The 72,089-nt window shown below is 44.0% G+C and overlaps 1 protein-coding gene across 1 annotated transcript; it reads right to left on the bottom strand.

Annotated features, from left to right (window-relative positions):
* Positions 1 to 23,022: 23,022 nt before the first annotated feature.
* On the bottom strand, positions 23,023 to 56,791 carry PRRC1 (proline rich coiled-coil 1). The gene is made up of 9 exons (XM_080920224.1): positions 56,670 to 56,791; positions 49,826 to 49,941; positions 48,921 to 49,310; positions 47,395 to 47,555; positions 44,589 to 44,691; positions 42,188 to 42,351; positions 33,656 to 33,759; positions 31,418 to 31,520; positions 23,023 to 26,557 (listed from the first exon to the last, which is right to left on the bottom strand). Exons 2-9 carry the CDS (start codon positions 49,920 to 49,922, stop codon positions 26,348 to 26,350), a joined length of 1,332 nt encoding a protein of 443 aa, XP_080776350.1. The 5' UTR covers positions 49,923 to 49,941; positions 56,670 to 56,791; the 3' UTR covers positions 23,023 to 26,347.
* Positions 56,792 to 72,089: the final 15,298 nt, after the last annotated feature.

Raw genomic sequence — 72,089 nt, 5'->3', positions numbered from 1 at the left:
CCGCACCCCATTAGTCCCAAGAAAGCATCTCTTCTAAACAGCAGTTTCTGATTGGCTGGCATTGTCTATATCAACAATCCTTGGTCTCTCAGGAGGTTTTCAATCAGGTCCTCCTGCAGGAGATGCCTTTATGGCTTTCCGGCCCCCACTGTTCACATAAAGATGGCTGCTGCCTTACCCACATGCATAATTGAATTGTAACAAGTCATAAGACAATCTTGTTCATCTTGTTATTCTCTACCTCTACACTGATGCTTAAACCCTAAGGGAATGAAGATATTTACCTCATTTGGAGACCTAAAATGAGGTATGGTACAGAGCAGAAGTTTAATAAATGAAGTTCCAGCCTTTCACCAAACAAGTTATTCACCCCATAGGCATCACCAGGGTTCTGTTTGCTTACGAGACACCATCACCTTTCACAATAGTAATACCCTGATTTTAAGATTAGCTATTAGTACTTGTGGAGTTTTATGTTTCCATATTTTTGTTTCATAAGTACTTCATCATAAGCTACCAAAATCCTTTCTCGGAGTTCCGTGGCTAGCTTCACTGTACATCTCTCTATGGTGCCAGATCCCAGATTCATAGGGGTCCCTGGAGAAAGCTGAACAAAGGTGAACAGTAGAAAAAAAGGCTTCCAAAAGTCACAGACATTGTTAAGAGTAAAACTCAGAGCCAGCCCTATTTCCTATCATACCACTAAAGCAGGGCACTAGCACCTGTACTAACGTAAGTACTTTGTGACTCACTATATCAACCACTATGGGAACGTGGCAGGAAAGCCACTATTTCAGCCACAGGATAACTCCCAGGTTTTACCAGAAGTTTTCTATAAATCTAGAACTGCATAATGAAAAGTGACCCTACTCTGCTCAACAACAGGGTCTGTGTCAACTTGCCAGCCACTATGCACAAACACTCGATTATCTGGGAATGGGTGCCAGCAAGAAGGTAAGGTCCTTGAAGTAAGTGGCATTTGAGTTCAAAGTTTGTTTACGGGCTGTAGCCAGATTTCTCCTTTCCAGAGATCATTTTACCTGGAGCTAATCTATAGATAACAGGAATTAAGGACTTCAGCCTCTAAATATCTTAACCCACCTGTGGGCTTGAAAGAACATGGTGTTCTTATGGGGTTGCAAACTCCTTCAACTCCGAACAAAAATACCAACTAACAAGAGCTCCCAGGGACTAAAACACCAACCAAAGAGTACACATGGGCATGCCCAATGGCTCCAGGTGCACATGTAGCAGAGGATGGCATTGTTGGGCATTGATGGGAGGAAGAGCATTTGGTCATACCAAATCTCTATGCCCCAGTGTAGGGGAATATCAGGGAATAGAGGCAGGAAGGAGGGGGTGAGTGGGTGAACACCCTCATAGAAGCAGGGGGAGGGGGATGGGATAGGGGAATGGAGGGGAAACCCGGGAAGAAAATAACATTTGAAATGTAAATAAAATATGTCCAATAAAAAGAACACAGTGTCTTGCCTTTTTTTTTTTTTTTTAACCTTCCACAGGAATGGGAAACTTTTCTGAGTAGGGCTAAGCTTCCAGCCTTCTCAGAACTTCTGAATGACTATCAGAGAAAGGAAGTCAGGAAACACAGAGATATCTATTTATGCTCAGAAAGTGAAGTATGTTGAGATGTGGTCTTGATGAGCTCATGACTTCTTCCATTGCTTGCATTACTACTCACAATCAACCTAAAGTTGATCGAATCAGGATACCCCTGCCTCAGTTTCCCATGTTCTGGAATGACAGGATATATCAGCAGGTCCAGTTAAGTAAAAGCTTTAGTTCTTCAAAAGAAAACACTTCAGACATCAAAATGTCAGAAAATTTTCTTCTTACAAAATACCCAGGAAAAATACTCTAACTGAGGAAATATTTACTTAGGCTCACAGTTTGGAGATGCCATTCATCATGGGGTGGAAGGCATGGCAGCCTCAGCCTGAAGCAGATGGTCACATCCTGCCCTCTCTCACTGTGGGGGGGAGGGGAGGCTGAGAGACGTGAATACTGGACTCAGTTTCTTTTCTCCTTTCTCTCCAGTCCTTGACCACACCCCACAGAACAGTGATGCTCAGAGTTAGAGTGTGCCTTGCCCTCCCCATTAAGGCAATCCAGAACCATTCTTGCAAGTCAGGAGGCGTGCTTCTATTGTGACCCATCGTGTTGACAACTAAGATTCACTGCCACAGCCAGGGAGAGGAGAGGAGGAGTCATGAAGAGTGGAGTGACACCCTTGAAATTCACAGTTGCTGGCCATGAACTGGGCAGGGCGCACAAGCACAATTCGAGGTGCCTGGTGGCTTCCAGACTGCCCAGCTGGACGCTCATGGTGCAACTCTACTGTGGGTGAAGACTTGATATTACGCTCAAAAGACACACAACAAAAGAATAGATTCCACCCAGCAAGCTTTCTTTCGTCTCCACTTGGATGGTAAAGCAATATTAAAGTACCGGAGTGGCCTTTGGAAAGTCACCTAAGAGGCTCTGTCTGGAAAAGGGAAGTCACAGCAATGGCACAAAGCCAACAAGAGCCTGCAATGCTGACAGCTCGAGCACATCCGAGGGACCACTGTACTTCTTTTCGCCCCACACTCCTGTCTCTCCACTACCCTCCCTTCAGCTGGGTACTGCTGCTTTGACCAGGCATCACTGCATGGTCCCTGAGCACTGCCACCTCTGCTGTCACCTCCACCTTGCACATGCTCCTACCATATTAATTCCAGGAGGACACGGTCCCCAATGTCACTATCACTGAAACACTCCATGGGCCATGGTCGTCTTCAGATGTTTCTGCATTTCTCAAATATGCCATGATAAATTAATCATTCAGATGATTATAGAAATATATTTGATGCTCCTGGGCTCCTGGCACAGAACTGTTAAAACCCTAAAAGGATGAATGTCATTATTATCCTGAAGGAGCCTTCTTTTGATCGAATCTGAGTTTGTTCTCTCGAGGAGACTCAAGTCACATAGATAATGCCTAGAAAAACCTATGGATGGTGCGGGCCGCCTGAAAATGGCACAGACAGAGCTGCAATTGTCAGTCAGTATCATGACTGCTCCACACGGGACACAGGCAAATGAGATGAGGAGGCACATCTCCATAGAGACCATGGGATAACATGATCCAGTGAGCTTGGGGCTGTTGAATGCATGTGGAGATGCTGGGAAACTTCACTGGAAAGAAATGGGGGCTCCAAGTTCCCCCCTGGTTCCTACCTCTCCCTTCGCTGCTTCTGCACTTCAGATTGTCCCTTAGCTGTGTGCTTCTTAGTAAGCCAGTACACAGAACTGTCTCACTGAGGTTCAAGAATCATCCCAGCAAATCGTCATCCCAAAGTGGGGCTGGGGTGAGTCCTGAAAACCCCCTAGTTAAGAACAATCTGTTCCATCAGAAACACCAGAGCCCTAGACTTATGGGTTCAAGAGAGGGCAGTCTTGTGTGGTTAGGTGCTTTACCTGTGGGATCAATGCTAATTCCGGGTAGTGCTAGAATTAACTAAATTATGGGCTACCCAGCTGGTGTTCAGAGAGCTGGAGAGTTTGGTGTAGAAAAACAGAACACATCTGCTGTCAGCCATGCTGTGCAGTGTGATTTTCTGGTAGGTATAGTCCCTTGATGTGCACATGTTATTTTAAAGGAAAGCAACTAAACCATCTGCTTGTGTCATGGTTTAACAATGGGCCCAATGTGGTTTCTTATGTAATGAGTGTCTCTGGATGATGCTAAAATATGAAACCAATGGCTGACAGTGCTGCTTTGGAGATCAGTCTTCCTTGGGACTACACTGAATGCTGTCAGCCCATCTCTTCCTAATCTTGGCTGTTCTTTGGTTATTAGAGTTGTTGGAGACAGAGTGCAACTCTGTAGGCCAAGCTGATCTGGAGTTCATCACACAGCCCAGGGTAACCTTAAACTCATGACAATTTTTCTACCTCTGCCTCCCAAGTGCTGAAACTACAGATATGAATGCGCAAGCCTGGCTCTCTTCCTGCTCTTCAGTAAGGAAACATAAGAGCTCATCTTCCTCCCACCTCACCACCAAGTCTCAGGTACTGGTTATGTGCCAAACAACATACACTTTCACCATAATCAGAAATCAACAATGTTTCCCTGGTATCAGTTGGATGAAAGCCACACTCCCCCCAGGTTTCTTTCTTTTGTCTTATTTTTAGTTTATGTATTTATAAAGTGATAGGTCTCCTTGTAATATGTTTTTACATACTTGGTTTAGGTTGACTTCCACCAGCTCTTCTTCCCCATCTCCCTGTTCTCTGTCCCTGCTTATGTATTTCTATACACAGGTCTCCATTTGTTATTAAATGTATTCTGTTACTCTCTTTACATCCCCCCTTAAAGTCTCCTTTTCCTTTCCTACAGTCATCTCTTAGGTCTCCCATAAACACACACACACACAAACACACATGCACACACACACATGCATGCCCACATATGAAGAATAATAAGAGAGTATACACAGTACTTATCTTTCTGGGCCTGAGTTATCTCACTAAAGATAATCTTTTCTGGTTACATTCATCTTCTAAAAAAGTACATAATATTTTTCTTTATATAACTTAATGCTAGCTCTCTGCAACCCTCTCCTTTGGCTCCTGGATAACACATACACCTTAAGAAACTTACATGGGCACACCCACATATTGTTGTTCTGATGGGGATAGGAGATCTGAATTCAGAGCCTCATGCTTGTTAGTATCCTATTCATTCAGACATCGCCCCAACTCCCAATATTTGGATCACAGTTACTAGAAATGCTAAAGGCTTGAGGGCAGCATATAACAGAGGGACAGGAGCTTCTGAGGTCTCTGAGCACACAGCAGAGACACTTCACACAACCGACACAGCCCCTGTCTCACACACTTCTGGCAGGCTCCTGTGTGTCAGCATCTCTGCTACCCACTGACCCCAGTGGGGAAGGTGGATAAGAAGTGGTCCTAGCCCTGCACACCAGTGCTGACCTCACTCAGCTGCTGACCTGAGGCCCTCACTCAGCCGTTGGCAGTGCGGGTTGGCTTACGTTCTGAGTTAATTACCCATTGCTGAAAAGGACTAAAACTCCATGAACCTAACATCTCACCATTCAGTAAGAAATCTGACCCTGGCCTCACAGCTAGACTTGGCAGTCAGCAGAGCCTGCTTTCTCTGGAAGCACTGGAAAAGAATCCTCCATCTTTTCCAGTATTCAGAGGATGCCCAGCCTTTGTTCCATGGCTCTTTTGTCTGTAGTGTCTACTTGAAGTTAAAGTCACTTGTCACAGGGACTAACTCCGGCTTCCTTCCTGTCACCCTCTCCCATTTTTCAGGTTTGTCTGGATTCCACTGAATACATCTAGATAATTCCAGATAATCTTTCAGAATTTCTAGATAATTCTGGATAATCTTTCAGGATTTCTAGATAATTCAGGATAATCTTTTGCTCTCAAGGTCATTTGATTGACAACCTTATTTCCATTGACAAGCTTAATATCCTTCTACCATATGGATCACTGGATTCCAGGGATCAGGCTATATGCCTTTTTGTGAGCATTATTCTACATTCCACAAACAAAAAAAATAAGGACAAATAAAGTATATTGGCCAACAAGTCAATGATGGCTGTCTCTCTTTTTTTCCCAGTGTTGTGCCTGGCTTGCTCTTTCAAGATCTTTTGTGTTTCTTTACATAAGGCTTATATAATGTATCATATAGCTATAACAATCATGTGTGAGTATTGTGTGAATGTATGTGTGTGTGTGAGCATGTGTGTATGTGTGTCAGTGTGTTTGAATGTGTGTGTATGTATGTGTATGTATTGTGTGAGTGTGTATGCGTGTGTGTGTGTGAGTGTATACATATCTGTGTATGTGTATATGTGCATGTGTGTGTATGTATGTGAGTATATGTGTGTATGTGTATATGTGCATGTGCGTATGTATGTGAGTATGTGTGTATATATGTATATGTACATGTATGTGTGTATATGTGTGTCTGAGTGTGTGTATATATATGTGAGTGTGTGTACATGTATGTGTGTATGTGTGGATATGTGTGTGTCTCTGTGTGTGCATGTGTGTATACAAGTGTGTATATATGTGTGTGTGAATGTGTATAACATGTATGTGTGTGAGCACATGTGCATGTGTGTGTGAATGTTGTATTTGTGTATGAATGTATAAGTTTGTATAAGTGTGTGCGTGTGAGTAAGCCAGAGGACAAACTCAGGTGTCATACTTCAGTTACTGCTCCAGTTATGTGTCTGTGTCTATGACAAACATCACAAGTCTCTGCCTTGATCACTACCTTCCATATATAGCCTAGGACCCAACTGTTGAGAAATGGTGCTGACCATGGTAGGCTTTGCACTTCTGAATCAATGAATAATCAAGACAGTCCCTCACAGACAAATCTGTTCTAGTCAATTCCTCAGTCTGGGCTTTCCTCTCAGCTTCCTCATGGCTGTGTCAAACGGACGGTTGATGCGAACTGGAACAAGTGTTTTTTACCTTTTTCTTTGTTTCGAGACAGAACTACTCATTGGCCTGGAGTGCACCAGGTAGGGGAGACTGGACGTGTGCTTCCCAGGAAGCCATCTCTGCCTCCCCCAGGGCTGGCATTACAATTGCATGTCAGCACTCCAACATTTTTATATAGGTTCTAGGGACCTAACTTAGATCCTAATGCTTCTGAAGCAAGCACTTTACTGGCTGATCTATCTCCCCAACCCCTGAAACAACCAGTTTTAAATAGATAGCAATTTAACCTTGACTGTGTGTAAAAGTCCTAGACTTAGAAAAACCAAGAGTCTGAGGTGATTTTAGAACATCAGCAGACTGATCAGCAGTTGCTTTCTGCTGAGCTACAAAGGTAGAGAGATCTACTCCAAAGGAAGACCTACTAGACTAGGACTAAAGAAATCAAGTAAATCAAAGGATCAACAACCAAAACGAAGTGTCAAGCAGAGGGAAGGCAGGGGGCCTGATGCAGGAGGTTCATCCAAGAGAGAGTGGAGATGATGTAAAGGCTTGATGGTGGATTGGAGGAGGTGCAAGGATGCTGGGATGAGGTTATACTAAAGGAATATTTAAGAGGCGTTATTAGAGATGGGCACTTGTAGTGAGTGGAACTCTTGTCAAATGCAAGGGTAGACTGTGTGATGAGTCAGCAGTGATCCACGTCCCTGCTTTCTAGCAAAAGAGGAATAACTCTTCCACTGCATTCAGGTAGGGCCTCGGAGTCTAGCTATGTTGCCTAGGCTGACCTTGAACTCATAATGGGCCTGGAAATCATTATAAGTCATAACTGGTCTTCCTGGTCACGCAGACTTCTCATTCAATCCACTGCATGTTCTTCTTGGTGAGCTTTTAGGTTGAAATTCTTTGTTGCATTTTGAACTTTGTGTATCTCAATATCCAAAACTCTCCCTGAATGTGAGTCTTCAGACTTTATTTCTTCAAAGAAGCCTTCCTCCCTATTCCTATATCGTCTCCCCATAAAACCCTACACTGTTAACATTGACTATTACTTTTTTTTCTTCTCTGGTATTTTGAAATTACCTCTCAGAATTCACAAGTCATTTTTTTTCCTGCTTGATTGAATCTGATGGCTTTTATTCTATCCTTTCAACTCAGACTGAGAAATTTTGTTTATATTTGAAATTTTCTAACATTTTATTGAACTTCTCTTTTTGTTCATTTATTTTGTGATTGTCTATATTTTCTTAAAAATCATCATTTTTTGGTTGGCAAGCCATAAACACACAATTCTTTATGATTAATTGTTTTCTTGAATATTATTTTGTTTCTTTAGTAATATCACTTTTTATTCTTGCTTCTCTTCTTTGAAAGCCTTTTCTTCGTGCTGCATTTGTGACTGAGGAAGTCACCTTGTCCAGCTTTTACTGTCTTTAGAAGAGACAGTGTTTACTAAACAATCCAGTTGGATTCTGAGGATTTTTTTCTCATGCTTTCTTCTGGATAAGCCTGCTCCACACCTCCTGTCTCCCTCGGGGCTAGTTCTAAAACTCTATGTCCTCTCTTGATTTTACAAAGCCTAGCTGGGTTCTGGGAGCCTCCCATTTGTTTTCCCAAGGCAGGTGCCCTGAAATGCTCAAGTAAAGCCAGCTGTGCACACTCTGTGTTTACACTGGTATTGATGTCTGCAGGTGCATGCTCAAGGAAACAGCCTGTGGGAGGGGCTGAGGCATGAAGGTCATGAATCATACCCACAGGCCAGTTATTAGCACACAGGGTTGATCTCGGGGTCTTCCTGTGGAGTCTTCGGGTCACTGGGTAGAGACTGTGTCTCTCTCCCTGTTCCAGCTGAGTGCAGCTATTCATCCACTGAAGCCATTGCCTATAAAGTCTGGGTGGGATAAGGGAAACATGGACTGTCTACTCAGTGTACTCTCACTTTCTTCATGGGTCAGAACACTTGCTAGGGGTGAATTTCTTCTGTTTTGACCCTCTTTCTTGTTCCTGGTTTCAGGGCTGAGGGGTATTTTCCTTCTGCAAGGCATTCTTCAGCCTCATTATCTCTGGAGCAGGCAGTGCTGTCTGTGAGTAGCTGTGCAATACTCAGCCCTTCTGCAGAGGACGATCATAGAAAACTTCTATTTTACCAGCCTGCTCACTTCCAACTTATAAATACAAAGCGTCAGATTTTTGACTTGGCTGAAAGTCTGAAAGGCTACATGGGATGCTGAAGTGAGCCAGATTCCTTATCCTTATTCTGGGAAACAAGTTTAATGAAATAACCATTAAGAAACACCTCAGAGTACCCTTAGTAAAACAGCAGAAATAATCGTCATTCATAAGGCTTGTATCACGTCTCACTATGTTCCAGGCACTATACTATCTATTGATGATGCAGATAAGAAAAAGGAAATTTCTCTTTCCCTTGGGCATGTAGGTATAACAGTGTGCAAGGTATGTATACAGTGAACATGGGAGCAAAGTCTTTAAAAGCTAGCAGAGTATTAGCACAAAAGGGCGAATTACTATCCTCATTAATAGGTAGAAAAGATAGAGTCCAACGCTGAAAGTGTAGTTCTGGAGTTGTATTTATAGGGCTGAAATCCTAGCCAGTGACAGATTGTTTGCCCTGAAGTGATGATAAGGCCAATGTATAGAACAGACAATGCTACATGCACCACACAGTTTTGTTCTCATCTTGTTCCCTAATTTTCTTGCAGCTAGGAGGGATCATGTATCACAATACTAATTATAAAATGTATCCAAAGTGTTGTGATACCACCCTAGAGCATCATGTGATTATCTATGTGCTTGGTCCTCCCTACCAAAGGCTGATGTCTTAGTCACTGTTCTATTGCTATGAAGAGACACCATGACCAACACAACTCTTATAAACAAAAGCTTTTAACTGGGGGGGGGGGGGTTTCTTATAGCTTCAGAGAGTTAATTTATTATCATCATAGTGAGATGAGTAGTGGCAGTAAGGAAGGCAGTAAAAGAGGCAGCACACATGGTATTACAGAAGCAGCTGAGAGGCACAGCCTGATCCAAAGAAAGAGAGAGCGAGTGAGTGAGAAAGAGAGGAGAGAGAGAGAGAGAGAGAGAGAGAGAGAGAGAGAGAGAGAGAGAGAGAGAGAGAGAGACTAGGCCTGCAGTAAACTTTTTAGAACCTCAAAACTGACCCCCCAGTGATGCATCTCCCCAAAAAGAGCTACACCTCCTAGCCCTTCCCAAAGAGTTCCACTAACTACAGACCAAGCATTCAAAATATATGAACCTATGGGGACCATTCTCATTGAAGCCACCAAAAATGAGATGCTTCAACCATGCTGTGAGAGACTTTTGGATGCCTGTATTCATAAACTGCCCAAGGGAGCATTCTGGGTTGAGAAAACAAAACAATAGTCTCAGAGCAACTCTGAAATTCCTCTGGTGCAAAAATCAGCCTATCCTGATTAATACACCTTAACCTCAGAGGCTGATCAGAGACATACTGAGGCAAAGAGATCACAGAACCCTCTAAATAACCTATAGCCACTGTTGTACCCATAGTCATGATACAAAGAAGTAAACACACATACAGGTAGAATTAAAGAGGAGTTGCTGAGCCGATGGATGGAAGCTGGAGTCATAATAGCAGAAGTAGGAATTGTGAGCAGAGTAGGGAAGAACCGCAAAGAAAGGAAGCTATCCAGGTGCTGTGGGGATCACACTACTAGGGAGGATGGTGGGGGAGGGCGTCCATGAATTGAAAGTCACACAATCTCCACAGCATCACCCCATTTAAAACAGAGTTTTAAGAGAAGAGAAGAATGGAGACTGGAGGTATAGGTCAGTTGGGAGAGTACTTCTCTAGCACTAACAAAGCTCTGGGTCTGATTCCCAGTGCTGAATAAACTGGGCTTGTTGGCGCACAGCTCTAACCTCAGCATTCAAGAGGGTACAGGCAGGAGGACCAGAAGCTTCAGGGCACCCTCACCAATGTGGTACATTCAAAGCCAGCCTGGGCTGTGCGAGATCCTGTGTGAAAGTAAAACCTGAAAGGAAAAAAGAAAAGGAAGGGATAGAAGGAGAGGAAAGGAAAGAGAAGGAAATGGGGGAAGGGGAGGAAAGGACATATAGGCCACTCAGCAACCAACTAGTGCTGCTAAGAGCAGGGTGGCTGAGCCCAGGGCTCCTGCTGACAGCTGCTCTACAGTTTCTCTCCAGTCATTCTAGGTCCAGGTGGAGAAACACGAGTCCCTCGTTTGTTATAAGCTGACAAAAGCTCCTTCCTGGACACTTGTTTTTACTATTTGAAATGTGTTTCTTTCAGCACCTTCCGGTCACAGGAACAGTCTTAGGCAGGGAAGGGAGCAGAAATCTCCATAGGGGCTGACTAACAAAGAACAGAGCTCCCTTTGTGTCTTGGAGCTGGGAGGGAACAAAGGACAAATGTGCAGGGCTCTCCTATAAGCCACTATGAGCAGCAGACAATTCCCTGGTCCTAGAGTTGGTACCCATGGCTAAGCAGTAGTTTTCCTGACTGGTTTGAGGGATGCTATAGTCTTGACCTCCTCATTACCATCATTAAGGCAGTGGAGGGAGAAAGAGAGAGAGAGAGAGAGAGAGAGAGAGAGAGAGAGAGAGAGAGAGAGAGAGAGAGAGAGAGAGAGAGAGTCCAGGGATAGAGTTCAAGGACTTCTCATTAGCTCTGCAGGCTTGCTAACTTTTGCTAAGTCAGCTTTCTAAATACTGAGTCTGTGAGATAGTTAAGTATAGGTTTGGAGTATGAGATAGAAAGAAAATGTGTCCCCACCTGAAATGGACCCAATTGATCTCATTTATAATACAGTCTTACCAATAATAATAAGAACAATGATAATCATAACCATAATAATCATAATAATAATGCCACATATCTGATAACCCAGCCATTGGTATTTCTAAGCCAAAAATCCACTCGTGCCCTCAAATGAAAAGTGACTAAAACAAGAAAAAACTGAATACAAGAGTCAGAAAACAAAAATGCAGATACATTGAGATTTACAAACTCTTTTCAGTGGTATAGTCTTGTTCCAAAATTTTTTCTGTCCAGAGGTCCTCTGCCACATACAGGAAATAGAGCTTTCTTTCCCAGACAATCTACTCACACAGTTGACATTGGGGACCCATGCTACCAGCTAACTAGTAAAGTCCCAAGCATCTAGGAGTCTAGTATGTAAAAATTACAGTTCATTATCCCCCAGTGCCCTTTTACCTGACAAGGAAATCATATGTACTTACATGTGTGTGTAATCAGAACCTACTTGTCGATGGCATCAGAAAGAAAACAAATCAACCTAGACCAACCGAGGATTAGGACTAAGCCTACAAAGAGACCTATTTACTCCTTTAGGGTTCTGGAGAAGCCCACAGTCCAACTGTCTGTTCACAGCCTGGTTTTAAAAGTATATTTCACAGCTCCTACTAAAGATATGCTTTTGTCCTATTAAACAAAACACTGGGAGATAAGAAACCAGCACAGGAGGAAATGTCATATGGAATTGGAGCTCCTATTTCTTTAAGATAGGCCATTGTGTTATCTGGAGAATTGACTAAAATGTCTACTCTGGTTGCCTCCTACAGTGCTGGACCACACTCCCTGTAGAAGACACTATGGAAGACACTTTGAAGCGGCTACTATGTAAATAACCAGAAGCCAAGTCCCCTTTGCTGGATTCTGGAGAAACTCTGGGGTAGTTTTCTTCTTTTACTTCATTATTTTCTATTTTTTCTCACTCCTTTCATTTCGTGTTGCTTTTTGCCTGCCTTAGTTTTATTTTATCTCTTGTTATTGAATCAAAGAAAAAATGAAGGAAAGGAAAGTAACATTCATTGAGCACCCACTTCTGAGACAAGGATTTTCCAAGTATTTACTCATTCCTTCCATTGATTTAATCTGAAAAAGAATCTTGGCATGCTCCCAATGGAAGTATTTTTAATAATTTTTATAAGTAGCAAAAGCAATTTATTAAGTCCACTATTTTAGGACATCAAAGACCCCAATGTCCAATATATTAAAATATGACCTCCCTGTGTGCTCTAGAGGACATACAGTTTCTGTCTTTAATCTACACAAACAAATCTTAGAGAGATAGCTTTTTTTTTTTCATCCTGTGATGTGGGTGCTAGGTTTTACAGACATGCCTTTCCCATCTCCATGGCCTTGACTGCCTAAGTGCCAAGTGCAGCTATAGGCATAACTATGGTGGGAGAAAAGGCATTCCAGCATCCTCCAAAGGACATTCAGAATTCCAACATTCCCTACCTAATGGTTCCTCAGCACTTCCTTAACCACCCTATTCCTAGGTAGTTCAGATTGGCTCTAGATTTGCACTGGGGTACTGTTACCCAGATCTACTCTGATCCCCTCAAACCTCTGTTTTTTTTAATCTCCAGAGAGAGAATTCACGCAGGATTTGAGCAGATAGACAGGGTATGTTACAGAGAAAAGGGGGCACCCTGGAGGGGTAGCTGTGGCAGTGGCCAGAGGGACCACTGAGAGGAAAGTGTTCTGACATGACAAGACTTGAGGATGACCACAGAAAGCCTTGTGCACTGTCTCAAAAGGTAAAAATGGACTGTTGTACCAACTCACATGCCTTGGTAGGCTTTTCATTATCTCTTACAGTCCTGGGGCAGACAGCTTTCCTGGGGAGTGTTTTCCTGTTTGGATGGTAGGCAGGCTCATCTGAATGAACTATTATGTGAGGGGACATAAAAGGCTTTATCAGCTGGAAAACTTCCCACTCAGTAGTAATCCTGTGCTCTTTGTGGAGGTGGTTTAATATGTCCTGTCTCTACCCTTGGCCAAACATGGCCCAGACACTGTTCTTTCAACCAATAGTCAAGACTCCTGAAGCTTCAGTTCCTGGGTTTGCAACATGTTGATAATAAGGTGGGGGTACTCCCTCAACCCTCTCCCTTCTAGACAACCAATATCTGGATTGTTCCCTGGCAACTATAGCTGAGGAACTAAGTAAGAATGTGTCCTCTCATGACTCAGTATTTTTCAAAGGATGACATAGTTCCTTCCATCTGTAGATGGAGACCGCTAAGCCAATGCAAACAGGTCAGATTTATTTAGAAGATACAATGGCTCATCTTGGTTGTCAATTTGACATACCTGGGAAGAAGGAACCTCGACTGAAGGATTGCCTCCATCAGACTGGCCTGCGGACATGTCTATAAGACATATTCTTGATTGCTAATTGATGTAAGAAGGACCAGCCCACTGTGGGTGTCGCTATCCCCAAATAGTCAGGCTCGGGTTGTATAAGAACATGAGCCTGAGAGTGAGGCAGAAAGCAATGTTCCCCTGTGACCTTTTGCTTCAAGTTCCTGCCTTGGCTTTCCTCAACAAGAAACAGTAACCTATAAATAAAATAAATCCTTTCCTCCCCAAGTTGTTTTTGGTCATGGTGTTTGTCATAGTGATAGAAAACAAAGTGTGACGTAAGGCTATGAGCAATGGGACACATCTCTTGTTGGACCCATTTTCCAATCCTCAGTTGTCCTTTATACAGGCACAACCTATGGTTTCCTACAGAGGGGATCCAATGGTGCCTGCAGGCTTGCGCGTAGAGAAAATAAGTTTCTGCTGAGTGGCCCCAAATCAAACCTCAGAGCCTATTGTTCCTGTCCCCTGGGTCTACCAGCCCTCATCTTCTGGCTCATGAGAAGCACAACTCCTGGCTCTTGAGCTCTTGGCTCTGCACAGTAGCAAAAGGAGCTACTACATCTTGTATTTATAATGAGGTAGCTAGGGCAGAGAGAGCTTTTGGAACATCTCTAGGTCACACAACTAGTAAACTATAGAGCCAAAAGATGGGCTCCTGGGTAGTGGAGGGTCCCTGTCTCTCCCTGAACCCGATGGTTTGACTACAATTCTCATGTGCCCATCTGCATACATATGGACCCCCAAACCTTGTATTCCAACCCATAATGCTCTGGAGAAGGTGACAATGGTAACCCTGAGTGTTTCTAGGTAGACCCTACTAACTACCAAAATGGATTCTAGATGCTTTTATGCATTTACTTATTTTACAGATTAAACTAGGACCTGGGTACTGATGAACATGAGAAGGGTGCTCTTGAATCGCTAATTCAGGCTTTCTTGGGTCTTTTGATACCGTGATGTTTGTTAAGAACTTCTCTTGGGGGAGATAGAAATTTTAAACTTGCTCAGTGTGCTTAGCCAGGTACCCTTTATGTAGAAAGGAGCATAGGTCCATTGTTGTACCAGGAATCCTCTGTGAGAGCTCTTTAGTTGGTAACCCAAGTTAACAATTTTCCCTATGCTATACAAGTTAAATCATTTTGCCAGATTTTTTGTCTCACTATTCTAGAAAGAAGCAGAAGTTCTGGAAATTGTGCTGAAAGAAGAGAGGAGAGAGTGGGCTTGTTCGTGGAAAGGGTCAGCCTCTCCCAAGCTCAGACTTCCAATCTGCAAAATGGGTATAATGCTACGTCCTAGCAGAGCTGCACCAGAAACAATGATGTTGGTTGCAATAAGGGCCACTTACCCTGCCAGTAACTGTTATTTTCTATTCTGTTGCTGCTTCCAACGGGCACCATGGCCTTGGATGAATCTTGAAGTTGCATGAAGATCCATAATTTTTTTCCTTTAAAATATAGAAATAGAGTTCTAGTGCATAGATCATTCATCCACAAATGTTGGGCCAGTGCAGGCCAAGCATCTGTTTCTTTCCCACTGTAGAAGAATGTAGCTTTCAGGCTGCAGAGAGCTCCAAGGACAGTTTACACTGCATGGGGTGTTTTACAGTTTTGTCAGATAAGGGCTAACTGTTGATACCAGCCATTTTCATTTGTTGCAGAATGGAAAAAAAGCTTTTTAAAAACTCTCATGAAGATTATACATGTTGTCCTAGTTTGCTTTCTGACCTGTGATAAACGCCACGACCAAAAGCAATGTGGGAAGCGGGGGGGGGGGGTGTTGCTCACCATCCACCTCCTCAGGAACCGGAGCAGAGACCATTTACTGACCAGATGCTCAGGACTTGCTCGGCCTCCTTTCTTACACAGTGGAAGACCACCAGCAACAGGCACAGCCCTGCACACAAGGAGCTGGGCCCTCTCACGTCAACCCTTAATCAGGGAAAGGCCCTGCCAGCTTGTCTAAAGCTCAGTCTTTTGAAGGCATTTTCTGGACTGAAGCTCCCCTTTCCCATATAACCTTGCACTCGTAAAGTTGGCAAAATTAATAAAAATAATAACAGTCAGTAGCAGCAGCAGCAACATATGCATTCAATGAGTAAACAGTAAGAGTCGGGACATTAATGTGTATTCTTGTGATCTGGTGAAGCTCAGAGGACCTTCAAGTCTCCATCTTACTGGATTCTGAGGCAACCGGAGCGTTCTTTATTCTCAGAAGTGAAGTGACTCCATTGGAAGAGGATGCGGATACCTAGACATTTCACGTGCAGCTGGTGCCCTCTAGTGACAACATGCAGGGTCTTCAGCAGCAATCCTTGTTAAACTGGAAGCAGCCAGTATTCCTCTACCGGCCTGCAGAGATTCCAAGTGGTGGGCAGGGGTCGAAGGCAGGTGTTGAAACCCCTTTCTGATCCAAATGGCTGGATGTTGGCTTGCATCCTAGACTTTACAATTTAGGAGTCCCGTGTTTTTGAAGTTTCACTTTTCTTTATTTTTTTAAAAATATGTTTAATTGGTTATTTACTTACATTTCAAATGTTATCCCCTTTAAGGAAGGGGATTTTCTTGACTCACTGAGCTCCCTGGTTTGAAGCTGAGGGTTTCCAGGCTGCCTGAGGTAAGTCAAACACAGTCCTTCAATCACCCGGTCTTCTCAGCTCTTGGAAAACAGACATGAAAGAGCGATCAGTTCTCCAACATCCCACAATGCCAGCCAGAACACGGTATGCACCCTTTGTAAGCCCAGGGCTTTTCAGGTTGTCACAAGAACAAAGAGTGTGAGCACAGGAGTATTCTCCACAGGGAACACTGTGGAAGCTCCTCAGCCTGCAGCTGCATCTGTGTTGATGACCAAGACCACCATCCTCAAGCAGAAGTCATGCTGTCCTCCCTGTCCCTTCTCTCCCTGAGGCATTACCACCGAGCTGTCTTCCATGTGTCTGTCTAGACACCATTGCTCCAATCTATCTTAACACTCACCCACAGACATGATTTTTCTCCCCTCACAAACCAGATCCTCTCCTCCCTAACATTCATGTTACGCTGCTACTAGCAAGTTTTCACAACATGAAACAAGCTGTTCTTTTTCCTGGTCACCTTATAGAAGACAAGATGCATCCAGGTTCTCTCAGCTTCTGCTCCCCGTCTTCAGCACACCGCTATCCTACACTGGTACACAGTTTAGTCTCTATGTGGAGATCGCTGGCGCTCCTTTATCACATACAATGTCAGTCCAAGAGGCATCCCAGCCTCATGGGAATCCCATGAGCCTACAGGGCACCATAATAGCACTATTGCCGGGAGCCCCACCAACACCTGTCTCCACTCAGTTCGCTCCAGTGCAAACACCCGCCTTATTTTTTGCATACAGGCCAGAGCTGCTGGCATACAGCCCATGAACGTGCACACAGTCATGTATCGAAATGCATACATACGTATGTCAGTTGAGATATATGTGTCTAACCTTGAACATTTGTTTTATTTGCATTACATCAGTTTAAACACATGTTGAAGGCACTGTGGAAAGTATATGCGATTCAGTGTCTAGCAGGGCATGGTATGAATCTGCCTTACACCTCTTCCTGACTGAGTGACTTTAGGCAGCACAGTAACACAGTCTTGGGTTTGAGCTTGCAGAATGAGGTAATACTTGGCACTCATGTATGATGAAATTAAATTAGATGCTGTGTGTAAAATTTCTGCATACCTGCAAAGTGGTATGAAGTAGCAGTCCTCAACAGTGCATTATGCCACTGAATACAGTTCTAGCTAGCTACTGTATACCTGTGTCTACCTAGGTGTCCATGCATCTGGTAATGCAATGTGCATACCTACCCACAAAGATTTACTGTGTGTAAAAACAAGGTTGAGGAAGCCCAGCTCCGAGCTCCCAGTAACCAGATCTACTCTATTTCATGGTCCTCGTACACTTGTACATTTTCATCTACATTTGACATGAGCTAAAAAATTTTAAAGTAATGGGTGAATATTCAGTGGTCAAGTTACTTCACAGAAGCATGTCTCCTGTGCCTCAGTTGACACTGAGAAGTTTTGCTAACAGACCATTTCATCATTTCCCCTCTCACTTCCTGTATGTGCCTTAGAGCCAAGTCAGCTGGAAAAAAATAAAGTATATAAGCAAACTGCCACTTTTTCATCCTGTGCCAACACACTTCTCACCTACCAAAAGTGGAATGTGGTGAGAAAGAGAGGCTTTAACAACATGTGCACACGTGTGCACGTGCACACACACACACACACACACACACACACACACACACACCACATACAGTCCTCTTTCCCATAGTATCAGATTCATAGTATAGAGCCTGGAAACAACCCAGCCCACCAATAAACTATTACACAAATATAATAATAGGGTACGAAATCTAACCCCTCTGTGTTCTCTCAGTGATAAGCTTTCTCATTAGTGCTTCGACTACAAAGCTATTTCAGGTTTTATGCTATGCAAAACACTTAGGAATTAAAAATCCAATTAGCTGTGTTTATTAGGGAAAATGCTTCAACATTGTTCTGTGCTGTAGTTCTTCATATTAAAGAAACCATTCAAAGGGGGAAAGCTTAGACGTTCAGGCTTCTGTGTTTGGCTTCAGATGTTGGGATGCATTTCCGGGAGGCCAGTTATACAAAGAGAAAATAAACTTGGTATGAACAGCCTTTTCTTTCCTACATGTATGTAACAATGTTTAAATCCCAGACCCAAAAAAAGAAGCACAGTATGAACTTCTACGTGGATGTTAGCTGTTAAGTAATGGATGATCATGCTATAATCCACAGACCCAGAAAAGCTAAATAATAAAAGACGCTCAAGCCAAGGGATGCATGGATCTCCCTGGGAAGGGAGATGATATAGGTTATTCAGGCTGTCTGTGGACCAGTGGGGATGGGAACAGGAGGGATGGGACTACTGGGAGAGGAGACTGGAGCTGGGGGGCACATTTCTGAGTGGTGTGGAAACCTAGTGCAGCAGAACACTTGGAATCTAAAAGGGTGACCCTGTGAAGATTCTCAGTGATGAGGGATGCAGAGCCTGAACCAGCCATCTTCTGTAACCAGGCAGTGGTGGGACTACACCTCGCCCTGCCTGCAAGATGTGCTGGAGCAATGGTGGCTCAGAACTTGTCTGAGTGGTCCACCAATGACTAGTCCACCTTGAGCCCCATGTCATGACAATGAGCTCATGCCTGACACAGCCTGGATGGCCAGGCACCAGAGGATAGATAGACCAGAGGCCTAGATAGAACACCACTGGTTTAAAAACAAAAGAAAGTCAATGAAACGATCCCTAGTGATATTTTGCTACACTTGTAGGTCAGAGCCTCTCGTCCAATCATCAGAGAGATTTCATATGGCAACTAATGAATATAATGATCTCATATGCGGAGATCTACAGCCAAATATTAGGCAGGGTTTAGGGAAATCCCTTGGAAGAGGGGAAAGAAGAATTGTAGGAGCCAGACGGATCGAGGGCGTTATGAGAAGACACTCCACAGAATCAGCCTAGTAGGGCTCATAAAGACTGAAGTAACAATCACAGACCCTAAATGGCGCTGAGCTAGATCCTCTGCATATATTATGATTGTGTAGTTTTGGGCTCTTGTGGGGCTGCTAACAGTGGGAGGGGGGGTGTCTCTGACTCTTCTGCCTGTTTTTAGGAACCTTTTCCTCCTATGATTTGCCTAATCTAGCCTGGATATGAGGGTTTGTGCTTGGTCTTATTGTAACTTGTTATGGTGTGTTCAGTTGATATCTCTGGGAGGTCTGCTCTTTTCTGAAGGGAAATGGAGAAGTGGGGAAGAGGGAAGATGGGGGAGGGTTTGGGAGGAGAAGAAACTGTGGTTGAGATTTAATGTATGAAAGAGGGAGAAAAAAAAGAGGATATTTTAAAAGGTAAATATTCAGTACTTCAAAAACAAGTAAAAGTAGAAATGCCCTTTATGGTTAGAGATGGGGCTTGTGTCCACTTCCCTTATCAGCCCTGGGACTCCATCTGGCTTAGGTCCTGTGCGTGCTGCCTGTCTCTGTGCGTGTGTGTACATCATCCCTGTTGTGTCTAGAAGGGCTTGTTTCTTTGATATCTTCTAACCCACTGGCTCTTATAATCTTTTTGCCTTCTTTTGCAGAGGGGTTTGATAGAGACCCGCTATTTATGACTGAGTTTTCCAAGACAGACTCTCACTTTCTGCAAATTGTCCAGCTGTGGGTCTCTGTGTTTATTCACATCTGCTGCAAGAAACTTCTCTGATGATGGCTGAGTAAGAAACTGGTCTGTGAGTATTGCAGAATGTCATTAGGAGTCATTTTGTCAGTGCACTCCACTAGCAGAACAGAGGTATTTGCGTTTCTCCATGTCCATGGTCTGTCTAGTCTTAGGTTCTTGACCACCTGAGGAGTGTCCGGCATAGATCCACCTTGTGGGCCTTAAATCTATTCAGATACTGGTTGGATACTCAGACATTTGTGCCACTTTGTACCAGCATATCACATATGCAGGTCACCATTGTAGACTGAAGGGTTTGCAGCTGGGTTGGTGTTTCCCTTTCTCTTTTGGTAGCATGCAGAGTACCTTCCAGTATCATGAAGAGTATTCAGTAGGGGTAGCGGCTTTAAGCAGGCAACAGATCAACTTCTCTGTGTTCAGTGAGTTACGGTGGGTGTTGTCTTCAGGAATAGAGGCTTACCATCAGTTTGCAAAGAGCAACCAACAGCAACCAGCACAGGCCAACAGCCTGTATTGTATGGTTTTCATGGGACCTCTTTTGCCAACAACTCAATCAGATTCCTGACAGTGAATGTTACTTTTGGTGCTGAGAGATGTCTAGCTGGGGCTGGATCTCTCCTGATATTTGGTGATCCCATTTAGATTTCTTTCATATATGTGTATATTTCAAGAAGTTTCTACTGACCCAGAAACTATCTCCAACTGATAATTGTTCACAACGGATAAATTATTTTTCTCCAATATAATTTTACTGGTGATCCAAGCCACACACAAGGGTAGGCCCTAACCAGAAGTAGATGGCCAACACAAACTAAACTCAGTGGTATATTTGGAAGTTTTTTTTGTCTCAAAATGCTTTGTCTGGGTATTTTTTTAACTTACAGGTGTTTGTGTGTGTGTGTGTGTGTGTGTGTGTGTGTGTTTCTTATACTTTTGTCTTTGGCTCTATTTTTGTTTGTTTTGTCCTACTATTGGTTTTTGTTGTTATTGTTTTAGATGTTTGTTGGGGGGGGGAGTATGGATTTGGGTGAGTGGAAAGGTGGGAGGATCTACGAGTTAGGGGAGGGAAATTATGATCAGAATATACTGTATAAGAAAACTATTCTAAGAATTAAAATTATATAAAATTTTACTTCAAAATACTTCTTGATGTCACTGGAGAACATCCAGTTTTGAACCCAAATGTGATGCTTCAATATAAACTTATTTTATGGTTTCTCAGACAGTAGGACAAAATCCTCCAAATGTTGTAAGTGGTTTCCCACAAGCAGTGAATCTTCCAACAGCCCTTTCAAACAAAAATGAAATCTATGGTGTGATTTTATTATGTCGCCCTAAACATGAGTATAAAATTAGAAAAACAGTGAAGCAAAGCCCCCGCTGCTGTCTGAATTGTTCTATCCCACATGTTTGTAAATTATTAGGTGTCCATAACTCTTATGGAAATATCCAGAACATTGTGGGAAGTGGGTTTATTCAGTAAGTCACACTGTGAGAAAAAGGCTTAATGTGCTTTTCAGTCACTTTATATGAAAATGGGATAAGAAAATCAGAGGTCACAGTAGCATGAGAGTGTTCAGGTTCCCCTCTGATGCTCACCCACAAATGCCACTTGCTGCAGAGGTCTGTCCTCTGTGGGAGAACAGACAGCTAAGATTCTCCTTCTGTGGCTTTTTCTTCATTCACTGATTGGTTCTTTAACTATGCAGCTTTTTACTTTTCTGAGGTCCCACTGTCAACTGTCATCCTCAGTTCCCAGACAAATGGAGTCCTAATCAGAAAGCCCTACAGCTGAACCCTGCGGGGTACTGCTGTTTTCTTCTAGCAGTTTCGGTGTGTCCGGTTTCACAGGAACTCTGAGTCCTAAAATGAGCTCACTTGAAAACCTCATCATCCACTCCATCCATAGCTTTGACTCCTTGATGCTTTGTCTGCCACTTGCTTTTCTGTTCTCAAAATGCTTTCCCACTACTCACCTCTGAGGTTAAGTATAAATTTAATATGGCTTTTCTTGGGCCCTGAGCTGATGGTATTACCCATTGGCAGTTTTAACTCTTAGCAAAACAAAAACAAACAAAAAAGACAAAAAAAAAATCAATGTCTCCTGTCATCTGGCAAGGTTCCCCACTGGTCTCTGACCCAGCTTTCCCATCCTCACCTGGTCAACTCAAAACATAAATTTGTGTCTGGTAGATACAGTAAACTTTAACAGAAGGATGGTAGAATATTTTTATAAAGCTCTGTTACCATAAGAAGACTTAAAAACAGTCCACACAACACCTGAAGATACAGCAACTCGTAGCCACCAAAACTCAGAGAACTGAGATGTCCTTCGGTAGCTAAATGGAAAATTAACCTATGACATATCCAAATAGTAATGCTTTTTAGAGTTAAATTAAAAAACCATACCATGAAAATGCACACAGGCAACCTTAAGTGTCACTTTTAGCAGCAGCCAATTCAAACAGTATCACAGATTTCAATTATAATAGCCCAGCAAAAAAGAAGAGAACGTTCCAAAGACCGTTAAGATTCATGTTTGCCTGTGGAGCGGGTAAGAGGCCTGGGCTAGATAGGCAAAACACTGGATTTTCAGAGCTGTAAATGTCACTTACACATTTACTTGGCCCGTGAGTTAAATGTAAGTTAGAGGTGATGATACTGTCGAGGACCATCACGAACAGTGGAGCTACCCTGGTAGTGGATGCTGGCTATGGTTAAGGTTAAATACTTGTAGTGCCAGGTGAAACTCCAAACCTTTGTCCCCAATTCATATTGCTGAGCCTAAAACAACTCCAAAATAAAAGAAGAAAAGGGCAGGTCCAGATAGAAAGCAGAAGCCACGCTAAGCATCCAAGTTCCCTTCAGGAGCCCCTGACTTCCCACCATCACCTGCATGTCATGGCTTCTCCTTCCTCTGAACTGGCTTCTCTGGCCATCAGGTTGGAACCTGGTGCATCCAGATGTTACAGTTCTCCAGACAACAGGGGCTTGAAGTCTGATACTTTGTAGCAGCTGGTAACCAATTTAGACCCCCCAAAAGAATATGTGATTTCTGATACTCTAATAAAATCAGCATTTAAATCACTGCAGACTTCTGAGAAATAAGTCAAGGTATTTATTTATGACATATTTACATACGTACAAAATTGATTTTATCCAACACATTATTCTAGGCAATATCACAAAATGATACAATATCCTAGAAAAAAATCTACACTTAATAATTTATGTTTAACAGAGCAACTTTTATATCAGATTATCAATTTGGCTTCACAAATCACACAGTCCTATTTTAGTTTTCCTTCTTTTTTCTCCTTTTGTAAAATACGAGTAAACTAGAGGGCAAGTTGAAGTAACTTAGTTGACCCTGAGTAAGAGCTAATTTGCATAATTCAGAATAGATATACATTATGTGTTTTCATTTGTTGTCTTACAAACCCACACTTACCTCTACCTAAAGACTGAGAGAAAACATCGATGAGAGAATCAGAAAATTCCCAGCTTCTAAAACTTTCCAGCTTCAGAAGTCTGGCAGTGTGGAGTGCTGGGCTCGGGCTTTAGTTAGAGGGTTTGCCTCGGGAAACTGGGACTCTCGGCTCCATGTCCAGCATATTATGAACAAAACAAGGCAGAGAAAGGCAAGCAACAAATCCTGAACAGGACCTTGGAACTAAATAGTCTTGGAACTAAGCAAGCCTGTGAGGTGGATGTTCATTTCATTTTCCTCTGACTAAACTAAATTAAAACAAAAATCCAATAATCTGGAGTTCGAAACAAACAGAAAACTTTACCAAAAACACTACCACCAACCGTGGCAATGGTGGCAAACTGTTACATGATTTTTCCTGAGAGGCTTGAAAAAGGCAAAAGCCACCCACAAAGTCTCTGAAACTGTCAGCATGGAAGCTACACCAAGACACAGGAAGAGAAAAGTGCACAGGTCAGAAGGGCTGGGAAAAGAAGGCCAGGCCTAAGAGCCACCACAGACTCCTGGGTGAGCTACAGGAGAGAGACAATCAGCACTTGTTCTTCTGATTTAGCAGAGCCCAAGGATGACAGAAGCTAGGGAAGAAATGCCTGTGCAGTCAGCCCTGCTCTGCCAACTTCCAATCCTGGGCTGGAGGAAACTGTCAGAGAGATCAGAACGAATCAGTTCTCTCTTTCATCCACCCCTCGCCCTTCCTTCTCCCCTTCTCACGGAAGGCAGACTAGGCAACGAAAACATTCCGTTTCAAACAAGCCATCGTGTGAGTTGGTCACTGTTGTCTGAGGATTCGAGAAAAACAATCACCCGATGAGATGTCAGTGACCTCCTGTGCTTCTACTAGGATGGCCTCTAAAGCAGTAACTAGGCTAGTACAGGCTCAGTTAAGCAAGGGAGGGAAGAACAGGGTGTCTTCAGGATCTGTAAAACCTGCCTTCAGAGCACAATAAACACCATATCCAGGCAATGCCCCAGCAAACACTGTTACCTGAGGACAGCTTTTAATCCCCCGTCATGTGAGTGCGCACTCGTCTGTACTACAGACTGACCACAGGACCTGACATTAGCTGGTGTTTGGTCACGGAGCTACAAAGGACAATATTTAAAGTCAGAGCACAGCAAACAAGAAAGCACCCACTTATGCATGAAGAAGCCAGCAGAAGTACTGAGGCCACATTTCCCTGGGCCACGAGCACCACAGGAGAGCCACAGCAGTGTGTCCTTCCTATCTTCCCGAGCAACACAGTGTTTGGATATCATCAGCACACACCCACCTTAAAAGTAAACTTCTGTAAAAGTAGCAGAGATGAGGTCACTACTGAAAGGCAGAAGGCCTCAGCAGGCACACTGCAGATCACGGCAGAGAAGAGTGAAGATTTACATTTTCGTATCAAACTGTCATCAGGAAGATATCTGAATTGCATAGATGGAGCTCAAGTAAGGAAAATGTACTGAATTTTGACTTATGGAAATGCCCAGTATGTCTGGGCATTCACTAAATACAATGGATTAGATAAACTAACATCGAATATAAAATCATCCCATTGGAAACATCTTTAAGAAATAAAGGCAGAGGGGCACAGTTAGGAATGCCAGATTGTGCATAAGGCAGACTAAGAAATAACCCTGAGTCTACACATCCCATCCCCCGCCCCAACACACACAGCGGGAAGAGTTACTGGCAGTTGTTGGCTTCTGAGGAAGGGACAGTCAGGTTTCTTTAAGGATGCAATCTCTTGTTGGTCAGCTGGATGCATCCTCACACCTATTCAGACAATACAAACTGGACTTGGTGGGGTGGGGAACACAAAAGATGACGGGAACACAGTGGGGATGAAAGAGTTAAGGGAGGGGTGGGAGGTTAATGTCATCAGAAGACATTGATGAAACTCTCAATAATCAAAAAGTAACTTTAGTTGAAGAAAATGCATAACCATCCCAAAAGAAGGGAATCCCTCTTACAGCCTGGAGGATGTGGGTGGATGGGGAACAGTTGTCGTGAGAGCTGACTTGGAAGTGCTAACGCCATTATATAAAAGTGACATGGCGGGAAGGGGTGCTGGAGAGAAGTGGCAGTGGGTTAGAACACACTGTTCTTCTAGAGCAGTTAAGTTCCTTCCCAGCAGGCGCAGCTCACAACCATGACTCCACGTCAGCGCTCTGCTGCCCTCTCCTGGCCTCCGTGGGCACTGTCCACTCATAGCACAAGGCCACACAGGCAAGCAAACACCAATATACAAACGAAACAAAATATAAACACAAATATATTTCTAAGATATACTTGATCTGCCCTCTAGTTTTCAGATAGCAATGAAAAATAAAACATTATTTTCTGATGTTCAAAATATAAATCTGTAAAATACCAAAATTTAAAACAAACAAGTATAACTTTCAAACTATACATGTACATAATGACAAAAAAAAAAAAAAAAAAAAAAAAAAATCCATTCTGTTAATTTGGCCCAAATTCTGTAAAACATACCAAACTGTGCACCCCCACCCCCGGAAACACGTAAGGTCCACTGCTGAGCATGACTGAGGTCATGCGCATATACAGATGCAGGAAACTCAATTTCATGATAGTGAACACACACAGACCTCATTACATAATAAGAAACCAGAAGAGCCAAGAACAAATCATCAAATATGTGAACTCAGGTCTCCACGTTACAAATTTGGTATACTGAATCGTGCTGTAAATCTTTTTGTGTATGTTTTTTGAGAACCAGGAAGTATAAAATTATGACAGTAAAAAAAAAAAAAAGGATCTATTTCTTTTGTTTTACTGGAATGACATTGTGCCTTTATTTTAAAAAAAAAATATTTTTTTTTTAAATTGCAGCCTGCAGGAAAATTGTAAAACTGTTGGAGTCAGGGAAGCTATTCAGTTTCCTCTAACAGGGAGCCCAAGGTGACACTGACAGGTCTCCATGTCACATGGGCCTGGGTGGCAGGCGCTGCTTATACATGCCCGCCACAGCCTTGGCCGCGCTGTAGATCATCTGCCGTCGAGACATGCCAGTGAAAGCCAGGTGCCAATCGGTCCGGCTGACATTTACCAAGCTCTTTTCCAGGACTTCACCCACGGTCACCAGAAGGCCTGACCACCTCAGATTGTAGTCCTGGGGAGTCAGGCTTTGTGCCTATGGAGAAAGGAAACTGCGTTAATTGTCACACCCTGACACAGCATTGGAACTCCCTGTTAGAAACGACAGCTAATTTCTAATACAGAGTATGACAAACCCTCCAAAACTCAGCGCTGCTGCCACCAACTGTACAATGTGACACTGCACACACCTACTGAGTTAATAATAGCCATCGCTCTCCCTGTCCAAATATAACCAGTCTCATGTACTTCATGCTTTTAGTGGTGCTGAGGATGAAGGACAGGGTTGAGCGCATGTCCAGGCTTCAAAGTACACCACCTGCTCACCACACACATGGAGGTTTAAACCCAGTTCTACACCCAGAGTCACTTCATGTCAATAATAGGTTTGTCTAAAATGATCTTCTTATGGTCACAAAATTCCAAGCAGAGAGACTGCATATTATGTTTCTAACCCATTTAAGAAAGACTTTATTTAGCGTGTGGACCGTGTCTGCAGAACCAGCTAATGTGCCAGTAAGTTAGTAGCTGTTCCCAGACGGCCAGTACCCACCAGGGCGGGCGCTCACCACTGGTGACCCAGCCTGTACCTCCTCCCATGAAAGTCACCTGCTCACACACAAGACTGAGAGGCAATGGGTACCAGTGTTCAGTAGCCAGGGTTTTGTTTGGAGTGCTACACACGGTCCAGGGACATCATCTGCAGAGTGGATCTGCACTGTGCACAGATCCCAATTAGCTGCTTCACAATCTCGGGGTGGGTGGGAGGACTTTCTTTGCCCCTCAAAATCAAGTTTTTTAGGCTCAATTCAGTTATCTTAAGACAACTAAATTGAAACCACTACAGCCTATTCCAAGTCAAGAGTTGCATCACACGGCTTACAAGCAACCCCGACAGGAAGAGCGGTGGTCTGCTACAAACATTGCAGTGAGCTTCAGAGAAAGACATCGGGTCTTCAGAGACCCTGGGCCTGCCTCTCACAGTGAGGAGTCCTCCCTCGGAAGCTCAGCATAGGAGCTTGGAAGCTTTTATTCATTTATTTATGGATTAGTCAAACTTGTAGGTGACACTTGTGATGTAAGTCAAAGATGATACTTCTGAGTGATTGTCAAGAAAAACCCAGAGTAGCTGGGTTCTCTGGGGAAGGGAAAGACGTGTTAATTCACAGGACGATGACACACACTGACAACTACGCTTCCTTGAAGAAACTCTAAGTCCTTAAGCTATGAAACTGTGACGGGCACCGACATAAGACATTTCAGGACAGATCAGGAAGCCACTGAAGAGTCCTTTACAATTGTGATAAGAATGCTGAAGTGTAGCTCTTCACATCTGATGGCTTCTGTGGAGGGGAGGGGAAGAATCAGCTATCTTTCAAGAGATCATCACTGGGGGCTGGACCATGCTGCAGTGACTCTCTAGACAAAACAAATGGGAATTTTTTCTTTTCTTTTTCTTTTTTTTTTTTTTTTTTTTTTGTGAGGAAGGCTATAAGGATGGACCTTGCAGGAATGGGAAGCCAGTGTGATCAGAGCAGATTATGTAAAATTCCCAAATAATCAATAAAATATTATGCTGGGGGGGGGGAGCAAAGAAATGTAAACAGCTAGAAACAAAAGATATTTCAATGCACATAACAATTTATCCTGGAAATTTTGAAACAGTACAATAAAAATTAAACAGAACAAAATGCAGAGTCCATGGTTTGCATGCCACCTTTCAGTTAACTGTACTCAGGACTTGCTGTGCACCTCCGTCACTCCCTCCACCTGCACACGTGAACCCTCCTACTGCTAAGGGACCTGCACTAACCAATGTGCTCTCTGACACTTCACAGTGAGTCAGAGCTTTGGACACACGCATACATGAGAGCCTATTTCACTGTTTGAGCAGCATGTCCAACTAGCCCTAAAAATAAACAATGAAAACTGCTCAGATATCCAGCACAGGGGCCAAGAAAACTTTTTAGAAAGAAGCAGAATGGTCAAGATTTTAGGTTTTGAGGGCAGTATTCGCCACCACTACTCCATTTTGTCCTTTCAGAACAAAAACAACTATATATAAGGAGTTTGTGAGCAGGTCAGCAGGTGTTGGAAGGAATACATACAAACAGGCAGGGGCGAGCGCTGCCATGGAGTCCCTGTATGTAAGCCCTGATCTTCCTCTCTGTCTACAAAGCGGTGATGGGAGCCATTTCAGCTCTAATGGTCCTCCGAATGCTTTAGCGGTAGACCGAGGATGGGCTTGGACTTCCCAGAACACACTTAGACTCCTCACCCTCATTAGCCAGGACTGTGACTGCATGCTTGTGAATTCTAGCAAACACTGTAGCTTCCTTCTTTAGACTATTCACATAACTAACTATACTGCTGCTTTGTAAGCCCATCTCCAGCTCTTGGGTCAAGACACAATGCTGTGAGGTGTTCTAGGCTCAGTGGGGTTACCTGCGATGAGCATGTGTGTGAGGTCTCACAGAGAACCTGTGCCTGTGTATCTGTACATCAGTGAGTGTGTGGGTCTCACAGAGAACCTGTCCCTGTGTATCTGTACATCAGTGAGTGTGTGGGTCTCACAGAGAACCTGTGTAACTGTACATCAGTGAGTGTGTGGGTCTCACAGAGAACCTGTGTAACTGTACATCAGTGAGTGTGTGGGTCTCACAGAGGACCTGTGTATCTGTACATCAGTGAGTATGTGGGTCTCACAGAGAACCTGTGTAACTGTACATCAGTGAGTGTGTGGGTCTCACAGAGGGCTTGTGTGTCCACCTGTACATCAGTGAGTGTGTGGGTCTCACAGAGAACCTTTGTATCTGTACATTAGTGAGTGTGTGGGTCTCACAGAGGACCTGTGTAACTGTACATCAGTGAGTGTGTGGGTCTCACAGAGAAGCTGTGTAACTGTACATCAGTGAGTGTGTGGGTCTCACAGAGGACCTGTGTAACTGTACATCAGTGAGTGTGTGGGTCTCACAGAGGACCTGTGTAACTGTACATCAGTGAGTGTGTGGGTCTCACAGAGGACCTGTGTAACTGTACATCAGTGAGTGTGTGGGTCTCACAGAGGACCTGTGTAACTGTACATCAGTGAGTGTGTGGGTCTCACAGAGGACCTGTGTAACTGTACATCAGTGAGTGTGTGGGTCTCACAGAGGACCTGTGTAACTGTACATCAGTGAGTGTGTGGGTCTCACAGAGAACCTGTGTAACTGTACATCAGTGAGTGTGTGGGTCTCACAGAGGGCCTGGACATCATTCTGCCTCTGTGGCTGACACTCTGAGCATCATAAGCACCATCTGCTCTATCTCGCTCACAATATCAGTCAGTGACTTGCTGCAGGGTAGACCTTTCCCTGCAGTGCCTCACAGAGCTGATTAGGCTGAGTCACGTGAAACAGGGCAGGGACAGCATCTGAAGTGGTGAACATACTTCTTCCAGACAACCTGTCACTCTGTCCACTCTAGGTTCTATTAGTACTAACAAGTGCACGGCTTACACGCCTCTGCCCTCAGGTCAGACTGACAGGAGGCTTTCCAAAACTCCAGTCATCTTTCCCTCTGTACTCAAAACATCCACTAGCTGCTTGTAGCAACTTTATGGCCCTACATTAAACTAGAATGTAGCCACACACACGCATTTTCTCGGAGAACCCTAATGGTCCCCTCGCAGTCCCCAATGCCTATCCACTCCAAATAATGGTAAAAAGGGAAAAGGTAACAACCATCAGTTAACAGGACAGAGATCTCGATGGCAGACACTTTCCATTCGTTTACTGGAAAATCACAAGAACATTTACAGACAGTATAGAAGAACGAATCTCTTTACATACTGCCCGTGGCTACATAATCCATTAGGTCCAGTTTTCAGCCAGCAAATCTAAAGACAAATTCCTATCAGCTCCATCTTTTCAAACTTTGTTTTTATTTTATGTGCATGGTTACTTTGTCTGCCTGTATGTAAGCGCACCAGATGCATGCTGGGAGTTTGCAGAGGGCAGTGAATCCCCTGGAACTGGAGCACTGCCATGTGGGAGCACTGCCATGTGGGAGCACTACCATGTGGGAGCACTGCTAGCAACTCTCCACCCTCACCTAAATTTCATTTGTTATTCTGATTTTTTGAGACAAAGTCTCTCTGTATCTCTGACTGGCCAGGAACTAGCTCTGTAGACCAGGCTGGCCTTGAGCGCTCAGAGACCAACCTGCACCACCCTCCCAAGTGCTGGGGTTAAAAGGCATGCACCACTGCACCTGGCTTTCATCTAACTTTTAAATAGACATGTTACTAAAATGAACAACTAAGAGAAAATATTAGATCAAAGAGAAGGGAAACAGACAAAATAGTGGGAATAAAGCTGAGAAAAATAGGGGCTGGGGGTATAGCTAAATTGGAAAAATGGCTGTTTTGTAAGACAAGGACCCAGCGTCCACATAAGAAAAGCCAACATAATAGCATCTGCCTGAAATCCCAGTGCTGAGGCAGGAGCATGCGGGGCTATTTCCAGTCTATGACAAACTTGTCTCAAAAAAAAAAAAAAAAAAAAAAAAAAAAAAAAAAAAGGCAAAGCAGTGTGGACAGCTCCTGAGGAGGGGCACCAGGAGCTATCCTCTGAATGAGTTATCCTCTGGTTTACACACACACACACCCACACACACACACACACACACACACACACCTGCACCTGCACCAGTAGAGAGGCACACAGCAGATGAATAAAGAGGTAGGAACACATCACCGATTAAGGCCAATTCCCTTCTCATTTCAAGGCCATGAGTCTAACCATAAAAAGGGGAACATAACACGTGGCATAGTCAGGATGCCAACAAAGGGAACGACAGAGTCCAGGGCACAATCCTCACATTAACACAGAGCTCAGCAAAAGCAGAGAAAAACAACCTGCTGCACAAACTCCAAAGGCACCGGTGTGGCTTGGGTAAAGGCTTCCAGGCGGATGCCATGCACAGGGTCTTCAACCACCAAGCAGCCGATGTCAAACCATCTGCAACAGAAATGTGAGCGGCACACTGTTTACACGCTGCATAAAACAAGGGTTAAGAGACAAAAAGGAAAAACAAGTCCTACCGTTCACATCAAAGGATCACAGTTCTCAGAGAGAACAAAAAAAACAAGAGAACAAAAACAAAAAACTGTTTTCTAATTCGTTTGCAAATGGTTAATCCGTAAATACAAAGATAAAATTATTCTATTGTCTTTATCCAAGAAGAAAAGAAAGAGAGTAAAAGAGAACAAAAGGGAAAACCTAAAGTTATTGACCAAGGGAAATCTTGCTAAGATGGGGAGGGAGCTAGGGAATGAGGTACTCAGCAGATAAAACTTACATTTATTTGAACATGTAAAGAGTTGTTTGTGGATGTTTTGAAGTAATACTTGCTAAAATACGGGAATAATTGTATTGCCAATTCTCACCAATATGCAGCCATCCAACAATGTTACACTAAATCAAAAGTAAGCTCACTCAGGAAATAAGCATGTGTTCGGTCCTAACGAACATGGTCCCTTCGAATCACATTTCGAGCTACCTGACAGGAGTTGGCCTTTAAAAATGTACTCATGAAATCAAGGTACTGTTCCCACTGAAAGATACTTAACTGTAGATTATAAAAAACAAAACAAAACAACAAAAATGTCTCTGTCTTTAAAGAATAGGCACCTTCAATAGGCACCAGGAACAAAATGAATAAGGAGATGTTTAACTAATAGTAAGAAAACAGCATAACAAGCAACTTGGAATATTAAAACGGTGTTGTATCATGTCTCAGCATTCATATCTTTAAAACATCCCAACTCATGAGCACTGAATAATATTTATTCAACTTGACTACTAATCAAACTTTCATATTTTATTTGACAATGTTTCTTGGTCAAGGAAATGTGGTCAAGCTCAACTGAACCTTTTTTTTTTTTTTTTTTTTTTTTTTTTTGCCTCATTTTGCTCTGGGCTGAGTTCATCAGAGTATGCCCTGACTCAGCCAGAGGTGAGCACCTCTGCATCCTGAGGAGCTGTCACCCAGGCAGGAGCACTGTCTATCACACTGGTGAACACTCATCCGAACTCCAGTCAACCTCTGCTCTTGAGAGCGCCACCTCCAGCAGACGCTGCAACCTGGAACTGCTGTCCTAGTCCTCCTCTGTAAACCTGCCATCACTGCCACACACCTAGTGCACTGCCATTTCAGGTTTCCCTCTCCTTCATAAAGTCCAACAGCGTCACACTGGATGGGGAGGGAAGACTCTAAGCTGATGACGTTTGGTCACTAGGGATCTCCATCTTCCCTTTGTGTGTGAAAGGCAAGATTTGAGGAACACGGGCTATGGCTCAAGGCAGTTACATTCCACACATCAGGAAACATTCACACTGGACTCAGAAGCCGCAGAGCGACTGCCTAACATGACCCATCAATCCCCAATGAAAGAGCACCCTTGACACATGATGCGAACATTTTGTACACTCAGCACCAATCCAAGATGGATACCAAAATCTAGATCGGTTCGTCTCAGAATACTTCCACTGGCATTATCCTGGATGTGGGAGAAGACACCAGACCAATGTTTCCAGCTTAGCAGGGATGAACAACAATACTTGAAAAGCACTAACTAGGTTCTACTGCCACCATGAAATTATAAATGTAAGTAGAATCCAACAAAGTATGGTTGTTTAATTTAAAATAACAGCCTATCAAAAAAGGTTTTCCATTATAAAAACTCTTAAAAGCATAAAGACATAAAGTCCTTAAAAGCAAAGCTTTTGATATCTAGATATCAAAAGGGCTTAACCATGTAATTTAAAGCTATGTAATACTATGTAACACCAACCTGTCCCATCCAGTCTTCTTGCCTGTGTCTGCTACTACTGTGAGTCACCAGAGGAAGTGGGAGGAAGTGGTGTGCTTACCTGCAATGTTCAATTACACCCAGGCCAACGTGCCTAGCATTTCCTGCACTAGGTCTTATGGTATCAAGTGGTCATGGCTCTGGACTGCCCAGTTACAGAAGAAAACTGAGGGCACATGTGACAGGCAAGCTCAGCAGTCACCATCAGAGCGGTGAAGCAGGCGGCTCAGCGTGAACTCCGCACGCCGCCCAGGGGTGCCCAGGGAGCCCCGCATGTCTTACTTGTCAGGCAGCAGCTCAGCAATGAAGTTTTCCACTGACACCGCAGTCTGCTTTTCGTGGATGGCTCCGGATCTCCGCAGGCTGTCAATGCGTTCCTGGGCGCCCTGAGAAACAGTGGCACGAGTTGGAAACCAGTTTTAACAAACAACATTAATATTAAATATACTAACACATATTTAACATACACACTGTAATGGTCAAACCTGCGTGAAGACCCCTTTAGGGTCCAACAACTGTTTCACAGGGGGTCACCTAAGACCACTGAAAACACACATTACATTACAGCTCAGAACAGCATCAAACTTACAGTTATGAAGGAACAAAGAAGATGATCTTACGGTTGTTCACCACATGAACTGCATTAAAGGGTCAGAGCATTGGGCGGGTAAGAACCACCGGTTTAGAGTAAACTGTCCAATTGGATTCCCTTGATATTAAGTTTTCGGTACATTTTCCAAAGTATTCCCTCATATATAATTGTGTTGTTCACAATTAATTTAGTGGATTACTTTAAAATTTAATTTCTAATTGAGTATTCATATAAAAAGCCACTTTTAAAAATGTTCATTTAGCAAGAGGTCATCTTCCAAAGTAAAATCTTGTCAGCCCTAGCATCGCGTGGTCATCTCCCACACTCACCACGTGCTTGCCCAGTCTTTCTAATCCCCTTTTAAATATACATGCAGAGTCATAAAGACTAATAAAAACTAATAAAACATAAAAATGTACATGTGTATGTGATATACTGAAGCCAATCAGCAAAATCATTGCCATTAATGAACCTAGTTTTGAGAAAACCGAACAAATAACTCAAAGCTAAGAATATATATTGGAGAATAGAGAAGCTAAAGCCAGATTATGAGAGCATATGTACATACACACACACTCTCTCTCTTTCTCTCTCTCTCTCTCTCTCTCTCTCTCTCTCTCTCTCTCTTTTAAAAAATCTAGCCAAAAATAAGCCTATTTTTAAAGACAATAAGGTTAAGAGAAAAAAAGGGACGGAGGGAGAAAAAGAGGGATGAAGTACTTAATTTCTATGCACACAATGGTTAAGAGACACATAGTCACAATGGTCACTGGCATCATGCACATGGGCACAATGCCCACTGGCACTGCACACATCATCACAATGCCCACTGGCACTGCACACATCATCACAGTGCTCACTGGCACTGCACACATCATCACAGTGCTCACTGGCACTGCACACATCATCACAGTGCTCACTGGCACTGCACACATCATCACAGTGCTCACTGGCACTGCACACATCATCACAGTGCTCACTGGCACTGCACACATCATCACAGTGCTCACTGGCACTGCACACATCATCACAGTGCTCACTGGCACTGCACACATCATCACAGTGCTCACTGACACTGCACACATCATCACAGTGCTCACTGGCACTGCACACATCATCACAGTGCTCACTGGCACTGCACACATCATCACAGTGCTCACTGGCACTGCACACATCATCACAATGCCCACTGGCACTGCACACATCATCACAGTGCTCACTGGCACTGCACACATCATCACAGTGCTCACTGGCACTGCACACATCATCACAGTGCTCACTGACACTACACACATTATCACAGTGCTCACTGGCACTGCACACATCATCACAGTGCTCACTGACACTACACACATTATCACAGTGCTCACTGGCACTGCACACATCATCACAGTGCTCACTGGCACTGCACACATCATCACAGTGCTCACTGGCACTGCACACATCATAACAGTGCTCACAGGCACTGCACACATCATCACAATGCTCACTGACACTGCACACATCATCACAATGCTCACTGACACTGCACACATCACTGCACACATCATCACAGTGCTCACAGGCACTGCACACATTATCACAGTGCTCACTGGCACTGCACACATCATCACAGTGCTCACTGGCACTGCACACATCATCACAGTGCTCACTGACACTGCACACATCATCACAATGCTCACTGGCACTGCCCACATCATCACAATGCTCACTGACACTGCACACATCATCACAGTGCTCACTGGCACTGCACACATCATCACAGTGCTCACTGGCACTGCACACATCATCACAATGCCCACTGGCACTGCACACATCATCACAGTGCTCACTGGCGTTATCCACATTGTGACTTGTTCACTCCAAGCTTTTAAATAAAAACAACTGATGTAGAATCTGCAGAACTTGCTAACTTAATTTCTGTTGAATTTACTGTCTTAAGTAGTAACAAAGTAAAAAAAAAAAAAAAGTTAACTTTAGTCTTTAACCAGACAGTCACTGGTACCAGATGATATCTGGTATGGGGAGGTAAAACTTTCATAAGGAACAGTCCAATTTAAGATTCAACATCTTTCCATCTCATATGGCTACCTCCACTTTTTCTGGAGGTGGTGGAAGAGGATAACATATTTGTAAGTATCACCATTTTGAGCTTATACTAAAGTTGTAAAAAGATAACTCAAATCTAAATTTATAAAACAAAACCAACAGTCAAAATAAATGGAATCAAATGCAAATAAAATCACAAGATAAACTGAACTACCAATCTATCTTTCAAGGTTTTTCTTAGGGCAGGCAGTGAAATTCCTTTTCTTTGGATTGCTAAATTGCAGCAACTCCCCACTTCACTTCCTAATATCACCCTCTCAAATGTGACATAGTGGCCTCTTTCTCACGTTTCTGGAGACAGACTCTCATCTGAGGACTGCTGTCTTTCTGAACATGTCCCACGCAGCATCCTCAGGTAAGCTGACCTTCTAGAGACAGCTAAGCACTGTGAGGGAACCCATAAAGCCACTTGCCACCCCGTCACAAAGTAATGCCAGCACCGAATCCCATTTGTATTAGAGCCATTCCTTGAGTCTCTAATGTCAAACACACCCACTATTTCTATTTAAAAAGTTCTGGTGTCTTCTGGCCCAAATCTACAAATTCTCTTTGGCAAAATAAACTTTGAAATTCTGACAAGCAGAGCCTCAGTCCAGGCAAAAGATTCAAATGGAACTCATTCATATAATACTCATGGTTTATCTGAAGGTTTGTAATTATGATAGCTATGCATCTATTTTCTCCAGTTCACCATGTTCATTTCTAGGTCTAAGGATAGCAATTAGCTTAATATATGGGATAAAGACCTTTTTACAAGCGTACAATAGTGTCAACACCCAAGCACACTCACAAGCACGAATAGACACGTGTATGGCAATGTGCATCAGCACAGTGTTCTGTGGAAGCACAGACTACTGTGAATAAAAAAAGTCATATGACTTATGATTTACATTATAACTAACACATCGAATTTAGACATACGTAACTTGTCTGACAGCCCCAAATTCAGAGAACAGAGAGACAGAGCAAATGAGACCCACTCACCTATTTAAATAAATTCTAACTATAATTAAAAAACACCTAAAATTTGCATAACAGAATCTATTAGAATTAAAGTAATCTCACATCAATGTGAGATTGCATTTAATTACTAATCATAATCAATGCACTAGACTTTTCTCCAATTTCCCTCATCCTAATAAGTTCTAAATAAATACAAGAATCTATGGGGATGCAGAGCAGAGCCTGGCCTACCTGCCAGGCGGAACGGCAGCTCATAGAGGCTGAGCAACTGGTGAGTGGGAGACCAAGACTGCAGGGGAGCAGAGAGATCTCTGCGGAGTGCACACGGAAAGTGCACACCGTACCTTGCTTTGCCCCGCCCTGCCCGATCCAGCGATTGGGAACAGAAAATTAGAACTTCTGTTTCCACCCGGAGGCGACTTCCGGACACAGAGCAGAGCCTGGCCTACCTGCCACCCAGATCGGCGGCTCATAGAGGCTGAGCAACTGCGATTGGGAGCAGAAAATTAGAACTTCTGTTTCCACCTGGAGGCGACTTCCAGACACAGAGCGGAGCCTGGCCTACCTGCCAGGCGGAACGGCGGCTCATAGAGGCTGAGCAACTGGTGAGTGGGAGACCTAGACCGCAGGGGAGGAGAAAGATCTCTGTGGAGTACACAAGGAAAGTGCACCCCCTGCCTTGCCCTGCCCTGCTGTGCCTGATCAAGCAAACAGAAACAGAACGTTGGAACTTCTGCTCATACCCGACAACTCTGAGGCATAAAACAGGGCTCGACCCATCTGACACCTCAACCAGTGGAGAACCAGGGTCACAGACCAGATACAAGGGAAAGGTAAGAACATATCACTGACAACAAAATGGCAAGAGGAAAGAGAAAGAGTATATTCCAAGGGAACCAAGATAATCTAGCAACACCAGAGCCCAGCTCTCCCATAACAGCAAACATCAGAACTACAAACACTCCAGAAAAAGAAGACACAGACCTGAAATCATGCCTCAAGACGCTGATAGAGTTACTTAAACAAGAAAGGGAAAAAAAGCAAAAAGATTCAGAAGCTTTTAAAGAAGAAACATGAAAAACACTCAAAGAACTCAAAGAACGAGAGGAAAACAGAACCAAAGAAATAAAGGAATGGAAGAGGGAAATTAAAACAGAGATTGACACAATAAAGAAAACACTAAAAGAGATAACCCTAGAGACAGAACACCAAAAAAAGAAATCAGGAGTCACAGAAGCAAGCATTTCCAATAGATTACAAGAGATTGAAGAGAGAATCTCGGGGGCAGAAGACAACATTGCAAACATAGACAAAACAGCCATAGAAGATGCAAAAAACAAAAAGCTCCTAACCCAAAATGTCCAGGAAATACAAGACACAATGAGAAGACCGAACCTAAGGATAATAAGAATAGAAGAGGGAGAAGAGTATCAACTAAGGGGCACAGTAAATATCTTCAACAAAATCATAGAAGAAAACTTCCCTACCCTCAAGAATGAGATGACCACGAGCATAAAAGAAGCCTTCAGAACTCCAAATAGGTTGGACCAGAAAAGAAATACCTCCCGACACATAATAGTCAAAACACCAAGTGCCCAAAGCAAAGAAAGAATACTAAAAGCAGTAAGGGAAAAAGGTCAAGTAACATATAAAGGCAGACCAATCAGACTCACACCCGATTTCTCAACAGAGACTATGAAAGCTAGAAGAGCCTGGACAGACATCATGCACTCCTTAAGAGAGCACAAGTGCCAGCCCAAGCTGCTATACCCAGCAAAACTATCAATCACCATCGATGGAGAGACAAAGATATTTCAAGACAAATCAAAATTCACACACAGATTGGCCAAGATCCAAAACTCAGATGACAGCAGATGCTGGCGAGGCTGCGGAGAAAGAGGAACACTTCTCCACTGTTGGTGAGGTTGCAAGCTAATACAACCACTCTGGAAGTCTGTCTGGCGATACCTCAGAAAATTGGATACAGTACTACCTGAAGACCCAGCTATTCCACTTCTGGGCATATACCACAGAGACACTTCAATACACAACAAAGATATATGCACCACAATGTTCATAGCGGCTCTATTTATAATAGCCAGAAGCTGGAAGGAACCCAGATGTCCTTCAGAAGATGAATGGATACAAAAATTGTGGTACATATACACAATGGAATACTACTCAGCCACCAGAAACAATGACAACCAAATTCTTAAGAAAATGGCTGCATCTAGAGAATATCATCCTGAGTGAGATAACCCAGTCACAAAAGAACAGACATAATATGCAGTCACTGATAGTGGGATGCTAACCCCAGAGGCTTGCACTCCCCCAGAAACAACTCACAGACTGTATGAAGTCCAAGAAATAAAGAAAACAAAAATATATATATATATTTACAAAACAAGAAGACTTTGACTATTCCCCTGTTCCGTTTTGTTTTGCATGTACTTTACGCTTATTGTAACTATTAGGTTTTCAATGCATACTATCAAGCCCTTGAAAAAAATCAAGTTCTGATGAAAAAAATATATTCACATGGTTTTATGTAAAAATTATTTCAATGTCTGAAAAAACATTACTGACAAAAATGTATAATTTTAAGCAAAAAATGTTTAAAATCTGTACATTTATCTTTGCTTTGTAAAATAAAGTCATTTAAAAAAATAAGATTAAAAAAAAAGAAATTAATAAACTTCCCAAGGTTACTAGAAAAAAAAAAAAGAATCTATGTGCCTGATTCATGAGGCAACAACAGAATTAAACCAACCGTCCCATGCTTTTTTATACAAAGTTTTAAAATGTAAATATAGTTGATCCTTAATAATTCTAGGCTCTGTACTGGTAAATTTGACTATTTAATAAAATATATTGGTAATCTTGACATCAGATGTGCACAAAACCACAAGAGCGTTAAAGCTGTCTGTCCTGTGCATCTCCAGTCAGGCCAGACAACCGTCTTCGTGTTAAGCTCTCGTGCTTTAAAGGAGGAGACGCTGCTGTATTTGGTGCAACCTGTACATTCCTGTGTTGTTAAAATATGCCCCCATTCCAAGCAGTCCCAAAGATTATGGCAAAGTGCTGTCTGTGTAGGGAGCTGTTTGTGCCACACCCAAACATGGCGCTGGCTTCCCGCCGAGAACTCGGCAAACAGAGCTGTTGCCCAGCCAAGAGACTTAATGCCCATGCGCCACATACGTCATAGCCCGCTCTCGGGGCATACTATTGAGTTACTGGAGGGCGCACCAATCAGGTAGCGACACGAGTCTCCTAGGCATATATAGCAGTGCATTTCTCCCCCACGTGAGGAGGAAAGGAAGATAGTGGAGAGATTGCGGGAGACCCCACGTGGATGGATGGCGGAGAGGTACCACGTGGAGAGGGACCCGATAGGAGAGATTGCGGGAGATCCCGTGTGGACAGAGACTGGACAGAGAGATCGCATGTGGGGGACTGCGCGTGAGAGGTCGCCTAGACAGTAGAACCCGGTAGGGAGTCCCCGGCTCAGAGAGAAGTTTCCTGCTCAAGAAGCCCCCTGCTCAAAGTGCTGTACAATAAAGGTTATCCGCAGAAGAATCTGTTTGTTTGTTGCACGCCTGTTCCTAGCGGCGGGAAGCGTGGGCGCGTGACACTGTCTGATGTTCCTGAGCACAGGCATGCTACAAAATATTTTAGAAGAAAGACATGTATGTGCTAAATAAACTGTATCCGATCAAGAGTTAAAGGAATGCTGGCTTTCACACACACACACACATTCCAAAATCTGTTTGTACATACAGAGCTGTAGCTAAACAAAATCAGACATAAGACAAAATTCTATGTTGACAGGCTAGCAAAAATCTCTTGTGGCCAGGGACCTACAAATCTAATCCTTTATCCCCTTGGTAACAATAATACCACAGTCACTGAGAGTATGTCACAACTTCACACACACACACACACACACACACACACACACAAACACACAAAAATCCACAACAAACTTAAGTCTGTCTTGCAAGCTGACACTGACAGAGACAAAGAACAGGAAGAAAGAGTGGAAAAGAGAAAGTTCCATTCTGGACATACTGAGTGTGGGATACTCAAGTGACATTCTCAAGAAGGCAACGTTCATGTAAATTAAGAAATCATAATAGGCTCATTGGCAATATAAAGCTACAAATGTCAGCACAGGATGCTGCCCAAGGCCAGGGATGGCATGAGATCAGGAAAAGTGAGCGTGGAGACAGAGACCAAGAGGAAGGTGGGGAGAAAAGGAGGGGCCAGCACAGGGAGCACAACAGCAGAGAGCAATCAACAAACTCTGAACAAAGCCATGTGTGCACTCAAGAAGCCACACAGGAGAAGAGAAGACAGAAGTGAAAGTCAGGAATAGCCATGCACACCTATAATGCAGAACTCCAGAGGCAGAAGTGGGCCAGGAGTTCAAGGCCAGTGTTTGCTCCACAGTCAGTCTGAGACCAGCCTGAATACCGGAGGCCCATCTAGACAACAGAGAGGATGGCCACCTACCGGCAACCAAATAGAACAGCTAGCCTAGGGGCTGCGAGTGCAGACATGTAGCTAGGCAGCTGAGAAATCAAAGTTAGAGAGAAATGTTCAGAACTCATGCAGAAGTTTTGCTGCAAAAGGAAGCAAGCGTGCTAGAATGATACAGGGGAAGTGAGGTCAAGGCGTTTGCTGGGATTTCCCTTCGCTTGCTTTATGACAGGAAAATGTTCAGGTGCCATCCACTCCATTTGTTCTTGCATGACTGTGTCCTTGTAAAACCACAACAGAAAGTATCTGTGTAAGGTCATGAATATATGTGTGCATGTGCACATATGTGTGCATGTGTACATGTGTGTGCATGCACATGCACATGTATACCAGAATTCAGATACTATAATTTCAGTAAGTGACTTGAAAATTAATACTAAAGAATAAAGATCTTTTCCAGAGTATCTATTCTTATTGTTTCTTAACCTGACTGCTTTCTTGATGGATGTTCAGCAGTGTGAGAAAGACACTGATTTTCTCCAATAACTATTCAATTAAAACTCCTTCTTCACATCACAGTGTTGAACAACCAGTGAAAAGGTGGTGTTTTGGTATATAAATATGCCGTACTTCCACATGACTGTTACTCTGGAATAGCGTTTATTACTCACCTTTAATCCAGCTGCATACCCTACTGGCTGTGGGGCAATGTTGGACTGTCCGGCTTCCCCAACAACCACAGCCAAGCCAAAGACCTCCTGGAAAGCGTCTCGGACAGCAGCTACTTTCACTTCTTTATTTGAGGTTACAACGATATCCAGTTCACCTCCAGATTCTACAAAGAACAAAAAAAAAAAAAAAAAAAAAAAAGAAACCAAAAATTTCAATTCTAAATCTAAGTAACTTTCTAATAATTGCTACCACACTGTGGTGGTTTAAATAGAAATGGCCCCTATACACTCATGGGTTTGAATGCTTGACCCATAGAGAGTGGCATTATTAGGAGGTGTGGTCATGATGGAGTAGGTGTGGCCCTGCAAAGCGTATCGCTGTAGGGCAGACTTTGAAGTCTCCTAAGCTCAAGCTACAACCCAGTATGACATACTGTCTCCTTCTGCTGCCTGCAGAACAAGTTGTAGAGCTCTCAGATTTCTCCAGCACCATGTCTCCTTGCATGTAACTGTTTTCCATCACTACGATAACAGACTGATCCTCTGAAACTGTAAGCCAACCCCAATTAAATGTTGTCCTTTACAAGAGTTGTCGTGGTCACGGTGTCTCTTCTTAGCAGTAAAACCCTACCTAAGAAGCACATCATAGGCTCACACTGTGTTTACTAATTGTTACAAACCTCATATGCCTGAGACAAGATGATGGAGCTTTATTCACCATAACACACCTGTTGAGTACTACTGTCAGAGCTCAAGCCCGGGTGCACTGGACACAAATCCTCCTTCTGTCACACCATCTGATACAACCACATATTTTCCACCCTCAAAGTATACTGTCCACCTGTGCTTAGAACCAAACTGCCAACTCCCCTTGCGTTTCAAAGGTGGGAGTTCCGCACATTACCTGAAGTCTTACTGGAAGGCTGAGGCTGGCACACACCTCCTACAGGCTCTGAGTCACACAGTTCTTCAGTATTCTATGCAACAGTCAGAACAACACCTCCTGTAGTGGTGGGTGACAGTGCCAGTAGGAAGGACTCTAGAGGCTGAGGGCTACACTTTCTCATTTACCAGCTTCACTACCTTGAGGAAGACACAGCATGGCACTGATTTCTTTGTAGAAAAAAGCCTGCTTCCTCAATGGGCTTGCTCTAAGAACAAGACTTCTAATATAGTATACCCAATAGAACAGCAAGAGCTCCAAAAATGCTAATTCCTTTATTTAAAATATGTACACAAAAAGAAAAATATAATTTAGTAAGTATCTTCAGCTACATTGGTATGTATATGTGAATATAAAAATTAATAAATGAAGTAAGGTCAAATTATGAATCCTTTGATTAGTTACCAACACAGAAAATTCTCTGGGATTTTATGTTTGTATTTTGTTGATTTTTGAGTCCACTAACTCACTAAGTGCCTGAGGCTAGCCTGTTACATCCCACTTCACAAGTGCTAGGATTATAGTCGTACAAACTACACATGACCTGATTATCTCCTGATTCAATTCCCACTACACAGGAAGCAAAGTAGATAATATGCAGATATAGATGAATAATACATGTATATATAAATTCAATTGAGCTCCAACCCAGTTGCATGACCTAATATAATAACTTATACCTCTTTAAACCCAAGTTCCTTACCCCAAAGTGAATGAAAGTATGTAAGTCACAGCATTCTTGTGAGCATCAGTGTCTAACAGAACAAGCACTTAAAAATGTATATAATCTCTATAGGTCTCACCAATGAACACATATTAGACAGAAAACTACCAATAGATTCAAAACAAGTTCCTGGCTTTTTATTGCCACTAGAAACTTCTGCTCAAGTACTAACACATAGCTCCAACTTGCAAGGAGCTTCTACAGGTTTATTAACTATAATTAAATATAGGTTTATTCTACAGCTAATCCACATTTGTTCATATACTGGAAATGTACATAACAATTAAAGAGCAGTATAGCTGGGTCAACTATCTGAGGGTTTTTGAGAAGGGCTCAAAAGCAGCTAAAAAATAGTTTCCAGCAAACTTAGTAATCAAGGTTTATTAATTGCTACAGTAGCTTTGCCTAAAAACTTATTCCTAATAAAGCATATTTACATGTGACTAAAATAGGCAACTAGAAAAACAAAAAAACCCAAAACCAAGTGTAAACAAAGTATCACTTTAAAAATTGCTGTCCCTCTGTGGAGCTTTAAAACTTATATAATGGTAACTAAGGAAAAGATAAATTTCTTACACACAAAATGAAGACTGAGGCTAGATTTGAACTCAGCACACAGGAAAAAGTTCTATTAGTTATAGGCCAGGGGACATGAACTGAAAGCACACTTAGCGTGTGACACTGACACACACAATGCGAACAGTGGCTCATTCTGTTCTCACTCATGTACGTACTGATGTACGGAGCCATGCCAGGATCCAGCGTTGTGATCATGCTTTCTACAGAATGCTTGGTCTTATCCAGGACAGATTTCACCATAGGATTCCCAGCCACGCCCTGCACACAGTAAGATGCAAACGACCATTTCAAGCAAAGAACATCTTGACTTTCATAAACATAAAGAACTTTTTAAAACTTTATTTTGAGAATTTGATACACACAAAAAATTATGATCACACTACCCCGATTTTCCTCTCCAATTTTCACCACGTCCCAACAAACCCTCCCAACTTCACATCTTTTCCTTAATAACCAACGAAGCCTGGTTAGTTCTGATCATATGTGCATCGATGTGGCCATCCGACGGGACAAAGGAAACTTACCAGTGGCCACAGCGTAAAAAAGAGCCATTCTCCCCTCTGGTTTTGTCTATCAACTTAAGACAAGCTAGAGCCATCAGAGAGAAAAGAGCCTCAGATGAGGAAATGCCTCCATGAGATCCAGCTGTAAGGCATTTTCTCAGTTAGTTGAGGAGGACCCAGCCATAGTGGGTGGTGCCATCTCGGGGCTGCTGGTCCTGGGTTCAGGATAAAACCAGACTGAGCAAGACATGATGAGCAAGCCAGTATGTAACACCCCTCCACGGCCTCTGCATCAGCTCCTGCCTCCAGCCCCGCTTGAGTTCCTATCTTGCTTCCTCCAATAATGGACTATGATCTGGAAGTGTAAGCCAAATAACATTTTCTCCCCAGTTTGATTTTTGGACATAGCGTTTTGTCGCAGCAATAGATGGAATAAAAATGTATTCTTTCAGTATATAGAACTGAAAGAAATTCACAGAAATGGCTTCTGAACATTTAAAACTTGTGTGTTGAAAAAGCATAATAAAATCAAAATGTAGATTCAAGTGGAAAAAGTTATAATGTATATATCATAAAATGGTATTGCTTCAGCAAGAGCTCAACAAGCACAGAAAAGCAAAATTCCCTTCCCAACTTAAAGCTGAGCAAAGACAAGCATAGAATACATAAAACAAAATTTCAGGGAGGGGGACCAAATTTAATAGCTAAGAAATGAAAATTAAAATATGGCTTCAATGTTGGGGTTGGCTTGTCCAGGTAAAGCCCTTGCATCCCACATACGAGGACCAGAGCTGAGATTCACCAGAGCCCAGATAAAAACTAAGTAGGTGGCCACATGCAATCCCAATGCCCAGGAGGGAGAGCCAAGGCAAGCTGGCTAGCCAGACTAGTCCCAACCTCAAGCTCTGGGTGCAGCAAATCTGACCTCAGTATACTAGGTGGAGAGCACTCTGTGTTAACCTGGGGGTCCACACATGTGCAATACATGTATGTGTATACTCACACACACACACATACACACTCACTCACACACACACTCTCTCTCTCTCTCTCTCTCTCTCTCTCTCTCTCTCTCACACACACACACACACACACACACACACACACCAAAAAATTTTCAAATGTTTTTGACTAATATATCAGAAAAAAATACTGTACTTCACAATAACATAGTTTGCTGCGAAGTGGAGAAAGCAGAACATCACACTGTAGTGTGGCACTGGACAGCAGCAGGAAGGTCTAGGGCACTCACTGGGATTTTTCATCAGGAACGCATGATGCCCATCAAGACTAGAGTGCTCATCAGTTTTATTTCTTAGAACTGAAATCATAAGGGATCGTTATATAGTTCAATGGAGATATCATTGCTGGGATCCCTGTGACGAGCCAGGCAGAAGGAGGAGGACGGTTAGCTTCAGGCCAGTCTGAGATACTGAGAGAATCCAGAAACAGGCTGAGAAATAAAGTATGTATCAGTATATGTAAGGGTCTAGGTCTAATCCTCAATACCACCAAAAACAATAAAAAATTGTGGAATGTTTACACATTTCTCATTAAAGTAAAGTGATTTTAAAACTTTACATAACAGATTTGTAAAATAAAACAGGATAAATGCAATAGCTATGAATGTAGTTATACCTAGAGCTGGAGAGGTGACTCGGCTGACTCAGGGATGATCAGCATGAGGACATGGGCACTGGAGCGGGACACACATGAGAGCCCCGTGGAGCTCACTGGCAAGCCAGCCTAGCTGATTCAAAAATTCCAAATTTAGTGACAGACCCTGAACCAAAAATAATGTGGGGTACAGAGGAACACCCTTTACATTGGCCTCCACGTTCACACACACACACACACACACACACACACACACACACACACACACACACGGACATGTGCATAAGTATGCTGCATTCAAACATGAGCGGACTCGGAATACTCAATAAACAAAGTCAGTCAGACAGACAATTTTATAGCTCAAAATTCAAAGAACAACTTCATTAAGACAAGGAACACAAGGGCCATGTGTAGCGGTCATGTTTGTGCTGGGCAGGGCAGTGACTTTACGGGGGATGAAGAGAGTCATGTGGGTGGAGTGAGATCGGGGGTGGCTTGGACCAAGGGACAGAGGCTGTGCACAGGGTGACAGAGGCCTCGCGCCAGCTCCATACTAGAAGCAGCACCCACAGAGTGAGCCCATGGGGCCAACAGAGAAGCCTTTCCATTGTTTTATATTTACTGCAGTAGTCCCTAATCCAACTGGATTCTTAGTAAGAAAATAAGCACATGTGTGCAGACACTTACAGACAAACACACACACAGACAAATAACTAGAAATCTGGACATTACGGGTTTCTTTCCCTTACTCTAGTCTGAGTCTGTGTTCTCAGAAATTTCTCCAATGAACACCTGTCAGCTTTACAATTAGAATAGTAATTTGAAAAGCAAACACTCTTACCTTAATAAAACCCCAGATCCCACCAGCAGGTGCATCATCCTGGCCTCTGTTAATTCTAGGATCTTCCTGTTCCTCTGGGAAAGTAATGGCTGATGTGGTTCCAGGTCCCTGTGCCAGAGAAGTCATACTGGCTTGCTGAGTAATGGGGGTTGGCAAAATACCTAGTCAATGGCAAAAATTCAGTTGTGTAATTTATTCCACAAATGTTTTCCTATAAAAAGATGCAGCATACGAGAAGCTCAAACCAAATTCAATGCTAGAACCACATAAGCACCTAAAGAGAAAGCTATTAACTGAAACCTTTATAAAAATAAGGTTAAAAAAAAAATCACTTAAAAGGTGTTTCCCCTTTTACGTAGGTTTACACCAAGTGTCCTAAAAAACAACAAATATAAGCACACATATACACACACATATATCAGTGTGTCCTTTTCAGCATTTAGATGACTGATGTATTTCTACTCTCCTTGATTCATTCAAAGAATTAAGCATTCAAGTCCATCATAAAACATAATAAAAATCACTATATCATATATATATGATATATATATATATATATGATATATATATTCCATATAATTCCTAAAGAAAATACCCATTGGGGCTAGAGAGAGGGTTCAGCAGCTAACAGCACTGGCTGCTCCTGAGGACTCAGATTCAGCACCCACATCAGGTGGCTTCACAATCATGTGTAACTCCAGTTGCAGGGGATCCAATAGCTTTACTGGCCTCCCAGGACATCTGTATGCATAAGGTGGCTAAACATATACTCAGACAGGAACACACTCACACACACACACACACACACACACACACACACACATACACACACACACAAAAATAAATAAATCTGTGTAAACACAGATAATCATCTAATTCTTATGCCCCAGAATACATTTTATTTGTAAAGGTAGATAAGCCAAATTGGATACTAAATTATGAAAACTAGATTACTCCTTTACCCTAAAATGATAAATGACAGAAGATGACAAAAATCAGTTTTTTACCATTTGTTTTTAACAACTATACTGAAAAGGGGGACAGAAAGAAATGCAGTTGGCCTAAAATAAGAAATGGGCTCTTATCATGCACTTGTATGTGGAACTGGCTCGATAAAATCTACTCCCTAGGAAAGCTGGTTCTGATTTAAAACAAACTGATCTTTAGTGTACTCTTGGGTTGCAACCTGAAGCTAATCAGTTACTAACAAATGTTAGCACGGAATTTGGGAATTCTTTCTCACACCTCACTTGCCAATCTTACATCAATCTTTAGAGTGCACAGACACCGCACAGTAAGTTCCATTAATTTTACTGTTAATAGTTTAAGTGGCAAGAACATGTTGAGTGAGAAACTAGCAGTCAAAGAGTAAGACTAATCATCAATGTAGAGAGAGTAAAACCCCATGAGCAGCAGATGCCCAAGTCTACATAAACTAAGGTACTCCACTGTCCACTATACAATCGCAGAGCCACACAATCTAGAACACAGCACACACTAATAACACAGCAGTAAGGGACGCTCACCTGTAACCGGAGGTGCAGAAAACGACGGCATCAAAGGAGTCTGGGGAGCTCTCCCAGCATGGCCCCTGGTGATGTCGTAGGTAGTACCAACAGAAAATCCTGATATCGGAGGCCCTGAAGGCGGTGCAGACAGAAGAGCACCAGAGGCGGAGGTCGCAGGTGGGAAGTGGGACAATGGAGGGCCGCTGAAGGCAGTGGCAGGCGACGGAGACACTGAAGGCGGCACAGAAGTGCCACTCAGGGGGATGGAAGGAGCTGGGGATAACGGTACAAAAGGAGGTGGCGCTGATGGCTGCACAGGGGGCAGGGAGGGCTGAGGTGTGGAATACGAGTGTGGTGGCAAAGTCTCCATCCCAGACATGTTGGGAGATGAGAAGGAACTGGTTGCGGCTAGAGGAGAGAGGAGAGGATAAACACACAAAGCTAGAAATGCTTACTACTTTGTTTCCAAACATTCACTGCTTGGCAAATTCCTAATAGGAAAAGCCAGGTCTTAATAACTAATTCTAAGTGTAATTTCCAATGCAGAACAATTGTATTTGAGTACACAAGCCCTGTAATTGCACTGGGGAAACAGCACAACTCAAGGAAAAGACTGCCTGAGAGTAAACCTTCCTTCCTATGTGTTTGTTTCTTGAGAAAAGAAGGTCATTTTTTTCATCCATGAAATGAACATTAAAAATTCCGCACTAAAGCCTCAAAAAGATGAGTTGTCACAAAGTCGAAGATCATCAAAGACAACACGTGCTTTGAAGGCTGGCTACAAAGAGGCTTACAGAAAAACGTGCTTTCTTACTATGACAAGCGAGACTCTTTCTCTGTTACTGTTTAACTTTAAAAGGGCAATTTCTTTCCACTCAGACAGGACTAGAGAAGCGCCAACACAGGAATTCTTCAACACAAACCTAAGTGAGCCTCAGTGGCGGGCATGGCGGCCAGGCCTGCAGGGTGCAGGGGAGGGGTTCCAGGTGGAGTTGTCTCGATTCCGCTTTCTTCCATCATCTCCCTCGCTTACAGTGCGCTGCAGAGATACAGAAAGGAGTCAGTGACACACAGGACAGCAGCTTACGTAGTTACAGAGCAATTAAGACTAACCGCAAAGGGAGGAGTCAGCTTCTACTACTCACACTGTCTGGAAGAAGGGCTTGCCAAAACTCCCGGAGGAGCTACAGAGATGACCAGCGAGTGGCAGCTCCTGCAAGGACCTTAGTTCAGATCCCAGCACCCACATCAGGCTCACAGCCACCTGTAACTGCAGCTCCAAGGTACCTGACACTCTCTTCTAACCTCCAAAGGCACCTACACACGTTACACACACACACACACACACACACACACACACACACAATGAGTCTTTGGGTTTATCTACAACAATTTCTGTAACAAACTTTTGAATAAATTTAAAAGGACTATGAAACTGTATGCAAATGACCTGTGACATACACTCATACATATATAATTTTACAACTGAGGGATAATTTTAAGTATTTTATTAATGAACTTATATATTTTAAATAATTTAAATAGCAATTTGGCCACTTGATCCTGTTAGAGTTATGTGTAGGTTTCAAAATGCAAACATCTTCCAATTTAACGAATTAACTAATTAGACTAATGTAATTCCTCATCTTCTCTCACAAAGCATTCTGTGTGGGGCTATTCAATTAACACTTCTTTTTAAAAGTTAAATTTGCTTGACTTTACAAATGCCCATTTGTAATGTATTCTCTGAATACAGTACATGTGGGCTATGCCTATTAACATTCAAAGAACAATCCAGATGAGTTCAACTTTATAAGCAGGTTAGCTTCCAGTCACCTGGTCCACAGCAGCCTTGTGACAGGAAAATGACGTGCCTTGGGTTTTAGAGGTTAACGGAAGAAAACAAGTCACAAGAAAGCAAGGTCCTAAGCTGGTCAATACAAGAAAGCATCCTTACTAGCCATACTGCCTCTAGGCACTACGTTTCACACACACAATCTGCGCAGCTCTGCTCCCTCAGCAGAGAAGCACCTTTTTGCAATGAATGGAGGTTAATAGAGACCCAAAGGACAGCACGTGGATGGAGAAGGGACTCAGGGACTCACAAAGCCGAGCCCTAACTGAGGGACTGACACGGTCAATGGCTCTGAGGAGGAAGAATCTACTTTCTTCAGGGTTATGTCCCATGGTAGGTTGCCCATGCTCCAGTGTGTGGCCCACACCTACACACACACACACACACACACACACACACACACACACTATTTGGAATCAATGGGTTACAAAGAGGCCATGAAAGTGGGAAGGAGACGTGGTGGGGCAGACTTCAGTAGGAGGATAAAAGGTGGACATGATTCTATAAAAAGTTACAAATATTAAGATTCACCTAAAGTATATGAGAGTGATAACTTTAGTCAATGACAGACTCTAGAGTCACTTGGGAGGATGAGCCCCGGGGGATGCTTGTGGACAATATCCTAACAGTGTTTACAGAAATGGCAAGATCCACCCTCCATAGACAGCACTATTCCCTGCCTGGGATCCTGGGATCCTGGACTGTAAACTTGGAAAATGGGAGTTCAGCAGCACCAGGGTCATGCCATTTTGTAAACTTCATTTTTGTCCACTGGTAACAATTCCAGCACCTGGAGTAATCTGGTTTCTAGAAGTTAATTAACCTATTCTATAGATTATTGACTCTTCTGGCCTGTGGGCCCCAGGGAAGATATTTATTGAGCATGGGACATTCTTTTACTCACTGCTCATTTTCCTCGAGACAGAAGCATCTTAACTCCCTGCCCCTGACCTTTACTTCAGTGAGCTCATGGTGGTCTCTGGCTCTTGCAGAGACCCTCTGCAGGCTTCCACTATCTAAATCTCTCCTGCCCTGGTTTGCCTCTTCTTACTCACCTTCCATTTGGTGACCCACGCCCAGGAGAACCTGTGAGGCCGAGTGGGATAAGCAGGGAGCAGGGCAGAGGCCAGGACGATAACGGCTGGAATGTAGAAACCTTGAACCATAGTCCATTGAGCTACGTCTTTCCAGGAGCAACCACTGACAAAGGGCAGTGCAGTCAGCCCATGTTACAGTAAATTACATTTGGGCTTCATAGAAGCTTCTACTCCCAGGGCAGATAATTTTATGTTTATGAGTGTTTTGCCCTCTCGCCTGTCTATGTACCATGAGGAACTGAACTCACATCCTACGGAAAAGCAGTCAATACTCTGAATCACTGAGTCATCTTTTAACCCAAGAGCACATATTTTGTTTTTGTTTTTAAGGAAATGAGAGACCCTCTAAGCCAGTGGGTCTCAGCCTTCCTAATGCTTTGACCTTTAAGACAGTGGTGTGTGGTGACTCCAAATCATGAAATTATTTCGTTGCTAGTTCTTGAGTATAATTTTGCTACAGTTATGAACCTTAATGTAAACATCTAATACTTTTGATTGTCTTAAGTGACCCCTGCTGTTCAATCCCCCATGTGAACTCCCATGGCCCACAGGCTGAGAACTAATGCTCTGTGTAGTTTAGAAAAGTGCTGGCCCATAATCAAGGAGAGATGAAACAAGAGATCTTCCCAAACAGAACGCAGACTTTAAAAAGGAGGAGCAGCCTTTTTCTTGAGGGGTCCTAGGCCCCAAAAGGACTTAGGGACATGTCTCCTGATCCTCCATTGGTAGAGCAACAGTATGATCTGAGGAAAAGCTCCACGCTGAGCTGGAGTTTGTAAGGGCTCTACCTGGCTAAGGGTCAGAAAGGAGAAGTCTCCGAAGGGTAAAATCTACAACAACTTGCCCAAGGTCAAGATGTTCAGCAGCAGATGAAAAGTCACAATGGACCAATCCCTGTTGGAATTGCAAGGGGACAGAGAGGAGCAACTTCTAGAAGAGACCAGACCTAATCTGAAGAAATCAATGCATGGGAGGTCTCTAGATTGGGAAACAGTTCACTGTCCAATTAGACTAGGAAGAGTTACAGAGGAGCGAGTGGGGGTCCCAAGCACCCACTGCTAAGGATAAGGGCAGATGGTAAAGGAGACTCTGGACTGAAGGAGGACCATGAGTAGCTCTGTGACCAGCCACCGACCAGGGTCTAAAGTGAGTGAGCACTTTCTAGGAAAACGAGACTGGGAACACTGGGGACTCTGGTTTGGGGAAATTGCCATCACATAACCAAACAGAGAAACCTTTCAAACCAGTGTGACCATGGCTAACAAACAGCAGCACACATTCATTCATTCATTCACCATTGCTCTTGATTGGACGCCACTCTTCCCACCTACAAGTTTCCATCTCAGTGGGCTATACCCTTGAACTAAGATGCAGATGAGCCCGTCTCTCCCTCAAGTGGCTTTTGTTGGAGTGTTTTATTCAGCAAGGAAAAAAGAAACCAAGACAGCAGAAAACCAGCTCCAAATCGGCCCTTGGTGTTTTCGCTTGGTTTACAAATGTTCGGCGAAGACAAACTGTTTGCCAAGCACTGTAATGGGCCTCTGGAAATTTAGTGTCAAGCAAAACCCAGTCAATTTAGAGACTTGCACAGGACATAACTAAATCACAGTACCAACATCCAAGGATGCTGGGATGAGTCAACACAGAAACAGGAATACACTTGGAGGGCTGGATTCTGTATGCTGGGGCTAAGGAAAGTCATGCTGGACAGCAAAGGGGTTGTGACTGCAAGGTTTGGGGAAGGTCTCCAACTCACAGATAAGTTCTGAAAGATAAAGCAAGCATCCATAAGCAGAGGAAAGTAAGAACTTAAATAGGGAAAGGAGAACCTTCCATTAAAAAAAAAAAAAGCAAGCGCTCTGCAGGTATTAACAAGGGAGTAGATGAAATCAAAAAAACCCCTGTGGTGCAATAAGACTAAGGGGTAGAGGGGTAGCCAGGGGCCCAGACGCCCAGCCTTCCTAATAGAGGTAAGACCCAGGACATTTTAAGAACAGAAAGGCACTCTACTGGAAGAAGATCTGCCTTTCTATTCTAACTCTTCTCCTATTTTAAATCCCTAAGAAGAAAACACAGTAGACAACTCTGTGGGAACCAACCTCAGTCACTGTATAGACCGCCATGTTTACTAATCTGTGTGTATATGAGGTGTATGCAGCTCTGTGAAGCTGAACCACAGGCACAGGCGCCCAGACACCAGCCCAGCTGGGACACAGAATCACACCATCACTCCAGGCTCCGCAGCTGCACTCCCTTCACATCCTCCCTCCAAACACAAACACTGACAACAAAACACTCAATCTCTCCTTTTTCTCATTTCATACAGGTAAAATAAAAAATAAATTAAATCCCACACGCAAAACACCATATGCCTGTGAGACTCATCCAAGTTGGTGCATTTATATTCTTGATGAACAACATTTCTACCCACAGATGTGTCAGTCGATCCACTACCCACCTGAGGACACATGCTGACCCCAGTTACTGACAATTCCTATTTGTGCTCTGAAGACTAATTTGGGCTGGCGTTCTAGCTCAGTGGTAAAACTCCTACCTAGCAAATACAACCCTCAGCACTGTGGTTAGCTGGGGCAGATGAAAAAGAATTCCTTTGGCTAAAGTATGCACTAAACCACTGGCAGAGACACCACTTGGGAATACAGAAGACGTTAAACAGGATCTGCCAATACCCCTACTCTAGAAATAACCATAACCACAAATCACCCAGGGTTTCTATGACAATTTCTGGTTGTCACCAGAGTACTGCTGGTATGGATTAGGTAGCAGCTCAAGTTCCCATAATGCACATCCCACAACCCACAGGATCCCATGTGATCCCACCATCCATAGTGCCAGACTGAGGCTCTGTGGCCTAAACTAGGGTGGCGATGATGGAGATGAGAAAGAGCAGACGGACTTGAGAGACGTTTAGGGCATAAGACTCAGTGAGTGCCCATCAAGGCCAGGACGAGAGAGGGAAGCATCACACAGCTCGTCCGACAGATGATGGTTACCGCAGGTAAGACAGAGAACAGTGTAAGAGGCCATGGAGGTTGATGGTGTCTTCTAGAGGATCAGAAAATATTTCACCTCCAACTCGGCAAGATCAAGTTCCTTGAAACACTAAAGTAGGGGCAGCAACTGGGTCTGGAGTTCACAAACCACAAACCGTATGTGTCGTGGATATACCAACGGCCTCTGATGTCATGTTCCACAATATCTTTTCTAAGAAGGGTATACCAAAATAAAGGGATGACTACTTAATGCCCAACCTTCTTCCTAACCTGCAGAAATACAGCCAACAGAACGGAGACCGTGGTCCTCAGAAGCTAACATTTCAAAGTACTAAATACTACTAAAGAGAAGCCAAAGGGGACACTGTAAAAGTTCCCATGGGTTTGCTAAAGTACAGACAATCTCAGAACTGTTTCCAAAGAAGGGAGTCTGAGGAGCAGGAAGGAGATGAGCATGTACCCCACCAAAGCCTGGTTGTGAAAAGGGGCAACACATGACATTCAAAGGGGTTAAATCTGTCTATTCCCTACCTGGACACAGACTGATAACCTGAAAGGAAAGTCCCTCCCACAGACTGAATCACTTTCTACCAAGGTCATCTCTTTCCTTCATCTTTTTTTCAGTCCTGTTTCTGCTCTTCCGCGGTCGCTAACTAATCCTTGCCAATGGCTAGGTCCTATTTAAAGATAATCCCAATCTCTCAGTACAAGCAAAAGAGAACACCAAAAATACACGACTATTTACTGTTTGAGCAATGGCTTAAACACAGTACTGAGATAAACTTCACAGACATAAACATAGCTTTTCAAAAAAATAGAAAGAAAGAAAGAAAGAAAGAAAGAAAGAAAGAAAGAAAGAACGAACGAAAGGAGAAAGAAAGGAGAAAGAATAGAAAGGGAGGGAGAGAGGGAGGGAGAGGGGAGAGAAATAGGGGCAACAGTTGACAGAACTTTTTTATTAAGGGACAAAAAAGTAGTCCGAATGCATCACCATTGCTAAGGGAAAAGAGATGGAAATAGCTTAGAAGATTAGACCTCAGGGTTTGATCAAACTGATCTTCGAATCTGTGTGCGCCTACTTTAGTCTGTTCTTTAAAAAAAAAAAAAAATGGGTGGCTACTTAAAAGAAAACTATGGTAATGGACATTTGGTAAAGTCGGAGCATCCGAAGCTACTCTTACTGGTATTACTGATGCCCTAAGCCTGCCTCGAATACCCCTGGGGAGTCTCGGGACAGAGGTCAGCAGTCTTATCACTCTCCGTGCAGAGCCCAAAATAAACTTCCCTAAACACTCAGAGGTTCAAACAGTGCTCAGGCAGCACTGGAGTGCCAAAAAGCGCCAGGTTCGCGGACAAGTCAAAGCTGCCTCTCAGATCAGAGTCCTGACAAACAACTCTTGGACAAATCATCCTGCCATTTAGGAAATAAGCAGTCCTAAATTTCTTGCCGAAGTGGGTCAGGTTAAAGGCGGCCTGCGGGGCGGCGCTGGACACTCCGGGTGATCCGGGAGAAGCCGCTGCGTCCCACCCGAGCCGGCGGCCTGGGCAGTCGGTGCCACGTCTGCAGGCCGGGCAGGGCCGGGCGAAGGTCCGGGAGCCAGGCCACCGGTCCACGAGCGGGAGGGTGCGGCCGGGAGAGCGGGGATCCAGGCCCGAGCGATGCTGGGAGGGACCCTGCTGTCCCGGACAAGTGTCCCCGCAGCCCCGAGCCCCCGCACCCCGCCGCCGGCCGACCCGCCCACCTGGGGCTCGCCCGCGTCCCGTCGCCGCCGCGCAGGTCACCGCCCTGGCTCGAGCTCACCTGGTCCGAGCGAGCGCCTGCGCGGAAGCTGCACACGCAGATCGAGGTCGGGGCCCGGGTCGGGGGTCCCGCGCGGGAATCGGGCTTACGGTGGAAGAGGAAGACCAGAGGAGCGTGTGTCCCGCGCCAAGATGGCCTCCGCGCCGCCCCGCTGCCACGTCGCCGACACGCCCCGACACGCCCCCTCGGTCGGCCTTCTCGGGGTGGCCCCACACCCTCCTCCCAGAACTGGCCCTTGTGCACCGCCGCCCACAACGTTTCGTCCCCACCCCCTCACAGCGGGACAGTGATCAAAGCTTTCCTCGTAGCTGAGGTGACCTCCTGAGAGTTACTGGGCAGGAGAAAGGCGGCGAGTTACTTGCTGATTTTCTTTTTAAGTACAGGTAATGCATATTGTTTTATAATAATAAAAAAAAGCGAAAGTCTGGGACCAACTTTTTATCATATAGACATCTGGAACAATTATTGTCCAATAATCCAGCCACATAGGTTAAAGAAACCAATGAATGAAGTGTAATAGAAAAAAACAAAAACAAAACAGAATTTCATCATCAGAAATCTTAATTTGGATCTAAAGACCTGCCGCATTCCCTCGTAGGAACCCACTATCCCTCCTTATTTCGTGTATAAAATGGAATTATATTGTCCAGCATTAACTCGGGCAACAGAGTCAAATGAAATCAGATGGATGAAGGACTTTTAAGCTGCCTAGTGTCCAATATATGAAGGGTGGCAGCTTTTGTTGTGTTTTTCCTGTGGGATTTATTCACAGATTTGACGTTGATGCATTTCTTGATCTTGGCACCTTTAAACACTGCAATACTTGCCTGAAAACTAAAACTACTTAGCAGCCCCCCCCCCACTGTAAGTCTGTCTCTGTAGCTACAGTGAGTTGTCTTTGTTACCTTATCCACTCAGAATGTGTGTGGGTGGCCTTCTGGGTTACTCCTCAGTGTGGTTTGGGGTGGTGCTGAAAGTAGATACCATCTTCATCCCCTTAGCTCACGCCCTTAATAGTTAGAAAGTATGTTGGTTTCTTCATCACTTAGCAAATATTAATTAATGGCTGCGGCATCGGTACTTTGGATACTGCAGTGTACAAGACAGACTGGGTCTTTCTTAATGTGTAGCTTTCCTTCAAATAACAAAAAGCCCATGAGCTGGAAAATTAGCAAGACAGCACAGAGCGATGTGACGTGACGCGGAGCAAAGTTTCACACTTAGGGTGTGGGGTAAAAATGCAAGGCTTCCTGTAAGAGATGAGATTTGGGCAGAAACGTATCCCAATGCTATCGAGACCGAAGGAAGAACACAAAGGGAGTTGGGGGAGGTGTGTGCTTTGTCTGGGAGGAAGTCAGAGGCTGGTAAGAAGAAGGATGGAGAGAGCAGGAGCCAGGTCAAACCCGGCCTGTAGGCTATGGTGAAGCCTGGGTGGGAGCGGGCTGAGATGACAAGCTTTTGTTTCAGTTTACATCACATGCTGATCACCATGTGCCTGGAGCACACAGAGTTGTAAAGATGACCAGCAGGGGACAGTGGTGGCTTAGGCTGTCAGGGTGCTGTGAAGATTAGACATGTCTTGAAAAATTGAGCTGCTCTAATTTACCAGTGGCTTAGATTTGGACCCTCTTCATTTCCCAAGTCCTTCCTTAACAGCAGTGGTTAAACCCAACAGATTTTATACAGAAACCCATGCTCCAAGACCAATATATCAGCAGAGCCACTCTCTAAGACTTAGGGGAGAATCCTTCATGTCCCTTCCAGCCTCTCTGCTGGCACCAAGTGTTTCTGAGCTTTTATCAGCCTAGCCATAGTCACTGCCCTGTGTTTATGTGGCCACCTTTCTTCCCTTGGCTCTGTGGCCCAAATCTCCTTCTTTCTCTCTAAATATATTTGTCATTGCATTGAGGACCCAGCCTAAGTCTAAAGACACTTAGGAGACGTACTTACAAATCAGATCACAGATATACATATCTTTGGGAGATGTCAATATTCGACTGACTATAGAGACAAAAAGATGAAATACATAGGATTTTAAGATAGAGTTTGAAGTTGTCAATCTTGAGTAATTAACACAAAATAATGTAATCATTTGGGTTTTTGTTTTTGTTTTTGTTTTTTTTTTTTTTTTTTTTTTTTTTTTGCCACTATGGCCTTAAATCCCTGACAAGAATTAAGGGAGAAACAGTGCATTTTGATTTATAGTTTAAGGATTTAGACTATCTTGTCAGGCAAGGCATATGGCAGGAGAATGTATCAGCCAGTCACAAGACATTATGCCCCAATCAGGAAGCCAAGGGAAAACAGGAAGTAGGACCATACTAAGAAACCTCAAAGCCCTCCACAGTGACCCATTTTCTATAGCTAGGTGCCACCTCAACGTCTTCTCAACTAAAAACATGTGTTCACACATATAAGCCTATGAGAGGCATTGAATTCAAATCATGACATAAGGGGCTTTTCCTTACCCCTTTTCATTTGAACTCCCTGGTGTGTTTGTATGGCCGGGACCATTGTAGAGTATAAATATAGAAACCAAGTCTCTCAGGATTGTGTGTGGAGAGCTGGAACTGAAACCCAGACTTCTATAGATGCTACCCCAACCACTGGCTTACTTTTAGGATGAAAGGAAATAAAATGGGCTTTGAAATGGCCAGACAATCAGGGGGACTCAGAAGACAATTACAACTTAGGGAACAAAGCAAAAGGCCACTGTGGTGGTTAGTTTTTTGTCAACTTCACACAACCTAGGGTCACTGGGAAGAGGGAACCTCAGTTAAGAATTACCTCCATCAGACTGCCCTGTGGTCCTGTCTGTGGATGGTGTAGGATGGCCCAGCCCTTTGCGGGTTGTGAGAAATCAAACTGAGTAAGGCTATAAGCAGTATTCCTTCCTGGTCTCTGCAGTAGTTCCTACCTCCAGTTTCCAGCCTTGAGTTCTTGCAAAGCAAATGTGGTTCAGTGTTTCCACCTCATCACTTTGGCGGCAGAATGTCCCTCAGAGAGGCAAAACACAGAGGTGCTAGGCTATGTTCCTTTCTGCCCATTGGGGTGCCAGGTTCATGAGATGAAGGCCTCTTTCCCCATAGAGGTCCTTGATGAGTGAAACAGTTTTGCATGTCCAAACTGTTGATTCACGGAGGAAAAGAATGCATATGACTTATTCAGGGGGAACCAGAGATTAATTAAATACCTTTTGCTAGGAAGGGAAGCTTATTGGCTAAATCCTTGGGGCCTATCTAGACACCTCATTTGCATGCAGAACTCTAGGCTCTTTGCTACCAGTGGTCAATGGTCTATGTGACATTTGTCATGATCCTCTTAGTGGGGTGTCGTGGTCATGTGCTCTAGAACAGGAATCTGGTCAGGAGCTAGTGAACTCCTGCCATTTCAGTTAAGAGTCCAGGGTTCTGAACTTTTGCTACTACCTTACCAGTTCCTCTGTCTGGTAGGAAAGTCCTTGCCCCACAGGCAAGCCCCTCTCACATGCCCCTAAGCAATGGGCAGAGGCACCTTGTTGGTGGTGCTGTTCTTATATCAGTCAGGGGCAGAGCGGATAGTAGTTCTTTGTCCATCCTAGCCTGATGCCTGATGAGGTGCCCAAAGCTGTTTTATGCCTAGGACACATAGAAATCCAATCCAATCCAATCCAGGCAGTGCACCTCAGAAGGAGGAAGACAGAGACCTGCAGACTTCCCTGTCACCCACCCCCGTTCGCGGAACAGGTGGACCATAGACACCTGCTTGCATACACAGTGGAGGAGATCACCAGGGTCCCGACAGCAATGTGACCAGCCTGCAGCTGTAGCCACACAATGTGCGAGTGTGTGGTGGTCAAATGGAGAGAAAGAGATGTTAAGCAGCTTGGGCATTGTGAAGAGATGGAACTGGAGACTCGAGGGTGGAGAGGAGCAGCCTGTTGTGAGCTGCCAGGCCCTCCATCTGGGGCCATGGCGAAGACCCAGACTGAGCTGCCACCGAGGGTCATCTCTGAGTCTGTAGCTATGGAACCAGCAGAGGGGGACAGTGTTGATATCTATAGCTCACAGCACAGATATTCTAGGTCAGGACAGCCACTGGGATCACACAGATGTCCAGGGACTGTGCGTAACTGGCCATGCTTTTCACCGAATTCAGTGCACTGGAGAGCTAGTCCCATCTCTCGCTGCTGGTAGCACTGAGAAAAACAGGCCCTGCACCTCATCCAGGCGCCACAGTGGAGCTGACCCTGGGTAGGCCAGCCCAAGGACATGAGTATGGGAGACCTAACCCCAATACTCATCTGCCCTTGAGGTGGCATAGTCACCTCCAACAGTTGAGGAAAGCTGCCCTCAGGATTTTGAGCTCTGGAGAGCTAGCCCTGCCCCTCGCTGGCTGCTGTGATTTGGAGAGTAGGCGTGCGCTTCACCTAGAGAGCACAGCAGAGCTGACTCTGGTGATGGGGACTAGGAGAGCCAGCCCCAATGGTGTGAGGGTGTGAGAGCTAGCTCTGCCACTTGTCTGCAATGCGGTAGCTTGGGTGTAGGGCTGATACACCCCCACTCACCCCTCACAACCTGTGGCAGTTGGGGGAGCTGGGCCTGGGGTCATGAGAGCAGCTGATCTGGCCCTGTCCCTCACCAGCTGCAGCACGTGGGAGAGTGGGCCCTGCACCTTGTCTGGGCAGAACAGTAGAGCTGGCTCTGGTGGAGGGGTACAGGTGAGACAGCCCCAAAGGCAAGTGTAGGAACAGCTGGCCCTGCCATTTGTTTGCCATGATGTGGCATTGGGTGGGAGAGTGATGGCCTTTTCCTCTAACCCGTTGCCACCAGTGGTAGTCAGGAGAGATGGCCCCAAGGGCATCAGAGCTAGCCCTGCCTCTAACCCCCAGAAGCTATAGCACTAGAGAAAGAGACCCCTGTACCTCACCTAGACAATGCAGTAGAGCTGGCCCTGATGGTGAAGGCACAGGTGAGCCAGCCCCAGGAGAGCTGTGCAGGTAAGGGCACAGGTGCAGGTAAGGGCACAGGTACAGGAGAGGGTACAGGTGTAGGTGAGGACACAGGTGCAGGAGAGGGTACAGGTGCAGGTGAGGACACAGGTGCAGGTGACAGTACAGGTGCAGGTGAGGGCACAGGTGCAGGTGAGGGTACAGGTGTAGGTGAGGGCACAGGTACAGGAGAGGGTACAGGTGTAGGTGAGGGCACAGGTGCAGGAGAGGGTACAGGTGTAGGTGAGGGCACAGGTGCAGGAGAGGGTACAGGTATAGGTAAGGGTACTGGTGCAGGTGAGGATACAGGTACAGGTGAGCCAACGGAAAAGGCATTCAAGCAGAAGAGCAGATCCTGAGCAGTGCTAAAGATCTCACCCTTGTGGTGCTAATGAGGAAGAGCCAGAGCACTGAGCATGTCAGCTACCTTAACTGAGGACCAGATCCAGGGCAGCCCACCCCAACATCTACATCATCTTTGAACAGTTAGGGCCTGTGAAAGGCCAATCCTACTAATCCAAAGCTGCAGGGTCTCCATGACACAGGACAACAGGATAACCTGGGGGATTCCAAATGAGGATCCAATGTTGATGGTGTCACAGAAGCCAGAGATCTTGGACCAGACCATTGACTCACTGCAATGAACATTTGCAAGTGAAGATGTGTGGACAGGGGACATACTGTGGGACACTGTGACACACCACAGCTTCTACAGTTTAGATGTTTTCTATGCTTTGTTTTTGGTGGTGTTGCGGTTGTTCATTTGTGTGGTTTTTGTTGGGGGGATTACAAGGGCAAAGGATGGATATAAGGGGGCAGGGGATGGAGAGATGAATGAGACCGGGTGCCTGATGTAAAACTAACAAAGAATCGATAAAGTGGGTGTTTGTTGTTGTTGTTTAGTAAAAAAATTAAATGAGTAATTGCCTAGAAGCAGAAAGAAGATCTTTCCTCCCCAAGTTGCTTTTGGTCAGAGTTTAGTCATGGCAGAAGCAAACTAGAAATACGCCATAAAGTCATTTCATTTTTAAGTTAATGGTGACGTCTCCAGTTTCTCCTTGAAAATCTCTAAAACTATTTGACTTTGTATAGGTTTAGATTTTTCCAAACCTACTTTATTTAGGATTCAAGACCTCAACCTCCCTTCTAGCCCACTGAGCAGAAGTAGGGGAAAAGAAGGGTTATAGGAAAGGGAGATTGTGGACCTGTTTAAAAGTAATTCTTCAGGGTGATTCCACTCTTCCTGGTCAGGATACCAGCAGTCTGGTTCAATAGCAAACACCAAACACAAATCAGCAGCAGCATCTCTGGATCCAGCAGAAACGGCAAGGCTCCCTGAATCAGCACAAGTCAATGGAAGCATCAGAAATCAGCTGGAATGCCACGAGACATTTGTTGGCATGTTTTTCATTGTGACGTGAAGATCAGCAAAAGAAGCGAGGCCAGGGAAGACCAGCGAAGCTTTGCATGCAAGTGACCTCTCAGTGTTTGTGGGGTTCATTCTTACTCTTTCCAGATCTCATACACTCCAGCAAAACATCACATGCTTTCTCAATGTCTGCTTCAGCACAACATCCTCTCACAAGACAGCTTCCAGAAAAACACAACATGACACAACTGAGTTGCTAAAGAAACCAGACATTTCCAGCTCTATAGACTATACATATAAACGAAGCCATATCCCCACAGGACTCTCTGATCTAGCCCAATTAGAGTTCATAGATCTGTTTTTATACTCATAGGACCACTCTCAGTGTCTTTAATATTCTTATGGCTATCCAAAAAAGACAATCACAGGTGGATGGGAGAGGAGTCTGGGCATCTGTAGCACAGTGACACAGCCACCTAGGCCACTTCAGCTGACTCTGTAGCAGTATAGCCGACATGTATAGGTACACGCACACAATCATGTGCATATGATATGTGAGTTATTTTAGAAGTTAAGAAAGAGAGTAGATCTTGCCATGAGTATTGAATGAGACACACTTATCTGAAGAGTTATGTGGTACACATACTCAGTCCCACACTAAGAGAGGTGTGAACATGACGTCTTAAGTGGTGTGTCAAAGATGAGCTGTTGACTAATTAGGTGTCAGTGTTGGGATTTCAATCCAGACCACAAAGTTAAATGTCTTACTCCATATTGCCTTTGAGGCTTTGACTTGCCTCCTGAGTATGAATTTCAGGTGAATAATTAATAATTTTATGCTTATGGGTATGTTTCCTGCACACATGTTTGTGCATTCTGTGGGTGCCTGGTGTTCCCAGAAGCGAGAAGACGATGTCAGAGTCCCTGGAACTGGAGTTACCGACATTTGTGAGCTGCCTTATATAGGTGCTGGAATGCAAACTCAGTCCTTCACAAGAGCAAGTGTTCTTCACTGCTGAACCATTTATTCAGCTCCCAAAGATGTAATTTTTAAATTAATTTTTGGATGTTTATTCATTTTCAACTTAAAAATTTAGTTATAGGGGGTGACTATCTCTGTCTAAAATACTCTTCAGAGCTATTGTTAAGAGTAGCTAGCTACCTTTTGGTATCAAAAGCATTTCAATTTAACAATAAATGCTATGAGTGTGTGTGTGTCTGTCTGTCCCTGTGTGGGTGCACATGTATATGTGTATATATGCATATGTATGTATATGTATATAGAGACTAGGGTACACATTGGATGTTACTCCCTGGGTGTTTCCCAACTTTTCCTTGATATATACTCTCTCCATATATTGGGATTCACCAATGAACTAGGCTGGCTTGCCAGCAAGCTTCAGGGACCCACCCAAGCTTCCTTCCCGGCACTAGGATTACTAGTGTTCTCTGCCACACCAGTTTTTTAGCATGAGGTTTGGAGATCAAACTAGGTCTTTGTGATTGCACAGCAAGCATTTTACATACTGAGTCATGTCCCAGCCTCACTAGTAAATTGTATTATTATCTACAAGGTTGCTAAGCTGTGTGTTCTGTGCAGGTGAGCTATACTATGAAAGTGTCATCACCTGTTTCTCCAACACAGACACACACAGAGACAGATAAAGACAGACAGACAGACAGACACACACAGCCATCACCTTCACCATCACAGTTCCATTCTGCCTTTGAAGATGAACTAACTTATCCTTATAAGAATTCCACCATCCTGCATTAGCTCTGGCTACCAGAAAATAACCAAGAAAACCAGCTCCGATGAGAAAACACTTATTTGGGCCCTTGATTTCAAACACTGTATAGTTCATGGTCCATTGGCTCCATCACTCCTGAGCCTGCACTGAGGCAAAATATCACGGCAGAGAACAGAGGGCAAAACAAAGAATCTCAACTCAGGACAGCCAAGAAGCAGAGGGTGGTTGTGGTGGTGCTGGTGCTGGTTGCTGGTGCTGGTGGTGGTGCTGGTGTTGGTGGTGGTGGTGGTGCTGGTGTTGGTGGTGGTGCTGGTGCTGGTGTTGGTGATGGTGCTGGTGTTGGTGGTGGTGGTGGTGCTGGTGCTGGTGCTGGTGGTGGTGCTGGTGTTGCTGGTGTTGGTGGTGGTGCTGGTGCTGGTGCTGGTGCTGGTGCTGGTGTTGGTGGTGGTGGTGGTGCTGGTGCTGGTGCTGGTGGTGGTGCTGGTGTTGGTGGTGCTGGTGTTGATGGTGTTGCTGGTGTTGGTGGTGGTGGTGGTGCTGGTGTTGCTGGTGTTGGTGGTGGTGGTTGTGCTGGTGGTGCTGTGGTGCTGGTGCTGGTGCTGGTGGTGCTGGTGGTGTGATAGTAAGACTCTGATATTCTGTTCAAAGGCACCCTGCCCTGTCATGCTTCCTCCAACAAGTCCCTTCTCTCTGACAATTGTTCCACCTCCCAATAGCACCACAGCCTGTTAGCCAAACTTTGAGCACATGGCTCTTATAAGACTCTGTGGATCCAAAACCTAACAGGCCTTTGTTTTCCACATGAAAAACATGTAAACGCCCAGTCTTACTTTGCTTTCTAGATTCTTCTTTAGTGCTATTGAGTAAACTATGACATACTATGTCTCTGGCCTACTGAGAGTCCCTTCACCCAAAATGTGCATTTCCCTGTCTGTCTTCTGTTAGCAGGAGACTCTCAGTTTTCAGGGACCAGCTCAAAGACTTCTCCCACCATACCATCTTTCCACATTGTCTTATCTTTGGGTGTCCAAGCTTGTATCCCCTATTCATCTAGGAGCTGCCTCTAGACTCCCACTATATTCAGAGATACTAAAACCTGCTCATTGTGCACTCAATTTAGTAATGCCCTATGCCCCATCTTCTGAACGCTGTTTCCTCCTGGCCCAGAGTGACTTTCTGTGAACCCCTATGTGCTCCTGATATGAGAGTTTAACTGTGTTTACTGTCTATCCTGCACATTATGAAAACAAACGTCATGAGCTTTTGTGCCTGTTTGTCCTCCCATTGCATTCCCAAGGTCAGTCACCAATGCTGAGCTGGCTCAGACTGTCTTGGTTAAAGGAGTGAGTCTGAGCACCTTGGGGGTTAGGAAACAGGAGTCCAACAGTCGCTGCTGGTAAGGGATGCTCTTCTCATTCTTTCCAACGGCTCACAATTGTGATTCCGTCTGATCAAAAGCATGGTTTTAGACATAGCTCAGCCTTTCTTTTTTGATGCCCACGGAGGCCAATTTATGCTGCCCAGAGTCTTAGTCTTCTACTGGAACATGGTAAACTTCTCAGGGATTACACTTTTAGAGAAAGCCAAGTCTTCGTCTTCAGTTGCCAGTAGCTGCTCAGCTGGATGGAACCCTGTGTCCAGCTTTCCTCTCCACACCAGGATTTGGTCTGCTTAGGCTCACACAGGTCGAGGGCTCGGTGTCGCGGCTGCTGTGAGTTCACGTGGGCAGCTACCCTGCTGCGTCCAAAAGACACGGTTTCGTTGTGGTTATCCATTGGATCTGTCTCTTTCACTCTTTGTGACCCGTCTTTCACAAGGACCCCTGAGCCTTCAGAGGAGGAGGTTTCTGTGCACTGTTTAAGGCCGAACATTCTACTAGTTGTGATTTGAAAAGCTGCATCCATTTTGGCTTGATTTTACAGCACGAGAAGGAGCTATGCAACCTGCCAGAGGAAAAACAATCAATCCTAAGGCATATCCAGCTATGAAACCTGTGAACTACCATAATAACTAATCAGGAAAGATACACTTATAAGTTCAACAGAAGCATGAATGTCACAGAAACAACCAACTACTTTCTGGTTAGGTTAAGGTCTACCCTCCAAGGTGAAACTCATACCAGACAACATCACCAAGCCAAAATTCCAGGGCTGGACAGGTCACAGACCACAGGAGAGAACGTACTACTACTATTCTCCTAGATGAACATTGCATTAAACTGAACTCCGAATGACACACGCCATAGATTAAGGAATCCCCCAGCTTTTAGTAGAGAAGTTTTTGTTTGCTGATGATTATTAACACAAAAACCCACAACTGGTAATGGTGCTGAGAACGAGAGACTACAGAGTGCTCAGTCCAACTGTCTTTGCTGAAGAAGGTGATGTACAGTAAGAAAAATGTCTGCTCAGAGTGTGAAACTGCTGGTGCTATCCCAGATGTGCACACAGGAGTGAGGGGAAACACACTGTGTGACGTAGCTGTTATGGCAGGACTGTCTTGGACCTGCCTCCTGATAGTTTCACTCCCTGTGGGTCTATCTGGGCCATTTCTATTTAAACCCCCACAGTATCATACCAAAGAAGATCAATGATGTGAGCAGTTGAGAGTAAGCCAGACCTCAATGGGGGCAGGGTGAGGGGCTGATCATACACTATCCATGAGATGACCAGCTTGTTAGGGGGAAGATCTGAGCATACCTGTCTCCAGCTTTGGTGGTGACTGTTTGCTAGTTGTTAGTCACTAGCTGACACTGCCACCCTTAACCTGACGGTGCCCCAAGTGCTGTTAATTATACCAAATTCTGATCTCACATTCACATTACCAGGGACATCTACAAGCTTCACCATGGCAGACAGTTGATCCAATCACAGCGACTGTGACCTATATGTAACCGCAAGTCTTTTGGTTGCCTCCTATGTAACCACTTGTCTTTGGGATGGTCTGAAGCGGTCTCCTAGGTGATAGCACTTTGCTAGAATCCATCCTTACAACTTTCTCTGCATTGGAAACAAGGTACCGAAAGCAAGAATATCAGCAGGGCGATAGAGCTTTGGATATGTCCCTCAAGGGTTGGGGCATGGCAGCCAGCCAGCCTGCTGTCACTGGCCCAGAGTCTTGTCCCTTTTCTTTGATAAGTGTATTTATGTCTTACACATTGACAAGCCCTCTTTTTCTTTCTCAATGTCTTGGACTCTGCTGCTTTAACCCTTACTCTCCCTGTGGAAACCAGTCTGTATTCTCACTATGAACAACATTCAGCCTCTTCCCTTACAAAAATCCAGCTGTCATGTTGTCGATGTGGGCTCATTCAGGTTCAACATGTGACTTTAGCCATCCCCCTACCAAAAGCACCATGTCATCCTTCTTTGCCTGCAACATGCTTTTGCTCCTCACAACTCTGTGTATATGGGACCTTCTCTTCTTTAAACCCCCGCTTCCTCATTGCCCCCTTTAAAGCCTTTTTATTGTATCTGTCTAGCAAACACATTGTTTCTGTCAAGAATTTCTAACTACATTTGAGTAGCATCTGAATTGTGTATGTTACAATAGAGTGCAGTTACACAACATTCGAATTCTACAACAGCCAGGATTATTTCCCCTAAGTTTCTTTACTATCTACAATGGTATTTTATGCCTCCCAGGCACACTACTGAAAATAACTCTCAGAAAATGAACTCAAGCCCCAGCCCCCGACTCCCTTGTTCCTTATTAACTGAGTGACCTGCAAGCAAATGGAGTTCAAAACAAGCTAGGGTTTTTAAATGGAAACGTTCATAGAGGCCCACTTCCATGAGGCACCTCCAACAGCTCCTCTGCTGTAACCCACTGAATCCTATTAGTACTGTCTGTTGGTTGGTCTGTGACTGGTCTTGTTAGCTGGATCTTGTACAGTTCTTATACAGGTGACCAATAGCTGCTGTGAGTTAATGCATGCAGTGGACAGAGTGCGTCCAGAAGACAGCATTACTTCTCCCCACCTTCTGTTTCTTCTTTTCCCTCCATCCCTTTTTCCTGATGTTCCCTGAGCTGGGGATGGGGCAGAAGATGCTTTGATACAGTACCCACCTTGCCTTCAATAGCTGTTGGAGGGCAAGTTGTAATTAATAAAATTAGGGGTGTGGGTGGCATGGTCTCATATGTTTTTAATGTTATAGCTGGAGAGACAGAGGCAGGCAGATCTTCGTGAGCCTCAGACAAGCCAGAGATACATAGTGAGGCCCTACTTCAAGGAGGGGGGGGGGAGAGAGAGAGAGAGAGAAAGAGAGAGAGAGAGAGACAGAGACAGAGACAGAGACAGAGAGACAGAGAGACAGAGAGACAGAAAGACAGAGACAGAGAGAGGGAGAGAGAGAGAGGGAAGAAGAAAGAGAATATTAAGATGGCTGAGGTAAGACCTATTAGATTGAATCTGAAAAGAAAACAAAGTAAAACTGAGGAAGTAACCAGGAAGCTAGGAGGGGAAAGCTGAGATATTATTAAGATCTGTTGTAGCTAAGCAAAGTTAATGTGGAAAAAGCAAACAGAGGAAGTAAGGTGAGAGTAAGAAGAGAAGCTGTAGGAAGGGCACGGGTGCAAGTGCATGAGATGTGGCTTAAGGGGCTAGAGAGAACACCTTGGAGTGGTCGGCCAGGAGACGGTACACACACAGCAACCTAAACCCTACCTGACCAGGAGGCCAACAAAACCACCATGAGATACACAGCAAGAGTGGAGGTTGTTAACACAAAATAAAGGATAAAAAGAATATGTAGGGGTTTGTAATGTGTTCAGGGGTGAAGCTCTGAGATCTCTCCAGCTCTAGCAGGCTCCGAATCTTGCCATGTGTTGTCCTTTATCACCTAAGATATGAGACTTGGTGTTGCAAAGTTGCTCCCAACTTCCCTCTAGTCACCTGTTAGCATCCAGGAAGTAAAGAGCTGTGATGACCTCTCCCATTTGTGATATGGCCAACTGGTATCATCGTCTGCTCTCAAGGAGATATTTATCACTTTATTGATATTTTCAAAGGACTGAGGCTTGGATTTATAGATTTTCTTTATCGAGATTTTTAAATTGTATTGATTTCTGGCTTTTAGTATTTATCTTCACACTTTTAAGTTAATCTGGTATTCTTTTTCGATTTTTCTTAAAATAGAAGCTTAGGTTATTGATTTTTGGGTATTTCCTCTGATATACATGTGCAAAGCTATAAGTTTCTCCTAAAGCAAAGGCTTTGCTAGTGCCCACAGGTTTTGACAAGTTTTATATCCCAATTCCTTACATTTTGTTAAATTTTCCAGGTATCTTTCTGTTATTAGTCTCTAGCTTAATTCTTTTGTGGAATAAGAGAATTCTTTTTAGAGATCTTTATATTTATTTGGTGTCCTTGTATGAGAGAGTGGGTCTATGCTATGTGTGTGGTGGAGCACACAGACTACAAGAATGGTGTCAGATTTTCTGGACCCACTTGTAAGCCACCCAAGCTGAGTGCCAGGAACCAAACTCATGCCCTCTGCAAGAGACACAGGTGCTGTGAACTGTTGAGCCTTCTCTCTAGCCTCAAGAGTTTGCTTTTTAAGATTTCCTTTTCTGAAGTTTGCTAAGATGCTTTGAATGCCCCATAATGTGCTTTATTTTGGCAACTGTTCCATGCAAGCTTGAGAGGACTCCATATTCTGCGCCGTTGAAACCTTCTGTAAATATCAATTAGATTCAGTTGACTGATGCCGCCTCTTCAGTTCAGATGTGTCGTTAATGATTTCCTCCTTTCTGGATCCGCCAATTACTGAGAGAGGAACACTGAAACCTCTAATTAGAATGATAGGTTCCTTTATTCCTGCCTGAAGTGCAATTTGATTTGGGCTTATGTGCTTTGATGTTGTGTTGTTCGCTCATACACATTAGGGACTGTGGGGTCATTGTGGATACACAACACATTGTAATATTCTACTACTAAATGTCTGAATTCTTTTTTGTATGGCATTACTCTAGTTACCTCAGATATAATTTATATTAGCATGATGTTTATTTCTTCATCTTGCTGCAGGTGTACCTGAAAGATATCGAAGGTTCATGTGCAGAATGTTACAATAAATTAAATGCCGAAGGAGAGCAAGCACCGTGAATTTCTTGGTTTCCTGTCACATATGAAAGTCATATATACACAACATGCAGTAGAATTATGTTTAAAAACAATGTGCACATGCAATGAAGTTTGCTTGGTTAGTTAGTTCTCCCTTTTCACAATAGATGCCTCTGTAACTTTATACCACTTAATTACCGACAGTAGAGCATCTGTCAAAACCGGGACCAATGTTCTCAGCTAGCCCAATGTGACTGTCTAATTGCTTTGCTGTCTGTCATTGGAACAGTGTTCCTTGCATCTCCTCTGAGAGCTCATTTCAAGTCACTGCTCCCTTTGCTCATCAGTGAGAAACATTGCCTCATTCTCTGAGACATTTTTCCTGAGCTTGAGCAACTCCATCCTATCTTCAGGCACTGGTACCGTGACAGTTCGAATAGCATAATGTCGACTGCACACCCCAGACTGGCACCTGTGTGGCACAGAAGAACAAGTTGCACTTCAGAGGTGACCGTGATCATCTGGCTGCCTTGTTGAAATATCACGAATGCACTACTCATGATAAGAAATTTCTTTCAGGTCATAACCAGCATGAAAAAAATAGAGATTCTGCAAATATTGTATAAAAATATACAGCTATGTGCTACAGTAGGAGTCAAAGTCAGAGTCTATTTTATGTGTTAACATCAAGCCCTTAGGAGTCAAACTTTTTTAAAACCCTCTTTTGCCATTTATACACACCAAGAACTATTTACATTTAGGGCTAGGATGGGCAGCAATGATGCCGAACAGACTGCACCTGGAGCAAATGCTTAAGCTGTTATGAAGGTCTTTCCCAGCCAGCCCTGAAAATCTCACCCTTTGCAAATGCAAAATGCTCTTCCAGGTCAGGCTTTATTCAGTCAGGAAGATAAGTTAAGGCTTTGGATACAATAATCCTCTGAAAAATTCATTTCTCCTACACCCAGATAGTAGTGGTTACTGGATTCTCCCTGTGTGTCTCTCTCCATCTCTGTCTCTCTGTCTCTGTCTCTCTTTCTGTCTGTCTCTGTCTCTGTCTGTCTCTCTGTTGGAAGGCCCTCCCACATCTGTTCCACACCGGTTCAGAGCCAACAAATTCCAGCTTTGCAGAAGCAGGAAGGGAACCAGGGTTCATGCTTTCTAATAGGTTGAGGAAGTAGTACTCACTGCATCTTCAGAGGTCTTAATCTCAGCCTGTCTGGAGCCATGACAATCTGTGTAAGGGCCTCCTGACAACAGCTCACAG

This window comes from Micromys minutus (genome assembly GCF_963924665.1).
Source record: "Micromys minutus genome assembly, chromosome: 8".
NCBI classification, from domain to species: Eukaryota; Metazoa; Chordata; class Mammalia; order Rodentia; family Muridae; genus Micromys; species Micromys minutus.
The sequence above is the reverse complement of the archived record's forward strand: the minus strand, read 5'-3'. Positions and strand labels throughout refer to the sequence as shown.

Coding starts and splice junctions, on each gene's coding strand:
- PRRC1 (XM_080920224.1), bottom strand. CDS start 49,922: ATGATGGAAGAAAGCGGAATCGAGACAACTCCACCTGGAACCCCTCCC. Junction 49,311..49,825: donor CGCCACTGAGGCTCACTTAG/GTTTGTGTTGAA, acceptor TCTCTCCTCTAG/CCGCAACCAGTTCCTTCTCA. Junction 31,521..33,655: donor GCTGAGCTGCTGCCTGACAA/GTAAGACATGCG, acceptor TTTCTGTTGCAG/ATGGTTTGACATCGGCTGCT.